Here is a 72,089-nt window from a genome sequence, read left to right as displayed (position 1 = left end):
GGTGATAACCATCTTCAAGAGTACCAAGCTAATTTTCATGGTTATTCACACCTTGTTTGTGATCCTCGGTATCCCAGTCACAAACTTGAAGGGCATAATCGAGATTAAACATGCCATTGAAAAGTTCAATGAATCTTAAAAGATCTAGGAATTTCAATTCATTTAAAACCTAATTTTTCATTTCGTTTTTCATGGTGGAAATTGGTAAATCGTCATTTACCTACCTTGAAATATTCTGCAAATTGGATTACGGCATCCCTCTTCTGAATTGTAGAATATGGGTCCTAGCCTTGATATTTCATTTGGGTGTTATATTAAGGACTTAAATAAACTAACTTGAATTTTCTCCCTTTTGTAGATGTCAAATTCTAACAACTATAGTCTTCTCGAATCCTTTGGAAAAAGCTTTCCACATGAAGATGATGTTCGACGATTGGACCGTGGAAATGGAAATCATTCTTCACTTCCTCCACCTCCTCCAATTATTCTCCCTGACCCACATGTTCGAAGACTTGAAAAGTTCAAGGTCACTCAGGCCCTATTGGCAAGCAAACATGTAGATGGAAAGTCTGTGTGTGCACACGTCTTGGAGATGAAGTCACACATTGATAGCTTGGGAATGTTAGGTGTCGATGTCTACAGGAAGTTGGCTGTTGACTTGGTTCTTCAATCACTTCCTGAATCATATAGTGAGTTCATTAAAGATTACTATATGATGGACCACGACGTGACCCTCATTGATCTTACCTATTTGCTTATTGCTGCTGAATCAGCAATGATTTGGCGCACTGGTAAAGCAAATTTGATTGGTAGATCAACCTCCCAAACTTCCATGGACATTAACAATAGCAACATTGGAAAGCCAGAAAGGTCTTCTCTTCCCAATGGAAAGGGATCAGCCAAGGTCAAACCGTTTGACCGGATGGTAAAGAGAAAGGCTGAAAATGAGATTGTCCCATGTGCTGTTCCAAAAGAATCCATTTGTTTCTACTTCCAAAAGAAAGGGAATTGGTTACGAAGCTGTCATATCTACCTGAAGGATCGAAAGGATGGGAGAGTCAAGATGTATGACTCTGCTTCAGATAAAGTCCACTATCTAACTCTATTAAGTTCCTATTTATAGATTCTTAATACATGATGTGATAAGATTGCATTTTGATGTTTTGTAGGATCGAAGAAAAGAAAGGAAACTTAAGGGAAAAGTATGCCGAGTCTGATCGCGAAGAGATGGATTTCGATCGCATGGTTCGATGATCGGATTTTTGAGCCGCTGTTTAGGGGTTATGATAGATTGCTTAGGAATATTTAGTAACATAGTTTTCATTTGTAATTGCGTTGTAAGGACAAGTTTTTCCGCGTTTTTATAAATAAAATAAATTTTGTTTTTGTCTTATTTATATATATCCTTGCAATGACTTTTGTGAAAATTGATGTTTGTATGTTTTTATTGTTAGCAATATTGAAAATGGATGTGATTCTTAGTTATGTTATTTGTGGTAGCGTCGAAAATTTACCAAATAAGGAAAGATTCTCATCACCCAAGTTTTAATCGGACAGAAACTTGGAGTCATGCGACTTGTATTGTGTGATGAATGAGAACCTTCATATTTGGGAAATTAAGACTAATTCCTTGGTCACATAAGTATGTGAGTCAAGTGAAGGACTAAAGGATCTAGTACGCATTGTTGTGCATTGGTCAAGTCCACCACAAAGAACGATAAGAATATTCGTCATGATTTGCTAAAAGTTTAGTAAATATGGTTATGCTTACAATATTAAGTGTAATTTTGAATCGTTGAAAAGGTTTCAATGAATAGTAGAACGAATAGGAAGAATCAATTAGGCAGAAAGATAAAAGTTTCTCCAATCTGAAAAGAAAGGAGAGTACTTAAGTATCGTGTTTTATGATCAACTTAGTGATTATGAAACCGTGTCACAATTGATCCTCTAAGGACACCTTAGTGCACTAGTATGGCTAAGAAGAGGAATCGTGAATTGTTGAAATGGTTAAATCAAAAGGTGAATCATACTTCGTTCCAAAATCGAGTCTTAGAGTCATACTCCAAGATTGTGACTTGAGTGACATAATCTTTAGTAGGAATGTTCTTACTCTTGCACAATTGAGATTGGTAAATTGTGATGTCTTGGATAAGACAAAGACCAACTAAGACCAATTGTGTGAAGTGTTTGTCTTGATAAGAACCTACACTAACTCTTGAATCTTTGTTTGTCAAGGAATGTTTCTTGACAAGAGAATCTTATATGACAAGAGGTCAGTAGGAGTCTTAAAGATCTTGAAAAGTTTCAAGAACTAATCAAGAATAAACCAGTTGTTGATCACTAGCACACGACTTGAGGTTTGTAATCTATCGTGTTGACATATTCTTGTTTCTGTGCCATTCCAGTTGAGTTAACTATGCATATGAGTTCTACAGTTCTCAATTGATTGCAAAAGGCAAAGCACCTTGATTGGTGAAAGTTCATTGATTTGTATAGGTGAGCTGCTAAACAACCTGGAAGCATTGGTAGGCCCTTATGCTACTAGATAGCTGTTGGATAAGGTGTCTAAGTCCATAACTATATTTGGTATGTACTTGACCCGAGAGTAGCATGGTCCATTTGGGTTGCACTTCACCGGAACAATCTGTAAGGATGGACTTTTGAGAAGAGGTTATTTATGATTTATTAATATATTATAAGTTCTAAGATATTAATATGAAATCATATTATTTAATTAGTATTGGTCAAGAATTAATTTGGAAGTAATTTTGTGATCAAAAGAGACTAATTAAATATATGGGGATTGATTGTGTAAATCAATCATTCTTATAAAGTGGGCTAACGATCCATGATTCCTTATGTTGGGCTAAACCCATGTGGTGACCCATGGATACTCCATGGAGGTTAAACCCATGGAGCATGAGGAATGTGGAAAGTCATGCACATTAGGGTTGGCATGGTGTAACCCTAATGTAGCCACACTATATAAGAAGCCCTCTATTGCATGAAATCGACTAATAGAGCATATTCAAGAGTGCTAGCCGAAATTAGTGTGTGCAAATAACCTCTCTCTAGTTTTTCCACTTGTTGGTGGTGATTTGTGGTTCCATTTGAGGCATTCACATTATTGGTGCTAGGCTCTTAAAGCTTCAAGGTTTTCAACCACACTAAAAGGTATGTCATCTAACTAGAATTTTGTAGTATTGATACTTCATTGTATGCTAGTTAGGATGATGCTTTGGAAATTTGAAAGTTTGCATGTATATTAGAGAAAACATAGATCCAAAGCATCTAGGGTTGCATGTACACCATAGGAGTGTTAGAATGCTCAAAACCCATCAGTGGTGTCAGAGACTAGGATTGTTTTCGAATATACTTCATGCTCCTTGCTTTCAAATGCTTAAAAAAATCGATTTTCTGCTTTCTGGACAACGGACTCGCCGAGTCCACTGGTGAACTCGCCGAGTCCCCTCACAAATTTGACCAACTCGCCGAGTTAGTTCATGCACTCGACGAGTTGGTGCTCTAGAGTGCAGATTTTCAAGTTATAAGGCTGGAATTGGACTAGGATCATTACCCTAAACTGTTTTTGAACTTATAAACCTATTTTTGATGTGGTAATGATCATGCTAATCCAATTTAAAAGATAATTGTCAAAGTTTCATGTCTTGTATTAGTTTATATGGTTAGCCTAATTTCATGAAATTTGTTTGATTTGAATTGTCTTGTTGTTCATATGATTTTAATTGTATCTTCTATGAATTATTTGATTATTGTATTAGTTAAATAATGTTTTAAATGTTTTTTAATGGACTCCATAACTTTTCCTCAAGTTATGGATGTTATGGAACATGAAAGGTTTTTCTATTAAAGATTTCATTAAACTCATATGTTATGGACTTGAAGAGTTTTGACAAGTTTCAAAATTTGCCCTCAAGTTTTGGAATTTGTAAAGTCTTACTAAATGGAACTTTAATTCCAAACCTTATAATTTTAAAAGTTAAAATTCAACCCTTATACTATTATAATATTATAGGTTTAATATATATATATATATATATATATATATATATATATATATATATATATATATATATATATATATATATATAAAACAAGTCGGTTTTACCGTTAGTAGGCCTCATTCACGAAGCCGGTCTATAAGGGGGGTATGAGGTTACTGCCTATAAAATGGTGGTATAATGGGTGTCCACTCTCACCCACCGCTTCCTTGACTGGTGGAGGGTCGTTAGTCGAACGGATAGGACAAAGACTACAATTATCATTAAAAGTATAATGTTAATTATAAAGTAACTACACCCTTCATAAATTCCCAATCTTACTTACTTTAGGAAAATGTGAAATTGATGCTAATCCATGAAATTACACTTTGCACCTTACCAAGTCGTTGATGGAGCGTGTGTGGTTAACCGACACATTAACTTGGACTAGTAAGGGTGGCAAAGGGTAGCTTAATGTTTATCATAAGGTCAATGGAGCGTGTGTGGTTAACCGACACATTGACTAAGGTGATAATTGGTATTTAGAGTATCAAGTATATTTGCATGGTTATTTACACATTGTTTGTGATCCTCGGTATCCTAGTCACAGACCTAAAGGGCATAATCGAGATTTAAACATGCCATTGAAAAGTTCAATGAATCTCAAAGGATCTAGGAGTTTCAAATCCAATTAAAACTTAATTAAAAAATTTCGTTTTCATGGTGGAAATTGTTAAATCGTCATTTACCTACTTTCAAATATTTTGCAAGTTGGATTACGACATCCCTCTTCCAAATTGTAAAATATTGTGTTGGGTCCTAGCCTTAATATTTCATTTTGGGTGTTATATTAAGGACTCTTTATCTAATCTAAACTGTTTCTTTCTTCCTTTTTCAGATGTTTTCCAACACTGCTTCTGGCTCAAACCCTACCGGCTCTTTCTCTCTCATGAACCTTTGTGGGAGTGTCATCTTTGATGGGACTAATTTCAATGATTGGATTAGAAACATTGGGATGGTCACTCGCTACGAGGACAAGGAATATGTCCTCGACAAGGAGCTTAAGGAAATCGATGAGTCTGCTGCAACTCCTTAGGAGATTGCTGCTTTCAGGGCACATGAGAAAGATGCCACCAAGGTAGCTTGTATCATGCTTGCCACCATGTCTCCTGAACTCCAAAAGTCCTATGAGGACTTCTACCCTTTTGAGATGCACCGGGACCTGATGGAGAGATACCATCGGAGTGCTCGTCAAGAGCGGTATGAAATCATCTGCACCATGATTACAACAAAGATAAAGGATGGTGAACCCATCACATGCCACTTGCAGAAAATGCAAATGTTTGTGGACCGTCTGCTCAAATTGAATGTGAACTTTGATGAAGAGCTGGCTATAGATATTATTCTACACTCCTTACCTCCATGTTATGATCTGTTCCGCATGACTTATCTTATGAACAAGGAGGAAGTCACTCTGAGCAAGATTTAGGGCCTTTTGAGGACTGTCGAAAGTGGTCTCAAAGGTAAATCTGTTGTAACCACTATTACTGCTAATGCCCCTGTTCTGGCAATTGGGCAATGTAAGGGGAAGAAGAGGAAGGATCCTTCCAAGAGCCGCAAGGGAAAGTCTCTTGATGGATCCTCTTCAAGTGGAACCAAAGGAGGTTCTGCTACTCCCTCGACCATCCCAAAAGAAGCAGAGTGTTTCTATTGCCATGAAAAAGGGAACTTGAAGCGAAGCTGCCCCAAGTACTTGCAGGATGTTAAGGATGGGAAGGTCAAACCCACCCATGGAGGTATTTACACTATTCTATCTAAAAACTCATCACATACTAACTCTTGGGTGCTTGACACAGGTTGTGGATTTCACATTTGTTCTGATGTGCAGGGCCTAAAAAGAAGTAAGGATGTGGAGCACGGGAAGATAAACTTGATCATGGGGAATAGGAAGGTTTCACATGTCACCAAGATTGGAGTTTACTCTTTATTGCTTAGTAGTGGGTTAGAAATAGATTTGAATAATTGTTGCTACTCGTCTGATATGCGAGAAATATTATTTCCTTTCATGGTTTGTACAAACATGGTTTCACATTTTCGTTTGATAATGAAATTTGTGCAATAAATGCTTATTATAATGGTGTTTTTTTTTATTTTAGAGCATTACCTTGTAATGGTGTATATGAAACTGTGATGGTTGTAGACAACTTAGGAAATAATATGTTGCATATCGATTCTTCTAATGATTTGGATAAGGCATGCTTGTGGCATTGTCATCTTGGACATGTCAACAAGAAGCGCATAGGCCAACTCCAGAAGGTTGGAGTTTTGGAGTCATTCGACTTAAGTTCGGATTACACTTGCGAGTATTGTTTGCTTGGAAAAATGACTAAGTCACCCTTCACTGGTTCTTGTGAAAGGGCTGACGGTTTTTTGGATCTCATACACACCGATGTGGTTGGGCCCTTCAGAACCGCCACAAGGGATGCTAACCGCTTCTATGTGACTTTTACTAATGATTACAGCAGATATGGCTATATCTACTTAATCAAGCATAAGTCAGAAACCTTTGAGAAATTTTAAGAGTTTAAGCAAGAAGTGGAGAATCAGCTGGGCAGGAAGATAAAGATGCTCCGATCCAATCGGGGTGGTATTATTTCACAGTTGACGCCACCTAGGACACCACACCTTAATGGTGTGGCTGAGAGGCACAACCGAGCCTTGATAGACATGGTTCGTTCCATGATGAGTCGAGCTTCGTTACCAATCTCATTCTGGGGGTATGCCTTGGAGACTTCCGCCCATATCCTTAATCGAGTCCCAACTAAAAAGGTTGCCAAAACACTTCACGAGATGTGGACAGGGAAGGCTCCCTCGTTAGCACACATCAAGGTTTGGGGTTGCGAGGCTTTCTTGAGGCGCGAGACTCACGACAAGCTCGAACCTCGGAGTGAGTGGTGTATTTTCATCGGCTACCCGCAAAAGTCGTTTGATTATCTCTTCTATAGACCGAGTAACAATGTTGTCTTCGTTATGAGGAGAGGGGTTTTCCGAGAGAGGGAACCTATATTTCAAGGGGAAAGTGGGAGGCAAATTGACCTTGAAGAACTTCAAGAGTTAACCGATGAAGGAACCTCAAACACTAGTGGTCAACCTGAGGAGGAAACTCATGTTGATCCAGTTGACGAGTATGTACCTCTGAGGCGCTCTAGTAGATTTAGTGTTCCACCTGTGTTATATGGTTTTCATATAACATCTGAGGGTGATACATCTATTAGTGATAACACACTGGTAAATTTGGATGAACGTAACAGCTACAAGGAAGCCAATGTAGGCCCCGAGTCTGCTACATGGAAAGAGGCTATGGACAGCGAGATTAAGTCCATGTATGACGATCAAGTTTGGAACTTGGTTGACAATATACCGGGTTGTAAGACAGTCGGGTGCAAATGGATCTTCAAGAAGAAGACCGACATGGATGGGAAAATACACACTTATAAGGCGCGACTGGTTACGAAGGTCTTTACTCAAACTCCGGGAGTTGACTATGATGAGACCTTCTCACCAGTAGTGAAGATTAAGTCTATTAGGGTTATGCTAGCCATTTCTGTGTTTCATGACTATGAAATATGGCAAATGGATGTCAAAACCGCTTTCATTAATGGGAAGTTGGCTGAGGATGTTTACATGAGTCAGCCAGAGGGTTTTGTCGATGCTAAGTACCCTAATAGAGTGTGTAAGCTTGAGAAATCCATTTATGGATTGAAACAAGCATCTCGCAGATGGAATCTTTGTTTCGATGAGAAAGTCAAAGAGTTTGGCTTTTCGAGATGTAATGCCCGCAGATCCGGGCTAGTCAATTGAGAGACAGTAAGCATCAAAAATGAGTTTTTGATGGAAGATTATTTAGAAGGATTAATCTTTTACAAGTGGTAGTATATGTTACAAGGGTTCCGTACATATAAAGAACGCCGAAATCCGAGTTATAACGAAGAAGTTATGACCCGTCGAAGTTTTACGGCAAAACCGACATGGCACCGGGAGACGTAAAAAGTGAATTTACGATAGAGGACTTTTTAGCCTTAGTGATCTAAATAAAAGTTGTAGTATACGTTAAACCGAGAACATCCAAAAAAAAGAACACCTAAATCTGACTTTGTATGAGGAAGTTATGAATTTTCTAAGATTTGGCATAGTAGTGCACGGCTCGAAACTCGAATTTTAGATCGAGCGGTTTTTGGCCTACGCGATCTAAATGAGAGTTGAAGATCTCATTAATACGAACTCAACGGTAAAAAGACAGACGAAAATGGAGTCCGTATGTAGAGGTTATGAATTTTACGCGGACATTTAACAGTATAATCTCCTCCTACTGTTAAATTTAAGATATGTCGAGAATTAGCCAACGGAGTCAAAATGAAAGTTGTAGATCTTATTTTTACATACGCATGGATATAAAGAACGTAGAAAACGGAGCTCGTATACGAAAGTTATGAATTTTTGAAAATCAGCTGATTTCCACCCTGTGTGCGATGCCACGTGTCAGCACCAGGCTGTGCCTGGGTGTCTCCAGCTGGCTCACGACGTGAGAATCATAAAACTCACGACGTGAGTGACCCTCCAGCCCCCTATAAATAAGAGGTGAAGCCCTCTTCATTCCTCACACCTCCTATCACTTCCGTCTCTCTCTAGAACTTCTCTCTAGCCCCGAAACCCCCCGAAAAGCCTAGGGAACCTCCTTAGCACGAGGCGGAAACCCCGGAGCGCCCGACGGCTCCGAGAAAAGAGCCTTTCGGCTCGGGAACACTGCTCCAGCGGAGCCCGGTTTTGAGAAAAACCCGTTGTAAGTGAGCTACGCCTAACCTATCTTTAGTATATCTTATGTTTTGATATAGTAATGTTATTAGGACCTTATGATAATTATTTGGGCTATTATTATGAGTTATATAAGTGTCGTTATAATATCTTTTTAACCACTTGCGGTACGGGGAATCTGGTTTGGAGGGCAGCTTGGGTTGCTGGATTTCAGAAGTGTTATATGCCAAAATGATCCTGCCCTCCGGTGTTCCATGTCTGGCCCCTGTCTGTACATAGTGGGTGAAAAATATTGTGTTAACGCTTATATAATAGTAATAATGGCAAGACTATTAGTTAGTCTCGTCGAACGTTATACTAAACTCTAGTGGTAATGATACTAGGTCCTGTCAAAGGAGTTGTTTAAAGTAAACGAAGTGCTGTCCGAGTACCAAATCACCACCTTATCAGGTGAGTGCATAGTCCCTTTCATCTTACACATAGATATGAAGTATTTAATATAAATTACGTGTTGTGAGTGCATAGTTACTTTTATCTTACACATAGATATGAAGTATTTTAATATAAATCATGTGCTATGTGTGAATATTATCTGTATACTTGCTATCTATGCTGGATGAACAATTTTATACATGTTTTAAATGATTTAAACTGTATATATATATATATATATATATATATATATATATATATATATATATATATATTATCTACAAAATATGTTGGGTAAACATGGGTAGATGAAATATGAGTCAGATGATGAGGTGAGAGGTGAAATAGACCATGAGGTGAGGGTGAGAGGTGGACGATGTGAGAAGCCTTTTACCCAAATGATGGCCCCGTCATCTAGCAGAGTATGGATGACAACCACAGACTATTCTAGACAGTCCAGTGGAACACTAGTAGACTCGCAACCTGTAGGTGTTGCGAACGATGTGTTCAACGGTGTACTCTAAAAACCCATTGACCTGTATCGCGAGTGGATTCTCGAAAACGATACTATCAATAAAACCCTGGCAGATGCGCCTAAAGGACTCTACCCACAGAAGAGCCTAATAGAGAACATCATAACCCCGGCAGAAGCGCCTAAAGGACTATACCGGCAGATGCGCCCCATAAAGAATGTCACAATTCTGGCAGATGCGCCTAAGTGATAATATTAGCAGTTATGCTTGACAGATGTGTCATTAGCAACGATGGATTTCGTGCCTATTCCTTAGGATAATCCTTAGGAATGAATGAACGAGGAATAGCTGATTCTTAGGGTAGATCCTTAAGAGTAAAGAAGATAATGGGGATGGGTAATTGGGTTGATTGTTTGATGTTTAAACATAATAATTAAATTATTATGGGTTGAAAACCCTATGTACTCACCAGGTTTCCCAACCTGACCCACTCAAGCTTATTTGAATCACAGGTGCCGATACGAAGTTACATTACACTGAGGGATTAAAGAGGCGTAGATCACTAGTGTAAATGAATGTAAGTTCTGTTTATGCTTATGTTTCTGTATTGACAATGACATCCCAAATTTTTTAAAAATGAATAAAAATACATTTCTTCGAAAATGCTTTGATAATGTATTTATCATGTTTTTCTGGGAACAAATTCCGCAACATTTTTATTAAAAGAGATACTCTGATTTTTATAAAGCATAAACAAAATCGGTGTTTTCTGGCCGTGAAAATGGGGATGTCACATGAGAAGTGAGGATGAGTCCTGTGTATATGTCAGAGCTAGTGGGAGTATAGTTAGCTTTTTGGTATTGTATGTGGATGACATACTACTCATAGGAAATGACATCCCAACCTTGCAGGAGGTGAAATCCTGGATTGGGAAGTGTTTCGCTATGAAGGACCTTGGAGAAGCTGCTTATATGCTAGGGATAAGGATATTGAGAAACAGGAGTAAGAGACTAATTGGACTTAGTCAAAGTATCTACTTGGACAAAGTGTTGATGAGGTTCAACATGCATAATTCCAAGAAAGGTGACTTACCGATCCAGAGCAATGCCAAACTGAGTAAAACTCAGAGTCCGAGTACAGAGGCTGAGATAGCTAAAATGAGTCGATTACCATATGCTTCCGCTGTTGGCTCGATCATGTATGCTATGAACTGTACTCGCCCTGATGTGGCCTTTGCTTTGAGCATGGTCAACAGATATCAAGGGAATCCTAGCAAGGCTCACTGGACTGCGGTGAAAAACATTCTCAAGTACCTGCGGAGGACCAAGGACTGGGTCCTTACACTTGGTGGGAGTGATGACTTGAGAGTGGTGGGGTATAGTGACGCCAGCTTTCAAACCGAAAGAGATAATTTCCGCTCTCAGCCGGGCTGGGTGTTTACCCTAAATGGAGGAGCAATTATTTGGAAAAGTTTGAAGCAAGAGACTGTAGTTGATTCAACGTGCGAATCAGAGTACATAGCAGCAAGTGAAGCGACGAAGGATGAAGAACTTCATCGGAGACCTTGGAGTTATACCAGCTATAAAGGAGCATGTGGAGATTTTCTGTGACAACGATAGTGCGGTTGCCTTAGCCAAGGAACCAAGGGATCGTGGAAGGTCCAGACACATCGACAGGAAATATCACTTCATAACACACAAGATAGAAGAAGGACTCCTCATGGCAAAGAGGGTATCATCAGATGAGAACCCGACAGATCCCCTCACGAAGGGACTGAGTAGGGTTAAGCATTTACAGCATGTGAGGCGCATTGAGCTGAGGGATGATATTAGTTTTAATGATTATATAGCTTTTTCGAAACTTGTAATAGATAAACTGTAATTGACATTTGATGCTTAAATAAAAGGTGTTTTTTATTTACTAGTATGGTACTGTTTCATGTCAATTGTTTTACTATTGTTTCATTTTTGCATGTTTTGACTTCCAGAATAATTGGATTATTCAAACCATCTACATTCGATCATACTTTGGAAGTAGGTATTGAAGCAAGATTGTCATGAATTTGGCTTGTAGATTGTCAGAAATGGTTAGACATTGCTATGACATTCATGAGTACTCATAAGGTCTGAGTATTGGATTCAACCCACACTCACTTGTATCACTTCATAGAATTTATCTCGAGTGACCGTGAGACGATAATATCATATAATCTTCAAACCTAGATATATGAATTGTTGACTATGAGTTGGTCGTACATTGATAGTACGAAAACGCATCAGTAACTTGATGTTATAAAACGTGCTGTTGTGTATGGTTTAGTAAATAGTTAGTACAAGCATATACTGTTAAAGTTTATCTGTTCCTTTTAGTCCTTGGAGGATTAAAAGCGATATATGTTCCTTTTATGTGTTCGATTAAGTTATATGTCAAATGAATCAGAAATCGGGAAACAAACTGCTGGACAATAAGATTGACTATGTTCCATGTGTTTGTCCGGCTGATATTTTGAGAACAGAGGATTCTATGATCACTTATCTAAAATGGTACGTCTAAGTTCGACAAGGCATTTAAGAGCCACGATTGCTAGTCGGATCCTGAAGTTATACTTACGACTATAGTTATTAGACTTATCTAAGTGGGAGACTCGTGGATAAGGTGTCGAAGTCCATAACTATATTTGGTATGTACTTGACCCGAGAGTAGCATGGTCCATTTGGGTTGCACTTCACCGGAACAATCTGTAAGGATGGACTTTTGCGAAGAGGTTATTTATGATTTATTAATATATTATAAGTTCTACTATATTAATATGAAATCATATTATTTGATTAGTATTGGTCAAGAATTAATTTGGAATTAATTTTGTGATCAAAAGAGACTAATTAAATATATGGGGATTGATTGTGAAAATCAATCATTCTTATAAAGTGGGCTAATGATCCATGATTCCTTATGTTGGGCTAAACCCATGTGGTGACCCATGGATACTCCATGGAGGTTAAACCCATGGAGCATGAGGAATGTGGAAAGTCATGCACATTAGGGTTTGCATGGTGTAGCCCTAATGTAGCCACACTATATAAGAAGCCCTCTATTGCATGAAATCGACTACTAGAGCATATTCAAGAGTGCTAGCCAAAATTAGTGTCTGCAAATAACCTATCTCTAGTTCTTCCACTTGTTGGTGGTGATTTGTGGTTCCATTTGAGGCATTCACATTATTGGTGCTAGGCTCTTAAAGCTGCAAGGTTTTCAACCACACTAAAAGGTATGTCATCTAACTTGAATTTTGTAGTATAGATACTTCATTGTATGCTAGTTAGGATGATGCTTTGGAATTTTGAAAGTTTGCATGTATATTAAAGAAAACATAGATCCAAAGCATCTAGGGTTGCATGTACACCATAGGAGTGTTAGAATGCTCAAAACCCATCAATGGTATCAGAGACTAGGATTATTTTCCAATATACTTCATGCTCCTTGCTTTCAAATGCTTAAAAAAATCGTTTTTCTGCTTTCTGGACAGTGGACTCGCCGAGTCCACTAGGGAACTCGCCGATTCCCCTCACAAATCTGACCAACTCACCGAGTTAGTTCATGCACTCGACGAGTTGGTGCTCTAGAGTGCAGATTTTTGAGTTTTAAGGCTAGAATTGGACTAGGATCATTACCCTAAACCGTTTTTGAACTTATAAACATGTTTTTGATGTGGTAATGATCATGCTAATCCAATTTAAAAGATAATTGTCAAAGTTTCATGTCTTGTATTAGTTTATATGGTTAGGCTAATTACATGAAATTTGTTTGATTTGAATTGTCTTGTTCATATGAGTTTAATTGTATCTTCTATGAATTATTTGATTATTGTATTAGTTGAATAATGTTTTAATTTTTTCTTAATGGACTCCATAACTTGTCCACAAGTTATGGATGTTATGGAACATGAAAGGTTTTTCTATTAAAGATGTCATGAAACTCATATGTTATGGACTTGACGAGTTTTGACAAGTTTCAAAACTTGCCCTCGAGTTTTGGAATTTGTAAAGTCTCACTAAATGGAACTTTAATTCCAAACCTTAGAATTTTAAAAGTTAAAATTCAACCCTTATACTATTATAATATTATAGGTTTAATATTTATATATATGTATAAGACAAGTCAGTTTTACTGTTAGTAGGCCTCATTCACGAAGCCCGTCTATAAGGGGGTATAAGGTTACTGCCTATAAAATGGTGGTTTAATGGGTGTCCACTCTCACCCACCGCTTCCTTGACTGGTGGAGGGTCGTTAGCCGAACGGGTAGGACAAAGACTATAATTGTCATTAAAATTATAATGATAATTATAAAGTAACTAAACCTTTTATAAATTCCCAATCTTAGTTACTTTAGGAAAATGTGAAATTGATGCTAATCCATGAAATTACACTTTTCACCTTACCAAGTCGTTGATGGAGCGTGTGTGGTTAACCAACACATTAACTTGGACTAGTAAGGGTGGAAAAGGGTAGCTTAATGTTTATCATAAGGTTAATGGAGCGAGTGTGGTTAATCGGCACATTGACTAAGGTGATAATTGACATTGAGAGTACCAAGTATATTTGCATGGTTATTCGCACCTTGTTTGTGATCCTCGGTATCCCAGTCACAAACCTGAAGGGCATAATCAAGATTTAAACATGCCATTGAAAAGTTAAATGAATCTCAAAGGATCTAGGAGTTTCAAATCCAATTAAAACTTAATTAACAAATTTCTTTTTAATGGTGGAAATTGGTAAATCTTCATTTACCTACCTTCAAATATTTTGCAAGTTGGATTATGGCATCCCTCTTCCAAATTGTAAAATATTGTGTTGGGTCCTAGCGTTAATATTTCGTTTTGGGTGTTATATTAAGGACTCTTTATCTAATCTAAACTTTGTCTTTCTTCCTTTTCAGATGTCTTCCAACACTGCTTTTGGCTCAAACCCTACCGGCTCCTTCTCTGTCATGAACCTTTGTTGTAGAGTCATCTTTGATGGGACTAATCTCAATGATTGGATTAGAAACATCAGGATGGTCACTCGCTACGAGGATCAGGAATATGTCCCCAAAAAGGAGCTTAAGGAAATCGATAAGTCTGCTGCTACTCCTGAGGAGATTGCTGATTTCAGGGCACATGAGAAAGATGCTACCAAGGTAGCTTGTATGATGCTTGCCACCATGTCTCCTGAACTCCAAAAGTCCTATGAGGACTTCTACCCTTTTGAGATGCACCAAGACCTGATGGAGAGATACCATCAGAGTGCTCGTCAAGAGTGGTATGAAATCATCTACTCTATGATTACAACAAAGATGAAGGATGGTGAACCCATCACGGGCCACTTGCAGAAAATGCAAAGGTTTGTGGACTGTCTGCTCAAATTAAATGTGAACTTTGATGAAGAGCTGGCTATAGATATTATTCTACACTCCTTACCTCCATGTTATGATCAATTCCGCATGACTTATCATATGAACAAGGAGGAAGTCACTCTGAGCAAGCTTCAGGGCCTTTTGAGGACTGTCGAAAGTGGTCTCAAAGGTAAATCTGTTGTAACCACTCCTACTGCTAATGCCCCTGTTCTGGAAATTGGGGAAGGTAAGGGGAAGAAGAGGAAGGCTCCTTCCAAGAGCCGCAAGGGAAAGTCTCTTGATGGATCCTCTTCAAGTGTAACCAAAGGAGGTTCTGCTACTCCCTCGACCATCCTAAAAGAAGCAGAGTGTTTCTATTGCCATGAAAAAGGGCATTGGAAGCGAAGCTGCCCCAAGTACTTGTAGGATGTTAAGGATGGGAAGGTCAAACCCACCCATGCAGGTATTTACACTATTCTATCTAAGAACTCATCACATACTAACTCTTGGGTGCTTGACACATGTTGTGGATTTCAAATTTGTTCTGATCTACAGTGCCTAAAAAGAAGTAAGGATGTGGAGCACGGGAAGATAAACTTGATCAAGGGAATAGGAAGGTTTCACCTGTCACCAAGATTGGAGTTTACTCTTTATTGCTTAGTAGTGGGTTAGAAATAGATTTGAATAATTGTTGCTACTCGTCTGATATGGCAAGAAATATTCTTTCCTTTCGTGGCTTGTACAAACAAGGCTTCATATTTTCGTTTGATAATGAAATTGGTGCAATAAATGCTTATTATAATGGTGTTTTTTATTTTAGAGCATTACCTTGTAATGATGTATATGAGACTGTGATGGTTGTAGACAACTTAGGAAATAATGTGTTGCATATCGATTCTTCTAATGATTTGGATAAGGCATCCTTGTGGCATTGTCGTCTTGTACATGTCAACAAGAAGCGCATAGGCCAACTCCAGAAGGCTGGAGTTTTGGAGTTATTCGACTTAAGGTCGGATGACACTTGCGAGTCTTGTTTGCTTGAAAAAATGACTAAGTCACCCTTCACTGGTTCTTGTGAAAGGGGTGAGGGTTTGTTGGATCTCATACACACCGATGTGTGTGGGCCCTTCAGAACCGCCACAAGGGATGCTAACCGCTTCTATGTGACTTTTACTGATGATTACAGCAGATATGGCTATATCTACTTAATCAAGCATAAGTCAGAAACCTTTGAAAAATTCAAAGAGTTTAAGCAAGAAGTAGGGAATCGGCTGGGCTGGAAGATAACGATGCTCCGATCCGATCGGGGTGGTGAGTATCTTAGTATCGGATTCCTGGACTATCTTAAGGAGTGTGGAATTATTTCACAGTTGACTCCACCTAGGACACCACAACTTAATGGTGTGGCTGAGAGGTGCAACCGAACCTTGTTAGACATGGTTCGTTGCATGATGAGTCGAGCTTCTTTACCAATCTCATTCTAGGGGTATGCCTTGGAGACTGCCGCCCATATCCTTAATCGAGTCCCAACTAAAAAGGTTACCAAAACACCTCACGAGATGTAGACAGGGAAGGCTCCCTCATTAGCACACATCAAGGTTTGGGTTTGCGAGGCTTTCGTGAGGCACGAGACTCATGACAAGCTCGAACCTCGGAGGGAGTGGTGTATTTTCATTGGCTACCCGTAAAAGTCCTTTGGTTATCTCTTCTATAGACCGAGTGACAATGTTGTCTTCGTTGCGAGGAAAGGAGTTTTCCAAGAGAGGGAAGTTATATTTCAAGGGGACAGTGGGAGGCAAATTGACCTTGAAGAACTTCAAGAGTTAACCGATGAAGGAACCTCAAACACTAGCGGTCAACCTGAGGAGGAAACTCATGTTGATCCAGTTGACGAGTCTGTACCTCTGAGGCGCTCTAGTAGATTTAGTGTTCCACCTGTGTTATATGGTTTTCATATAACATCTGAGGGTGATACATCTATCAGTGATAGCACACTGGTAAATTTGGATGAACCTAACAGCTACAAGGAAGCCATTGCAGGCCCCGAGTCTGCTAAATGGAAAGAGGCTATGGACAGCGAGATTCTATCCATGTATGACAATCAAGTTTGGAACTTGGTTGACATTATACCGGGTTGTAAGACAGTCGGGTGAAAATGGATCTTCAAGAAGAATACCGACATGGATGGGAAAATACACACTTATAAGGCGCGACTGGTTGCGAAGGTCTTTACTCAAACTCCGGGAGTTGACTATGATGAGACCTTCTCACCAGTAGTGAAGATTAAGTCTATTAGGATAATGCTAGCCATTGCTTCATTTCATGACTATGAAATATGGCAAATGGATGTCAAAACCGCTTTCCTTAATGGGAAGTTGGCTGAGGATGTTTACATGAGTCAGCCAGAGGGTTTTGTCAATGCTAAGTACCCTAATAGAGTGTGTAAGCTTCAGAAATCCATTTATGGATTGAAACAAGCATCTCGCAGATGGAATCTTTGTTTCAATGAGAAAGTCAAAGAGTTTGGCTTTTCGAGGAGTGAGGATGAGTCCCGTGTATATGTCAGAGCTAGTGGGAGTATAGTGTGCTTTTTGGTATTGTATGTGGATGACATACAACTCATAGGAAATGACATCCCAACCTTGCAGGAGGTGAAATCCTGGATTGGGAAGTGTTTCGCTATGAAGGACCTTGGAGAAGCTGCCTATATCCTAGGGATAAGGATATTGAGAGACAGGAGTAAGAGACTAATTGGACTTAGTCAAAGTACATACTTGGAGAAAGTGTTGATGAGGTTCAACATGCATAATTCCAAGAAAGCTGACTTACCGATCCAGAGCAATGCCAAACTGAGTAAAACTCAGAGTCCGAGTACAGAGGCTGAGATAGCTGAGATGAGTCGATTAACATATGCTTCCGCTGTTGGCTCGATCATCTATGCTATGACTTGTACTCGCCCTGATGTGGCCTTTGATTTGAGCATGGTCAACAGATATCAAGGGAATCCTGGCAAGGCTCACTGGACTGCGGTGAAAAACATTCTCAAGTACCTGCTGAGGACCAAGGATTGGGTCCTTACACTTGGTGGGAGTGATGACTTGAGAGTGGTGGGGTATAGTGACGCCAGCTTTCAAACCGATAGAGATAATTTCCTCTCTCAGTCGGGCTGGGTGTGTACTCTAAATGGAGGATCAATTACTTGGAAAAGTTCGAAGCAGGAGACTGTAGCTGATTCAACGTGCGAATCAGAGTACATAGCAGCAAGTGAAGCGACGAAGGAGGCGATATGGCTGAAGAACTTCATCGGAGACCTTGGGGTTGTACCAGCAATAAAGGAGCATGTGGAGATTTTCTGTGACATCGATAGTGCGGTTGCCTTAGCCAAGGAACCAAGGGATCATGGAAGGTACAGACACATCGACAGGAAATATCACTTCATAAGACACAAGATAGAAGAAGGACTCCTCATCGAAAAGAGGGTATCATCAGATGAGAACCCGACAGATCCCCTCACGAAGGGACTGAGAAGGGTTAAGCATTTACAGCATGCGATGCGCATTGGGCTGAGGGATGATATTAGTTTTAATGATTAGATAGTTGATTCGAAACTTGTAATAGATAAACTGTAATTGACATTTGATGCTTAAATAAAAGGTGTTTTTTATTTACTAGTATGGTATTGTCTCATCTCAATTATTTTACTATTGTTTCATTTTTGCATGTTTTGACTTCCAGAATAATTAGATTATTCAAACCATCCACAGTCGATCATACTTTGGAAGTAGGTATTGAAGCAAGATTGTCATGAATTTGGCTTGTAGATTGTCAGAAATGGTTAGACATTGCTATGACATTCATGAGTACTCAGAGAGGTCTGAGTATTGGATTCAACCCACGCTCACTTGTATCACTTCATGGAATTTATCTCGAGTGATCGTGAGACGATAATATCATATAATCTTCAAACCTAGATATATGAGTTGTTGACTATGAGTTGGTCGTACATTGATAGTACAAAAACGCATCGGTAACTTGATGTTATAAAACGTGTTGTTGTGTATGGTTTAGTGAATAGTTAGTACAAGCATATACTGTCAAAGTTTATCTGTTCCTTTTAGTCCTTGGAGGATTAAAAGCGCTATCTTGGGCTCCTCGGTGATTTTCCTTTGATGTGTTCGATTAAGTTCTATGTCAAACGAATCAGAAATCGGGAAACAAACTCCTGGACAATAAGATTGACTGTGTTCCATGTGTTTGTCCGGCTAATATCTTGAGAACAGAGGATTCTATTATCACTTATCTAAAATGGTACGTCTAAGTTCGACAAAGGCATTTAAGAGCCATGATTGCTAGTCGGATCCTGAAGTTATACTTACGACTATAGCTATTAGACTTATCCAAGTGGGAGACTATTGGATAAGGTGTCTAAGTCCATAACTATATTTGGTATGTACTTGACCCGAGAGTAGCATGGTCCATTTGGGTTGCACTTCATCGGAACAATCTGTAAGGATGGACTTTTGAGAAGAGGTTATTTATGATTTATTAATATATTATAAGTTCTAATATATTAATATGAAATCATATTATTTGATTAGTATTGGTCAAGAATTAATTTGGAATTAATTTTGTGATTAAAAGAGACTAATTAAATATATGGGGATTGATTATGTAAATCAATCATTCTTATAAAGTGGGCTAATGATCCATGATTCCTTATGTTGGGCTAAACCCATGTGGTGACCCATGGATACTCCATGGAGGTTAAACCCATGGAGCATGAGGAATGTGGAAAGTCATGCACATTAGGGTTTGCATGGTGTAACCCTAATGTAGCCACACTATATAAGAAGCCCTTTATTGCATGAAATCGACTACTAGAGCATATTCAAGAGTGCTAGCCGAGATTAGTGTGTGCAAGTAACTTCTCTCTAGTTCTTCCACTTGTTGGTGGTGATTTGTGGTTCCATTTGAGGCATTCACATTATTGGTGCTAGGCTCTTCAAGCTTCAAGGTTTTCAACCACACTAAAAGGTACGTCATTTAACTAGAATTTTGTACTATAGATATGTAACGTCCCAAAAATCATGACCAAAATTTTCATCTTAAAACTATAATAAAACCCATAGTTGTCAAACCATTCATTCAAAACATATTTAATCAGAGTATCATGTTTAAACATATCATATCAGAGTAAAATATCCCAGGCTAAAACATCACGGTGTGTGCGATGCAGTCATCCCGAGCTCTTCCCTCTGCTACTGAAAGTACCTAAAACCAAAACTGAAAACCGTAAGCACGAAGCTTAGTGAGTTCTCCATATTACCACATACCAGACATATAACCACATACTGGGCCCCCGCCCGCTGCATCGGGACTTGCTCGGCATCGGAATCGCCCAGCATCAGGCCCCGCCTGGCATCGAGCCCCGCTCGGTATACAGACCTGTCTCTCACAGGCCCCGCATGTCTCTGGGCCTCGCCCGCTGTACACATACAAACATATAACATACTAGCACGTAAATAAACATACTCTATTGTACTCCTGGTCTAAGGCCTCACATATCTTGGGCCTCGCCCTTGTTCTGCTACTGAAGAGTCGTGAAACCCCGTCCGCACTCGGCTAGTGGTGAGATACGGGACCTCGCCCACACTCACCTCCCTACCATGCACATACATGTATCACAGAGACAACAAGTATACTCTACTATGCAACATATGAAATTCCTCGGGCTTACCCCGACATCGGACCCCGGTCCGGAAACATACTACCGACACATGCAAGAATCACAAAGACCTCTAGCATACTAACATACCTCGGGCCTCTCCCAGCATCAGATTGTAATCCGGAACATATATCATAAAAATGCCTAGGGCTAATCCCCGGGTCTTTCTACTATACACAAACATAATGGGCCGTCATTGTGGCCGTAGACCCATGCACACAGTGAGGAGACTCACCTCGCACTACTGAAACCCTGCTGATACTCCTCCGGCTGCTATTTGGCAATTCCCCAACTGCTACTCCTTCGACTCTCCAAGCTATCAATACCAAAATATCACTTAGTCCAAAACAATAATCATCCTTAGGGTAAAATGACCATTTTACCCCTAGTCCAACTTGGTCCACATCTAAGGCCCAAACCAAGTTCTAAAAATGGCCCAACATTAGGTAGGCTTCCCAAGCCCACTAGTGGCCAACTGTTGGCCCAATTTGCCATATTGGGCCCAAAACCTCTAATGGGCCTTACCCTAAGCCCAAACATCTTCTTGGCCCATATCATCTGACTTCTGATGGCCCACTGATATGGGCATATTTAGTCATAAGAATCATGCATGATCTTAATACTTTATGTTAATTTTATCTCAAATAATGAACCAAAGGTGCTTAATTAGCTTAAATATTTCATTTTCAGCAACAATTACATGCTCGGATGGAAAAGGAAGCGAAACTAGCGATTGGAAGCTTGGATCTTGGATTTTGAAGAAAGAAGGATGTTGTTGGGCAGCTTGACCCCTCGTCAGTATTTTGGCCATATCTCATGAACCGTAACTCCGATTGACGAGATTCAAAATGTTCTGAAAGCTAGACACAATTTCGGACGACTTTCATGTTTTGAGAAAATGCTGATTCCAAACGGACTCGGCGAGTAGGCCGTAAACTCGACGAGTCACTTCGAACTTTCGCGATTCTGGACGCGCTGACTTGCCGTACACGGGTTTTAAGTGACAGACTCGCCGAGTAGGTCACTCGACTCGACGAGTCACCTCTGTTTTGTGAAAATCTATATAAAGGGACTTTCAGATCGATACCCTAGCATATAGATGAACCCTTGGAGGCCAATTGTCGACTAAAGGTGCTGCTGGAGCGTGGGAAGCAAGGGAATCAACTCTACATTCAATTTTAAGGAGAATCAAGGCAAAATCAAGTTTACTCTTTACCTAATCTCTTGTTTGAACTATGTTTTTACCAATTGATTTCGTTTTTGAGTTTGTTTCTGCTGTAATCATGAGCTAAAACTCATAACTTCTGTTTAGGTAGATGAATTTGTGAACATGGATTGATTATTTGATTAGGATTAATTTTAATTGGTGATTATGTTTTATTAAGCTTGTTAAAGAACCTTATGTGTTAACAATAACTATTCTTCTGTTAATAAATCAGTAATTAAGTTGTATGAACATCTCTTAGTTATTAATTTCATATGATTTATTGTGACCACATAGTTGTATGTATAGGAATAGCGAATGTGAAACTAGAATTAACTAGAAGATAGGTAAGTTAATGTGTGAGCTTGTTTGATGAACATCAGCAAGAGGTTAATTGAAGGGTCAATTTAATTAACCATTACAAGTCTTATTTAACCCGAATCAATAACTAGGAAATCCGTTAATTTAGACAATTGGCCACTGCTTGAGTTAATTTGTTTCCTAAGGATTAGTAATAGCGAACGTGAAACTAATCATCTTAGTCGGTAGCCAATGAATAATTAATACGATACATTGAAATCATCCATGGGAACAAATGAGTCGAACCTAAACAGAAGTCCTCTTTATTATTGAATTTAGTTGATTTTTATTTGCTTAGCTCTTAGTTTCTTAGTTTAAGTTTTAGTTAATTGTTTAAGTTTCTAGTCTTGCAAAACTAGAGAAACCCCCTTTCTATTACTTGTTTTATTTAGATAATATTAGCATTTCTTTTAATTGTTTACCGTTCCCTGTGTTCGATACCCTACTTACCTGAACTAAACTGCTAATCGATAGGTACACTGCCTTTCGTGTGTTCGTCTTTGTGTTTAAGTTAGTAGGATTAAAACTAGTTGGTTTTACACACATCAAGTTTTTGGCGCCGTTGCCGGGGAACGATTCAAATAGTTAATTTTATTTGGTAATTGTTATCGTTTTTATTTTATTGATTAGTTTTTTTATTTTTATTTTTATTTTTATTTATTATGTATTTTCCAAATCTCGATGCTTTTGATGCTTTTCTTGAGGAAGTAGTGCAGGAAATTGAGCAGGAAGATGAGGATTATGACTCAGATGATGATTTGAAGAAATTTGGAAGATGGTTAGATGACTTCTTGTCTAACGATCAAGAACAATTTGAGTCACAAGAGCTAGAGTTAAAAGATGAAGATTTTAATCCAGAAAAAGATTTGGAGGAGCTGGAAAGATTGCTAGCAAAGAGGTCAGATGAAGAACAAGAAAAACCTGAGTTGCAGGAACCAAGCCGTGGTTTGACCATTACCACGACATGGTCCCCTGTTCTTCCGGTTTGTGTTTCGAAGCATGGGGTGACGATTCCAACTTTGGAGAAAGTTCTGAAGCGCGATCCATTTCTGATTAGTACCCGACCGGTCCCAACCCTTGTCAGAATTCTTGGGTTTTATGTATTCAAGCTCGTTTGGCCAATTTTAGAAGAAAAGAGCCAAATTTTACAAATTGGTCCAAAGAAAATATTTAATGCAACGGATGGATTAGCATTGAGTTTATTGGAAGTTTATTAAGTTGGGAGTCCAGCTCAAGACTCACACAAAAAGAAGCGCTTGCGGGAGGCAACCCGTCATTAGAGTTTGCTTTTCTTTTTCTTTTTAAACTTCTAGTTTATTAGGGTAATTTAGGAATTTAATTTTGATGTTTGTTTTCCTTTTTCTATTACTTGTGTGTTGTTTTGATCTTTTCAGTTTGAAGCTTAGGATTGCATGTGAGGGTCTAGAGTCAAGGCTAACAAAGCGAGAAATCGAGTCTAGGCGAGAGAGGAAACGAAGTTTTGAGTCAAGCTATGAGTCCAATTGATAGAAGGGTTATAGAGTGTTTATTCCCTGAAGAAAAATGAGGGAAATTATTAGTTTATATAACCCCCATACATCAGAAACGGACTTGGGCAGAATAAAATTTTTGTCACACAGCGGTCTACTCGCCGAGTGCATCTTATGGACTCGCCGAGTCCATGTGAAAATTCACGATTCTTCTGCCATTTACGCTTCAACTCGGCGAGTCTACATACTTACTCGACGAGTCGCTCATTCTTCTTACTTTTGAGCTGAAGATTTGATGACATTTGATATGGGCATTGGTTCTATTCTTTGAAGATCATTTTCCGAGCATTTCCAAGAGTTTTTCCCTTATATTTGGAGCTTTTATAAAGACTGTACCACACGAGATTTTGACACCCAAGACATGGATGAGTTGTTCCCATGTCTAAAGTCAATTGAAGATGGAGTTGAAGAGAAGAGATATCAACCTCGACACTACTATCCCAGGGGAGTTTGTTCCAATTCTCTCCTTATTTTTATTGTTCTTTATCATGCATAATATGCAATGGGGACATTGCATAAATTAAGTGTGGGGTAGGGGGTTGGTTACATTAGTTAAAATTTTTACATTAGTTAAAATTTTAGTTAAATTTTGAAAATTTTGAAATTTTTGCATTAAAATTGCTAGGGCTAATTTAGAAAATTTTGGTAAAGCAATTAGGGATCATGCTAGTATTATATTTGATGATTCTGTGAAGACCCAAATTTTTAGTTGAGCCTATATACGTTCTAGTGCATTTGTGGCCTCCTTTATTCTAGTGAAATCATGGGACAAAAACACAATCTCGCTTAGTTTGAGGATCGCAATATGTTTAGCATCCTAAACCTGTAATGTATCAAGGAAAATTATTATCTTTAGCCAATAAAGGTTGAAGTTGAGCACCCCTGCTTAAGCATGTAGGATTTGAGTGAAAAAAAAGTGAGTTACATGTAAAAAAAAAGAAAGAGAATTACAAGAAAAGTTTGAAGAATTTTGGAGCAATTAAAGTAAAGATCAAAAGATCAAAATTCAGAAGGATCAAAAGTGAAGATACCAAAAATCAAAAGGGGGCAAATTTGAAGAAATCAAAGTTCAAATTATCAAGAAAGTGAAGAATTCCAATAGCTCCATAGTGGTATCGAAAAGTTGTAATTTTTTCTAGATTATGTATGCTTGGGTTGCTTGACCAAAAATACTTTGAGGTTAAAAATTTTCTGGGGATGGATTCGGAGGGATGCATAAAATGAGCGTTGTTCAAAAGAAGTGGGCGAGTGTTTATGAGGATTGTAAGTATTTAGGATTAAGGGGGGGTCCTTAGGAAAAACTTTAGACACAAATGCATGCGTTGCGGTCTTGGCATAATGGCTGGGTTCGATTGGGATTATCTTATGTGGTATTAGTATGTTAAAATTCAGTTTTGCTTGGGGGCAAGCAAAAGTCAAGTGTGGGGTATTTTGATATGGGCATATTTAGTCATAAGAATCATGCATGATCTTAATACTTTATGTTAATTTTATCTCAAATAATGAACCAAAGGTGCTTAATTAGTTTAAATATTTCATTTTCAGCAACAATTACATGCTCGGATGGAAAAGGAAGCGGAACTAGCGATTGGAAGCTTGGATCTTGGATTTTGAAGAAAGGAGGATGTTGCTGGGCAGCTTGACCTCTCGTCAGTGTTTTGGCCATATCTCAGGAACCGTAACTCCGATTGACGAGATTCAAAATGTTCTAAAAACTAGACACAATTTCGGACGACTTTCATGTTTTGAGAAAATGCTGATTCCAAACGGACTCGGCGAGTAGGCCGTAAACTCGACGAGTCACTTCGAACTTTCGCGATTCTGGACGCGCTGACTTGCCGTACACGGGTTTTAAGTGACGGACTCGCCGAGTAGGTCACTGGACTCGACGAGTCACCTCTGTTTTGTAAAAATCTATATAAAGGGACTTTCAGATCGATACCCTAGCATATAGATGAACCCTTGGAGGCCAATTGTCGACTAAAGGTGCTGCTGGAGCGTGGGAAGCAAGGGAATCAACTCTACATTCAATTTTAAGGAGAATCAAGGCAAAATCAAGTTTACTCTTTACCTAATCTCTTGTTTGAACTATGTTTTTACCAATTGATTTCGTTTTTGAGCTTGTTTCTGCTGTAATCATGAGCTAAAACTCATAACTTCTGTTTAGGTAGATGAATTTGTGAACATGGATTGATTATTTGATTAGGATTAATTTTAATTGATGATTATGTTTTATTAAGCTTGTTAAAGAACCTTATGTGTTAACAATAACTATTCTTCTGTTAATAAATCAGTAATTAAGTTGTATGAACATCTCTTAGTTATTAATTTCATATGATTTATTGTGACCACATAGTTGTATGTATAGGAATAGCGAATGTGAAACTAGAATTAACTAGAAGATAGGTAAGTTAATGTGTGAGCTTGTTTGATGAACATCAGCAAGAGGTTAATTGAAGGGTCAATTTAATTAACCATTACAAGTCTTATTTAACCCGAATCAATAACTAGGAAATCCGTTAATTTAGACAACTGGCCACTGCTTGAGTTAATTTGTTTCTTAAGGATTAGTAATAGCGAACGTGAAACTAATCATCTTAGTCGGTAGCCAATGAATAATTAATCCGATACATTGAAATCATCCATGGGAACAAATGAGTCGAACCTAAACAGAAGTCCTATTTATTATTGAATTTAGTTGATTTTTATTTGCTTAGCTCTTAGTTTCTTAGTTTAAGTTTTAGTTAATTGCTTAAGTTTCTAGTCTTGCAAAACTAGAGAAACCCCCTTTCTATTACTTGTTTTATTTAGATAATATTAGTATTTCTTTTAATTGTTTACCGTTCCCTGTGTTCGATACCCTACTTACCTGAACTAAACTGCTAATCGATAGGTACACTGCCTTTCGTGTGTTTGTGTTTGTGTTTAAGTTAGTAGGATTAAAACTAGTTGGTTTTACACACATCACCCACTAAGGCCCAAAGAACCAAAATCCCTTGTATGGTCCAAACCGAGGCCCAAAACAAGCCAAACCCAAATCTGATGAGTACGCTGGGCGTACTCCTATGTACGCTAAGCGTACTAGCCAAATGGTGTGTACGATGGGCGTAACTGCATGAACGTTTAGCGTACTCCCCCTGTTAAGTCACTTTCCCATTAAGTGCTTAATACTCTACTCCAAAAGCTACAAACACAGATCCAAGTCCTTTTCAACGTATTAATACATAAAGTCACTGACTTGGTGACTTTGCATGCCCCAATCAAGTCTAAACTCCAAAAATGATATTTCATTCACGTAGAATGCTCTTACCTCAAGCATGAACCCAATAAGACATTCAAGATGGCAACTTTCTGCCTTAGGGACTCTTATAGAACATAGAGTAGCAACTCCAAGTCCTAGAAATCGGATTGAACCAAAAAGCTTCAACCTTTGGACCAAAATGGTCCAAAAACTCAATCTAAGAGATCTAAGAAAATAATCACCAAGTTTAGATCTTTATACCTTGAAATGGCTAGAAATGAAGCAACAATCCCAGATCTACAACCTCTCCTTTGAACCACCACCTTTCCTTGTTCCTTTCTAGCTTGGAAAATGGATCCACAACACTAAGATGCTTCTTTAGTGACCTTCTAAGCTCCAAGAACACTCAAATATGGATTAGGGTTTTGTAGTAGCTCCTTTAAGGTGGAAATGGAGGCTGGCCTTCGAGACATAAGGTTCTTTATATAGGGATCAACCCTAAAATTAGGGTTTGGGAAATCTGAGCGTACGCTGGGCGTACTTCTCGTACGCTGGGCGTACGCCTCTCCGCACCCGCGATCATTTTCCTTTATACGTTGGGTGTACACCAGCCTATGCTGGGCGTACTCTTGCGCTAGCCACCTTGCATGCATGGTCCTTTCTTGCCATCTTTCTCCATTAAGGACCAATATTGCCATCAAAGTGTTATAACTCCTTCGTTCTAAGTCCGTTTCCGACGAACTTTATACCCACGAAAAGGTGGCGAGAAGCCCTATGCTCCTGACTACATACCCAAGCCTTAAAACCTTTAGATAAAAACCCAAGACCCATAAAAGACCGAATCGCTTACACCCTGGGCCTCCAAACCCGCAATCGAAGTACTTTTCAAAACGGGGTGTTACAACTCTCCCCCACTTAAATTGGACTTTGTCTTCGAATTCCACTATGGCCAACTATCCCGCAACCTCTCACGACGTTCCTATACAATGCATACTCTGACTGCTCGGTCCAATCCTCGAGGGACCTCTTCTATTGGCTTTCTATCCGGTCTTCCTGGGCGAAATGCTATTCCTCGATGGTATCCTTTTGAGAACCATCCCATAACTATAAACCCTGAGTGCATCGCTCTTACCCAATCGAAAATCCTTCCGGTACTCCCCGAGTACTCATGCTCGACATCCAAGGGGTTCACCCCTTTTTCCTTGCGCGGCCACTGGCCCTCCCAAGACAACTTTCCATAAGCAACAATCTTCTCTATCTCTGTGTGGGACAAATCCTCGTTGTAACAAATTTCCAGTCACTCCTAGTGTTGTCTCATCGCTGCTACTTGCTGAACACTTCCTCTTATCAAGCCTCAGTGTTGAACGCCCAACCCAGCGAATGGATCAGATAATCCTTCGAGTAGAAAATTCATCCCTCCGACGGTTAGACTCATACAAGAGCTGCGCAACAGAGTCAAACCCTCTACTCTGAGATTATTTAATTCTGATGTGAGTGACTTAGCACCTCCCGCTCAACTAACTGCTCCATACCAGAGTTCCCTCAATGCAACCCCTGCCCGAAGATCCTGATATCTCTTGTTCGCTTTCTGGATGAACCGAGACCACCCTGGTCACAACTAATCTGCCGTTATCTGGGTTACCGGACTCCCACCGGTTTCTAAACCCAAGCTCAAACTCTCAGTCGCTCCCAGCGACTTCCGAAGAAACCTTGGCTATCCAAAACTACTCTATCTACCTTACCACTCTGGCTCCACCAGTCCTGGGATCATCGATCCCTTATCTTGACCCTAAGGTCTCTACCAGGTCCCACCCGCGCTGCTATAAACACATGGGCCTCGCTCACGGGTCTCACCCAACTATATCTCGGAGTGGTCCCTCCCACAGGTCTCACCTATCTAGGGCTATGCAGGACCAACTCCATCCTCAAACTCAATGAACTATCCTTTCCTTATCTGTATCATGCTAACTAGGAGGTATGGGCCTTGCCCTTCCTCCGATAACTAGGAAATACGGGCCCTCGCCCACACTCCACTGACTAGGCTGCTAATGAGTGCTACGACTTACCCGTAGTCTTACAACACTTCCTGCACTGCTATCTACTGGGGAATGCTACGGAAATACCTTAGTCTGACATCCTGAATTAACTCGCGTCCTGACGAGAAAATCTCCAATCTGATTCCCAACCAGTTATCAACTACCGCTAATACACGGACTCAACGTTAGGAAGTTTCCTAAACTCCCAACTCACTCGCTCCTCCATCCAACAGCCACTTGGGCTGTTCTCCTTCTTAACAAGGTTGCGAACTCATCCCAGCTTCGCACTTACTTCTGTTCCCGACTATATGGGGGTTTCTCCCCCACTTCGATCCGACTAGCTCCTTACAGCTCACCGCTTGGAAAGGAATCCCAATCCTTCTCTCCATTTAATGGTCGAGTTGATGACAACCAACGCTTACCACTGTTGGTGCTCCAAAAATAACAATTACCAAACTCGAACCACTCTTGAAGACTAACAGAACACCTCCCGAGCCCCACTCACACTGTCTACAGTGACTGCATCCTGAGAACCTGCTTTTAAGGGAAACATCTTCGAACTACTACTCTAACATCAATTGGAACTACTACTCTAACATCTATTGCAGCTCGATCTTGACTTCCTACGGAATCATGGGCGTTGGAACCTGAACTCCCCCTCTCTGTTGAAGTATCTGCGATGAATCATGAGCTTCCTTAACCACTATATGGGGGCAATTTGCTCTGAAATGACCAGGTTGATGGCAACGGAGACACAACTCTTCCTTCGATGTGCATTCTCGGTGAAGGTGACCCTTCCATCCGCACCTACAACACTGCGACCTGTTGTGAACCCTCACATGTGCCCCTTCATCGCTTGCACGTCCATCACGACCACTCAGGCCTCTGGTGACAGCTATGGCATCGTCCGACTGCTCAGATTGTTGAGCCTGACTAGAAGTCCACTTCCTCTTCCTTAACCGCACACCTAAATCAATCTCTTGCTCCCGAGTCACCACGACTACTCCATCAACCGTCTAAACAGTCGTTGGCCGACCTTGGAACACAGCGGTCAGCCGATCAGTAACACACCCAATAATGTCGGGTAACTCCTCGCGTACGGCTCGTGAAACCTCCACAATGCTCTGATCGTGTAGTGGACTCTCCTGGAGACAAGGTGGGTAACCCACCTCCGATCCCTGATGACAAGAGCTGAAAACGGGACCCTCCCTGCTGAGGGATCCCAGAGATCCATAAACATTGGGTCCCAGAGGAACCCCTAACTGCCCCGTAGCGATCTCAGCCCTGAAGGCCTCGAGGCGGCTATCCAAAATCTCCAAAATCCCCTCCTTGATTGCACCGAAGATCAAAGGAGTCTGGTCCAGTATACTGCGCGTAATCTCGGCTGAAATAAACTCTCGCATCTGTGCCCTGAGCTGCTCGGCTCCTGAACCCAAGCCTGATCCCTTACCTGCACCAGAACTGCCCACTGGCCTACCCCGTAGCGTCACCATGCTGCAAGCATACCATAACTACCATCAGAATACTCCTCACTACCGAAGGATCTCACGTACTCACTACAAGTTTCCTGGTTTTAGCTCAGCCTTTCTTGAATCGAGTACAGATCCTCTGCTTTCAGTAGTACGGGCCCACACTACCTTCCACATCTATCCGTACTTTCCTCAAGAATTGCCTCGACTCCACCAAGTCCCTTTCACTACTACTAACACTGCTCCCAACACTAATCTCATCCTAGGCTTGCCCTAGGGTATCCTCCAACTCACTCTCTGCCATCAGCTGCATAAGAAGTTCCTGCTATCTCCCCCTAACTAGCTCGCGAATACCATTACATATCACTAAGACTAGATAATTCTTCGAATGAGAGGTTCTACCCTACAACAGTTGGACTCATACAAGAGCTGCGAAATAGGGCTAAACCTAACATTATGAAATTATTTAGTCCTCGTAATATGTAACTTACATATTCGTTTACTAGTTAGTTAAAGTTAACTAGAACTCCTAATAGCACAAAGTGAGCAACATTCAGGCATTGGGAAAACTAACCACATAATCCAATCAAACTGTTATATCCTCTAATCAGGAATCTGTACTTGCATGCAATTCATGAAGCTTATACACATATAACAGGAACATAAGGCATCCTCCTAGATCCTTAGTCCTAATCTAGCATGAAATTCTAAAGCACATATCATATCATAAACTTGTATGGGTAATTTGGGAGAACTTACTTGAGCTCGGCTGATTGCATGCACCACACCCTTTACTCTTTTCAAAATCATTTTCTCTTTTCAAAGTCCTTTTCTTTTTTCAAAATTCCTTTATATAAAAATGATTTTCTTTTGAAAACTTTTCATACCAATTCCTTAGTTTGAGTTCAGACACGCCCGAGAGTGTGCCTGAATGCCTCAAACCAAGGCTCTGATACCAACTTGTAACGTCCCAAAAATCATGACAAAAATTTTCATTTTATAACTATAATAAATCCCATAGTTGTCAAACCATTCATTCAAAACATATTTAATCAGAGTATCATGTCTAAACATATCATATCATAGTAAAATATCCCAGGCTAAAACATCACGGTGTGTGCGATACAGTCATCTCGAGCTCTTCCCTCCGCTACTGAAAGTACCTGAAACCAAAACTGAAAACCGTAATTCGTGAGTTCCCCATACTACCACATAACAGACGTATAACTGAAGGGTTTTGAGCATTCTAACACTCCTAATGTGTACATGCAACCCTAGAAACCTTAGATCTATGTTTTACTATGATACATGCAAATTTGATTTCCAAGGTTTATATCCTATCTAGCATACATGGGGAACTTTTAAACATAAAAGTAAGCAAGAAAACATACCTTGTAGTAGTTTGGATTCCTTGAAAACCTTGTGAGCCTAGCACCTCAAGTGTGATGCCTCAAATGTCTCACACAACACCAAATGCACTTGGAATAACTTAGAGAGAAATGAAGAACACTTAGAAATCGGCTAGCCCTCCCTTGTATATCTTAGTGGCCGATTTTGGTGAAGAACATGAAGCTTATATAGTGTGTTACAATTAGGGTTACACCATGTAAACCCTAATTGTCATGACTTTTCATTTCCATGACCCATGGGTTCTATAAACACCATGGAGCATCCTATGGGTTTTAGCCCAACTTGATAATCCATGAAGCATTATCCCACTATATAAGTATGGGTGATTTACACAATCAACCCATATATTTAATTAGTCTCCTTTTAATCACTTAATTAATTCCAAATTAATTCTTGATCAATACTAATTAAATAATATTATTAATATATTAGAACTTATAATATATTAATAAACCTTAAGTGTTATTTCTCTCATTTTAGTCTATCCAAATGCATGATGCCATGCAACCCAAATGGACCATGCCAAACTGGGTCAAGTACATACCAGAAATAGTTATGGACTTAGACACCTTATCCAACAGTCTCCCACTTGGATGAGTCTAATAACTATAACTGCAAGTATGACTTCAGGAACCGATTAGAAACCGTAGATCTTTCAAGGTCTCTCGGGACTGAGATGATGATGATACGCCATTTAAGGTAAGTGATCATATAATCCTCTGTTCTAGATATCAGCCGGACAAAAAACATGGAACAATGTCTTACTTATTGTCCAACAGTTTGTTTCCTGATTTCCGATTTGTTTGACATAGAACTTAATTGAACACATCAACTTAGTTCTGACCGGGCCCGGTACATGGGTCAACACAAAATCATCGAGGGGCCCATATATCGCTTCTAATCCAAGAAGGAACAGATAAACTTGGACTCATATGCTTGTTCTACTACTTGTTGAATCATACACAAAGGCACGTTTTATAACATCGAGTTACCAATGCGTTTTCGTACAATCAATGCATAACCAACTCATAGGAAACAAGTCATATCTCTAGTTTTGAAGACTTATATGATATTACCATCTCGCGATCACTCGAGATAAATTCCATGAAGTGATACCAGCGAGCGTGGGTTGAATCCAATACTCAAAACTTATGAGCACTCATGAGTGTTGTAGCAACACTTTGCTATGTCCAGTGCCTTGGACATCTACAAGCCAACTCATGACAATCTTGATTCATATCTACTTCCTACATATGACCGACTGTGTAGAATTTGAATAATATGAGATACAATAACATAATTATTCTGGAAGTCAAAACATGCAAAATGAAACGATAGTAAACGATTGACAAAAGATAGCAACACTTTACTCATAAATAAACACAACTTTTATTCATCATCAAATGTCAATTACACTTCACAGATTTCAAAGCTATCTAACTACTAAAACTAATATCATCCTTCAGCCCTATGCGCCTCGCATGCTGGAGATGCTTAACCCTGCCCAGTCCCTTCGTGAGGGGATCTGCCGGGTTCTCATCCGATGATACCCTCTTTGCCACGAGGAGTCCTTCTTCTATTCGATGTATGATGAAATGGTATTTTATGTCGATGTGACTAGATCTTACGTGATCCCTTGGTTCCTTGGCTAAGGCAACAACACTTTCACTATCGCAGAAAATCTCCATAGGCTCCTTTATAGCTGGTACAACTCCAAGGTCTCCAATGAAGTTCTTTAGCCATATAGCCTCCTTTGTTGCCTCGCTTGTTGCTATATACTCTGATTCGCACGTTGAATCAGCCACTATCTCTTGCTTGGAACTTTTCCAAGTAATTGCTCCTCCGTTTAAGGTAAAGAACCAGCCTGACTGAGAGCGGAAATTATCCCTATCAGTCTGGAAGCTAGCATCACTATACCCTACTACTATCAAGTCATCACTCCCACAGAGGGTAAGGACCCAGTCCTTAGTCCTCCGCAGGTACTTGAGAATGTTCTTTACCGCAGTCCAGTGAGCCTTGCCAGGGTTCCCCTGATATCTGCTGACCATGCTCAAGGCAAAGGCCACATCGGGACGAGTACAAGTCATAGCATACATGATAGAGCCTACAACGGAAGCATAAGGTACTCGACTCATTTCTTCTATCTCAGCTTCTATACTCGGGCTTTGAGTCTTACTCAATCTGGCGTTACTCTGGATAGGTAACTCTCCTTTCTTGGAATTCTACATGCTGAATCTATTCAGCACCTTATCCAAGTAGGTACTCTGACTAAGTCCAATTAGTCTTTTACTCCGGTCTCTCAGAATCCTTATCCCTAGAATATAGGCAGCTTCTCCAAGGTCCTTCATAGCGAAACACTTCCCAAGCCAGGACTTTACTTCCTGCAGTGTTGGGATGTCATTTCCTATGAGTAGTATGTCATCCACATACAATACCAAAAAGCTAACTATACTCCCATTAGCCTTGACATAGACACAAGATTCATCTTCACTCCTCGAAAAGCCAAACTCTTTGACTTTCTCATCGAAACAAAGATTCCATCTGCGAGGTGCCTGTTTCACTCCATAGATGGATTTCTCGAGCTTACACACTCTATTAGGGTACTCTGTACTGACAAAACCCTTTGGCTGACTCATGTAAACATCCTCAGCCAATTTTCCATTAAGGAAAGCGGTTTTGACATCCATTTGCCATATTTAATAGTCATGAAATGCAGTAATGGCTAACATAACCCTAATAGACTTAATCTTGGCTACTGGTGAAAAGGTCTCATCATAATCAACTCCCGGAGTTTGAGAAAAGCCCTTTGCAACCAGTCGTGCCTTATAAGTGTGTACATTACCATCCATGTCGGTCTTCTTCTTGAAGATCCATTTGCACCCAAATGTCTTGCGACCTGGTACATTGTCAACCAAGTTCCAAACTTGATTGTCATACATGGACTGTATCTCGCTGTCCATTGCCTCTTTCCATTTAGCAGGCTCGGGGCCTGCCATGGCTTCCGCGTAGTTGTTAGGTTCATCCAGACTTACCAGTGTCTCATCACTGATAAGTGTATCACCTTCCGCAGTAATATGGAAACCATAGTAATGCTCAGGTGCATTCCTAACCCTTGTGGAACGCCTCAGAGGTACATACTCGTCAATTGGATCAACATGAGTTTCCTCCTCAGGTTGACTGCTAGGGTTTGAGGTTCCTTCACCACTTGACTCTTGAATTTCTTCAAGGTCAATTTGCCTCCGACTGTTTCCTTGGCTTATGAACTCTCTCTCTCTCTCTCTCTCTCAAGACACCCCTCCTTGCTACAAAGACCACATTATCACTGGGTCTGTAGAAGAGGTAACCAAAGGATTTCTGCGGGTAGCCGATGAAAATACACCTCTCACTTCGAGGTTCGAGCTTATCATGAGTCTCGCGCCTCACAAAAGCCTCGCAACCCCAAATCTTGATGTGGTCCAAGTTGGGAACTTTCCGAGTCCACATCTCATGAGGTGTTTTGGAAACCTTCTTTGTAGGGACTAGATTAAGGATATGGGCAACAGTCTCTAAGGCATACCCCCAAAAAGAGATTGGTAGCGAAGCTCGACTCATCATGGAACGAACCATGTCCAACAAGGTTCTATTACGCCTCTCAGCCACACCATTCAACTGTGGTGTCCTGGGAGGTGTCAATTGTGAGACAATCCCACACTCCTTAAGATAGTCGAGGAACTCTGTACTAAGATACTCACCACCTCGATCGGATCGAAGCATCTTAATGTTCCTGCCCAATGGATTTTCTACTTCCCGTTTAAACTCTTTAAACCTTTCAAAAGTCTCTGACTTATGCTTGATTAAGTAGACATAACCATATCTACTATAATCATCAGTAAAAGTCAAATAATAGCGATTAGCATCCCTTGTGGTGGTTTTGAAGGGTCCACATACATCAGTATGTATAAGGTCCAACAAACCCTCACCCCTTTCACAAGTACCAGTGAAGGGTGATTTTGTCATTTTCCTAAGCAAACAAGATTCACAACTATCATCTGACTTTAGGTCAAATGACTCCAAGACACCATCCTTTTGGATTTGGCCTATGCGTTTCTTGCTTACATGTCCAAGACGACAATGCCACAATGATGCTTTATCCAAGCTAGTAGAGGAATCAATACACAACACATTATTTACTAGGTTATCTACAACCGACACAACTTCATACACACCATCACAAGGTAATGATTTAAAATAAAGAACATTATTAAAGAAAGCATTAATACTACCACATTCATCATCAAACGAAAAGGTAAAACCTTATTTGTACAAAGCATGAAAGGAAATAATATTTCTTTCCATTTCAGGCGAGTGACAACATTTATTCAAATCTAATGTAAACCCACTACTTAGAAACAAAGAATAAACTCCAATCTTGGTGACAGGTGAAGCTTTCCTATTCCCCATGATCAAGTTTATCTTCCCATGCTCCACATCCTCACTTCTTCTTAGTCCCTGCAAATCAAAACAAATATGAATACCACAACCGGTATCAAGGACCCAAGAATGAGAATGGGGTGAGTTATTAGACAATATAGTGAAAATACCTGCATGGTTGGGTTTTACTTTCCCATCCTTCACATCTTTCTGGTACTTTGGGCAGTTCCGCTTCCAATGCGACTTTTCATGGCAATAGAAGCATTCAGCCTCTTTTGGGTCAGAAGAAGGAGTGGCGAAACCTTTCGTGGTTCCACTTGAAGAGGATCCATCAAGGGACTTTCCCTTGGTACCCTTCGAAGGGTTCTTCCTCTTCTTTCCTTTACCTTTCCCGATTGCCAAGACAGGGGTGGAGTTTGGAGTTGGAGTGGTAACAACCGATTTACCCTTAAGACCACTTTCGGCGGTCTTCAAGAGTCCTTGAAGCTTGCTGAGGGTAACTTCCTCCTTGTTCATGTGGTATGTCATGTGGAATTGATCATAAAACGATGATAAGGAGTGAAAAATGATATCTATTGCCAACTCCTCGAGGAAGTTCACATTCAGTTTCAGCAAACGGTCCACATACCTTTGCATTTTCTGCATGTGGCCTGTGATGGGTTCACCATCCTTCATCCGTGTTGTTATCATGGAGGAGATTATTTCATACCGCTCTTGACGAGCACTCTGATGGTATCTTTCCATCATGTCTTGGTGAATCTTAAAAGGGTAATAGTCCTCATAGGACTTTTGGAGTTCAGTTGTCATTATGGCCATCATGATGCATGCCACTTTGGTAGCATCTCTCTCATGAGTCCTAAAGTTAGCGATCTCCTGGGGAGTAGCAGTGGACTCATCAATTTCCTTTAGCTCCTTATCGAGGACATATTCCTTGTCCTCATAGCGAGTGACCATCCTGATGTTCCGGATCCAATCCATAAAGTTAACCATCAAAGATGACTCTCCCACAAAGGTTCATGAGAGAGAAGGAGCCTGTAGGGCTTGAGCCAGAAGCAGCGTTGTTGGAAGACATCTGAAAAGAAGAAAAGACAAGTTTTGATTAGATATAAAGATAGTCCTTAATAAAACACCCAAATGTAATATTAAGGCTAGGACCCAACACAATATATTATAACTTAGAAGAGGGATGCTGTAATCTAAGCTATAACATATTTGAAGGTAGGTGAATGACGATTCACCAAATTCCACCATCAAACGAAATAACTTTTAGGTTTTAATTGGTTTTGAAACTCCTAGATTCTTTTGAGATTCATTGAACTTTTCAATGGCATGTTTCAATCTCGAGTGTGCCCTTCAGGTTTTGTGACTGGGATGCCGAGGATCACAAAACAAGGTGTGAAGTAACCATGCAAATTACTTGGTACCCTTAATGTTTTTCACTCAATCGATGTGCCGGTTAACCACACGCACTCCACCGACCTATGAAAAACCTTAAGTCACCCTTTTCCTACCTTGTTAAGTCCAGGTTAGTGTGCCAGTTAACCACACACGCTCCACTAACGACTTTAGCAAAGTGCAAAGTGTAATTTCATGGATTAACACCTTATTCACATTTTCCTAAAGTAACTAAGATTGGGAATTTATAAAAACATTTAGTTACTTTACATTCATCATACTTTTAATGAGAATTTCAAGTCCTTGTCCTACCCGTTCGGCTAACGACCCTCCACCGATCAAGGAAGCGGTGGGTGAGAGTGGACACCCATTAAGCTGCCATTTTATAGGCAACAACCTTATACCCCCCTTATAGACCGGCTTCGTGAATGAGGCCTACTAACGCTAAAACGACTTGATCTTATATATATATATATATATATATATATATATATATATATATATATATATATATTATTATTAACTTATAATATTATAAAGTATAAGGGTTGAATTTTAACTTTTAAAATTCTAAGGGTTGGAACTAAAGTTTTTAAAGTGACTTTACATGTTCTAAAACTTGAGGGCAAGGTTTGTAACTTTACAAAACTTTTCATCTTTCATAACTTATGAGTTAATCATGTAATAAAATGAGTGACTTTTCATTTTATGTAACCTATGTGTTTCTTTAATGGACTTTAAAAGAAAGACATTTGGTAATCCATAACTTGAGGACAAATTATGGATTCCAATAAAACACATAATGATCATGAATTAAACATTAAACAATTTTAACAAGTAATTCCTATGATCTATCAAGAACTCATAAGAACATGAATATTCCTATCAAAATTTCAAGAACATATGAAAACATATAAACATGAAATTTTGATATTAGCCATTGTAAATGGATTAGAACAACCATTACACCATCTAAAACAAGTTTTAAAACACCAAAACAGTTTAGGGTAATGTTTCTAGTCCATTTCCAGCAGCAAAAGTCGAAAATCTGTAGTCAGAGGCTCCTACTCGTCGAGTGCATGAACCTACTCGACGAGTAGGATGAATTTGTGCTTGGACTCGTCGAGTCCCCCCCATGGACTCGGCGATTCCACTGTCCATACAACAAGATTTTCAGCTTTTTTCACAATTTTGCATCAAATATCAAGCAAACAAGCCTAGGCTCTGATACCACTGAAGGGTTTTGAGCATTCTAACACTCCTAAGGTGTACATGCAACCCTAGAAACCTTGGATCTATGTTTTACTATGATACATGCAAATTTGATTTCCAAGGTTTATATCATATCTAGCATACATGGGGAACTTTTAAACATAAAAGTAAGTAAGAAAACATACATTGTAGTAGATTGGATTCCTTGAAAACCTTGTGAGCCTAGTACCTCAAGTGTGATGCCTCAAATGTCTCACACAACACCAAATACACTTGGAATAACTTAGAGAGAAATGAAGAACACTTAGAAATCGACTAGCCCTCCCTTGTATATCTTAGTGGCCGATTTTGGTGAAGAACATGAAGCTTATATAGTGTGTTACAATTAGGGTTACACCATGTAAACCCTAATTGTCATGACTTTTCATTTCCATGACCCATGGGTTCTATAAACACCATGGAGCATCCTATGGGTTTTAGCCCAACTTGATAATCCATGAAGCATTAGCCCACTATATAAGTATGGATGATTTACACAATCAACCCATATATTTAATTAGTCTCCTTTTGATCACTTAATTAATTCCAAATTAATTCTTGATCAATACTAATTAAATAATATTATTAATATATTAGAACTTATAATATATTAATAAACCTTAAGTGTTATTTCTCTCATTTTAGTCTATCCAAATGCATGATGCCATGCAACCCAAATGGACCATGCCAAATCGGGTCAAGTATATACCATAAATAGTTATGGACTTAGACACCTTATCCAACAATAACCACATATTGGGCCCCCGCCCACTGCATCGGGACTTGCCCGACATCGGCCTCGCCCTGCATCAGGCCCCGCCTGGCATCGAGCCCCACTCGGTATAAAGATCTGTATCTCACAAGCCCCACCTGTCTCTGGGCCTTGCCCGCTGTACACATACAAACATATAACATACTAGTGGTGAGATATGGGACCTCGCCCACACTTACCTCCCTACCAGGCACATACATGTATCACAGAGACAACAAATATACTCTACAATGCAACATATGACATTCCTCGGGCTTACCCCGACATCAGACCCCGGTCTGGAAACATACTACCGGCACATGCAAGAATCACAAAGACCTCTAGCATACTAACATACCTCGGGCCTCGCCCGGCATCGGATCGTAATCCGGAACATATATCATAAAAATGCCTAGGGCTAACCCCCGGGTCTTCCTACTATACACAAACATAATGGGCTGGCATTATGGCCGTAGACCCAGGCACATAGTGAGGAGACTCACCTCGCACTGCTAAAACCCTGCTGATACTCCTCCGACTGCTATTTGGCAATTCTCGAACTGGTACTCATTCGGCTCTCTGAGCTATCAATACCAAAATATCACTTAGTCCAAAACAATAATCCTCCTTAGGGTAAAATGACCATTTTACCCCCTAGTCAAACTTGGTCCATATCTAATTCCTAAACCAAGTTCTAAAAATGGCCCAACACTAGGTAGGCTTTCCAAGCCCACTAGTGGCCCACTATTGGCCCAATTTGCCAAATTGGGCCCAAAACCTCTAATGGGCCTTACCCTAAGCCCAAACATCTTCTTGGCCCATATTATCTGACTTCTGATGGCCCACTAAGGCCCAAAGAACCAAAATCCCTTGCATGGCCCAAACCGAGGCCCAAAACAAGCCAAACCCAAATCTGATGAGTACGCTGGGCGTACTCCTATGTACGCTAAGCGTACTAGCCAAATGGTGTGTACGCTGGGCGTACCTGCATGTACGCTCAACGTTCTCCCCATGTTAAGTCACTTTCCCATTAAGTGCTTAATACTCTACTCCAAAAGCTACAAACACAGATCCAAGTCCTTTTCAACATATTAATCCATAAAGTCACTGACTTGGTGACTTTGAATGCCCCAATCAAGTCTAAACTCCAAAAATGATATCCCATTCACATATAATGCTCTTAAATCAAGCATGAACCCAGTAAGACATTCAAGATGGCAACTTTCTACCTTAGGGACTCATATAGAACAGAGAGTAGCAACTCCAAGTCCTAGAAATCGGATTGAACCACAAAACTTCAACCTTTGGACCAAAATGGTCCAAAAACTCAATCTAAGAGATCTAAGAAAATAATCACCAAGTTTAGATCTTCATACCTAGAAATGGATAGAAATGAAGCAACAATCCCAGATCTGCAACCTCTCCTTTGAACCACCTCCTTTCCTTGTTCCTTTTTTGCTTGGAAAATGGATCCACAACACTAAGATGCTTCTATAGTGACCTTCTAAGCTCCAAGAACACTCAAATATGGATTAGGGTTTTGTAGTAGCTCCTTTAGGGTGGAAATGGAGGCTGGCCTTCGAGACATAAGTTTCTTTATATAGGGCTCAACCCTAAAATTAGTGTTTGGGAATTCTGAGCGTACGCTGGGAGTACTTCTCCTACGCTGGGCATACGCCTCTCTGCACCCGCGATCATTTTCATTTATACGCTGGGCGTACCCCAGCCTACGTTGGGCGTACTCATGCACTGGCCACCTTGCATGCATGGTCCTTTCTTGCCATCTTTTTCCATTAAGGACCAATATTGCCAATAACTTCAAAGTGCTATAACTCCTTCGTTCTAGGTCCGTTTCCGACGAACTTTATTCCCACTAAAAGGTGGCGAGAAGCCCTATGCTCCTGACTACATACCTAAGCCTTAAAACCTTTCAAATAAAACTCGAGACCCATAAAATACCGAATCGCTTATACCTTGGGCCTCCAAACCCGCTATCGAAGTACTTTTCAAAACAGGGTGTTACAAGATACGTCATTGTATGCTACTTAGGATGATGCTTTGGAACTTTGAAAGTTTGCATGTATATTAGAGAAAACATTGATACAAAGCATCGAGGGTTGCATGTACACCATAGGAGTGTTAGAATGCTCAAAACCCATCAGTGGTATCAGAGACTAGGATTGTTTTCCAATATACTTGATACTCCTTTCTTTCAAATGCTTAAAAAATCGATTTTTTGCTTTCTGGATAGTGGACTTGCTGAGTCCACTGGGGAACTCGTCGAGTCCCCTCACAAATCTGACCAACTCGCCGAGTTAGTTCATGCACTCGACGAGTTGGTGATCCAGAGTGCAAATTTTCGAGTTTTAAGGCTGGAATTGGACTAGGATCATTACCCTAAACTGTTTTTGAACTTATAAACCTGTTTTTGATGTGGTAATGATCATGCTAATCCAATTTAAAAGATAATTGTCAAAGTTTCATGTCTTGTATTAGTTTATATGGTTAGGCTAATTACATGAAATTTGTTTGATTTGAATTGTCTTGTTAATATGAGTTTAATTGTATCTTCTATGAATTATTTGATTATTGTATTAGTTAAATAATGTTTTAAATGTTTTTAATGGACTCCATAACTTATCCTCAAGTTATGGATGTTATGGAACATGAAAGGTTTTTCTTTTAAAGATGTCATTAAACTCATATGTTATGGATTTGAAGAGTTTTGACAAGTTTCAAAACTTGCCCTCAAGTTTTGGAATTTGTAAAGTCTCACTAAATGGAACTTTAATTCCAAACCTTAGAATTTTAAAAGTTAAAATTCAACCCTTATACTATTATAATATTATAGGTTTAATATTTATATATATGTATAAGACAAGTCGGTTTTACCGTTAGTAGGCCTCATTCACGAAGCCGCTCTATAAGGGGGTATAAGGTTACTGCCTATAAAATGGTGGTTTAATGGGTGCCCACTCTCACCTACCACTTCCTTGACTGGTGGAGGGTCGTTAGCCGAACGGGTAGGACAAAGACTATAATTGTCATTAAAATTATAATGATAATTATAAAGTAACTAAACCTTTTATAAATTCCCAATCTTAGTTACTTTAGGAAAATGTGAAATTGATGCTAATCCATGAAATTACACTTTTCACCTTACCAAGTCGTTGATGGAGCATGTGTGGTTAACCGACACATTAACTTGGACTAGTAAGGGTGGAAAAGGGTAGCTTAATGTTTATCTTAAGGTTAATGGAGCGTGTGTGGTTAATCGGCACATTGACTAAGGTGATAATTGACATTGAGAGTACCAAGTATATTTGCGGTTATTCGCACCTTGTTTGTGATCCTCGGTATCCCAGTCACAAACCTGAAGGGCATAATCGAGATTTAAACATGTCATTGAAAAGTTCAATGAATCTCAAAGGATATAGGAGTTTCAAATCCAATTAAAACTTAATTAACAAATTTCATTTTCATGGTGGAAATTGGTAAATCGTCATTTACCTACCTTCAAATATTTTTCAAGTTGGATTACGATTTCAGGGCACATGAGAAAGATGCCACCAAGATAGCTTGTATCATGCTTTCCACCATGTCTCCTGAACTCCAAAAATCCTATGAGGAATTCTACCCTTTTGAGATGCACCAGGACCTGATGGAGATATACCATGAGAGTGCTCGTCAAGAGCGGTATGAAATCATCTGCTCCATGATTACAACAAAGATGAAGGATGGTGAACCCATCACATGCCACTTGCAGAAAATGTAAAGGTTTGTGGACCGTCTACTCAAATTGAATGTGAACTTTGATGAAGAGCTGGATATATATTATTCTACGCTCCTTACCTCCATGTTATGATCAGTTTCGCATGACTTATCATATGAATAAGGAGGAAGTCACTCTGAGCAAGTTTCAGGGCCTTTTGAGGACTGTCGAAAGTGGTCTCAAAGGTAAATCTGTTGTAACCACTCCTACTGCTAATGCTCCTGTTCTGGAAATTGGGCAAGGTAAGGGGAAGAAGAGGAAGGCTCCTTCCAAGAGGCGCAAGGGAAAGTCTCTTGATGGATCCTCTTCAAGTGGAACCAAAGGAGGTTCTGCTACTCCCTCGACCATCCCAAAAGAATTAGAGTGTTTCTATTGCCATGAAAAAGGGCACTGGAAGCGAAGCTGCCCCAAGTACTTGCATGATGTTAAGGATGGGAAGGTCAAACCCACCCATGCAGGTATTTACACTATTCTATCTAAAAACTCATCACATACTAACTCTTGGGTGCTTAACACAGGTTGTGGATTTCACATTTGTTCTGATGTGCAGGGCCTAAAAAGAAGTAAGGATGTGGAGCACGGGAAGATAAACTTGATCATGGGGAATAGGAAGGTTTCACTTGTCACCAAGATTGGAGTTTACTCTTTATTGCTTAGTAGTAGGTTAGAAATAGATTTGAATAATTGTTGCTACTCGTCTGATATGGCGAGAAATATTATTTCCTTTCATGGTTTGTACAAACAAGGTTTCACATTTTCGTTTGATAATGAAATTGGTGCAATAAATGCTTATTATAATGGTGTTTTTTATTTTAGAGCATTACCTTGTAATGGTGTATATGAAACTGTGATGGTTGTAGACAACTTAGGAAATAATGTGTTGCATATCGATTCTTCTATTGATTTGGATAAGGCATCCTTGTGGCATTGTCGTCGTGGACATGTCAACAAGAAGTGCATAGGCCAACTCCAGAAGGCTGGAGTTTTGGAGTCATTTGAGTTAAGGTCGGATGACACTTGCGAGTCTTGTTTGCTTGGAAAAATGACTAAGTCACCCTTCATTGGTTCTTGTGAAAGGGGTGAGGGTTTGGATGATCTCATACACACCGATGTGTGTGGGCCCTTCAGAAACGCCACAAGGGATGCTAACCGCTTCTATGTGACTTTTATTGATGATTACAACAGATATGGCTATATTTACTTAATCAAGCATAAGTCAGAAACCTTTGAGAAATTCAAAGAGTTTAAGCAAGAAGTGGAGAATCAGCTGGGCAGGAAGACAAAGATGCTCTGATCCGATCGGGGTGGTGAGTATCTTAGTATCGTATTCCTGGACTATCTTAAGGAATGTGGAATTATTTCACAGTTGACGCCAACTAGGACACCACAGCTTAATGGTGTGGCTGAGAGGCGCAACCGAACCTTGTTAGACATGGTTTGTTCCATGATGAGTCGAGCTTCATTACCAATCTCATTATGGGGGTATGCCTTGGAGACTGCCGCCCATATCCTTAATCGAGTCCCAACTAAAAAGGTTGCCAAAACACCTCACGAGATGTGGACTGGGAAGGCCCCCTCGTTAGCACACATCAAGGTTTGGGGTTGCGAGGCTTTCGTGAGGCACAAGACTCACGACAAGCTCGAACCTCGGAGTGAGCGGTGTATTTTCATCGGCTACCTACAAAAGTCCTTTGGTTATCTCTTCTATAGACCGAGTGACAATGCTGTCTTTGTTGCGAGGAGAAGGGTTTTCCGAGAGAGGGAACGTATATTTCAAGGGGACAGTGGGAGGCAAATTGAGACCATATTGGATTCGATTATTCTTGTGTTTCACTTCGCATGTTTTGACTTCCCGAATAACTAGTTTATTGAAACATCCACAATCAGTCATACTTTGGAAGTAGGTAATGAGGTAAGACTGTCATGAATCTGACTGTAGATTGTCTAAAGCGTTTAGACATAGCAAAAGTCTGCTGCAGTGTTCATGAGTTTATTGAAACATCCACAATTAGTCACTTTAGAGACAATAAGCGTCAAAAGTGACTTTTTGATAGGAGATTATTTAGAATGAATAATCTTAACCAAGTTATATTATATGTCACAAGGGTTACGTACATATAAAGAACGCTGAAATCCGAGTTATAACAAAGAAGTTATGTCTCGTCGAAGTTTTTCAACAAAACCGGCACGACACCGAGAATCATAAAAATTGAATTTACGATAAAATACTTTCTAGCCTTAGTGATCTAAACTAAAGTCGTAGTATATAATAAACCGAGAGTGTGCATAAAAAGAGCGTCAAAATCTGACTTCGTATGAGGAAGTTATGATTTTTCTAAGATTTGGCATAGTCGTGCACACCCTGAAATTCGAATTTTAGATCGAGCGGTTATTGGCCAACGCAACCTAAATGAGAATTGAAGATCTCATTATTAGTAGCACAACTGTAAAAAGACAGACGAAAACGGACGTCGGATGAAGAAGTTATAAATTTTTAACGGACTTTACTGTCCCAGCCTGTTAAAAATATAACTTTAAAAATAAAGTCAAAATTAGCCGACGGAGTCTAAACGAAAGTTGTAGGGTACGGTCCTACCTACGCGTGGATATAAAAAACGTAAAAAACGGAGTTCGTATGAACGAGTTATAAATTTTAATATCATATTTACGTATTAAACTAAAGTATAAATCATATATACGTATACATATATATACAAATGTATATATCATTAGAAAGGTATCGATGATGCGGTCATTATAAGACTATTGTTGAGTACTTTCGACATTATTTTAGTACAAATATCATTAAATCTATTTAAAATAGTTATAAAGGGGTGTTTAGTTGTTTATATAACTATAGGTCATTAAGTAATTATGGATGGTAGTTTTTGAAAATTCAATGACTATAAATAAGAGCCTCTAGCTCTCATATTTCTTACACCATTCTCTTGATTCAAGAGGCTTTCTCTTCTTATCCCCCGAGCATTTCGGTCCCTCGTGATTCGACTTCTCTTTCTGTAGTTTTAGTATAGTAAGACGAGCGCTGAAGCGCTGCACGAATCTTACTTAGAAAGATTCAGCGACGAAGTTCTGCCCCTGTAGAGCTCGGCTCCTAGCTAAAACCCCCTTGTAAGTAAGTTATGCTTACCCTATTTTAAATATAGTTTATATTTAAAATTAGTATTGTTATTATGAACTTATAATAAATATTTGGGCTATTATTATGACTTATATAAGTGTCATTATAATATATTTTTAACTACTCGCGGTACGGGGAATCTGGTTTAAAGGGCCGCATAGGGTTGTTGGATTTCAGAAGTGTTATATGCCAAAATGGTCCTGCCCTCCGGTGTTTTATGTCTGGCCCTGTCTGTGCATAGTGGTTGGAAAATATTGTTTAAACGCTTATATAATAATAATAATGCTAAGACTAATAATTTGCCACGGTAAAAATTAGACTAAAATCTAGTGGTAATAATACTAGGTTTCGTTGAAGGATATTATATTGTTAAGAAGCGAAGCACTGTCCGAGTTTGGAATCATCACTTTAACAAGTGAGTGCATAGTTACTTTCATCTTACACATAGATACGAAGTATTTAATATAAATTACGTGTTGTGAGTGCATAGTTACTTTCATCTTACACATAGATATGAAGTATTTAGTATAAATTACGTGTTGTGAGTGCATAGTTACTTTCATCTTACACATAGATATGAAGTATTTTATATAAATTACATGTTGTGTGCATATTATTTGAATACTTGCTTTCTATGCTGGTTGAACGATTTTATACATGTTTTAAATGATTTAAAATGTATATATGTATTTTATATCTACGAATATGTTGGGTAAAACATAGGTAGATGAACGATGAGAGATGAAAGATGGTATGAGCAAACATTAGCAGCTATAGACTTAATGCCTAATAAATAACATCGGCAGCTATGGACTTAGTGCCTCTTAGATAAACACTGGTAGCTATGGACTTAGTATCTGTTAGAGAAACGCTGGTAGTTATGGACTTAGTACCTGTTAGAGAAATGCTGGTAGCTATGGACTTAGTACCTGTTAGATAAATGTTGGTAGCTATGGACTTAGTGCCCGGTAAATGAAGATTAGCAGCTATGGATTTAGTGCTTTACGAACGAGCATTGGCAGCTATGGACTTAGTGCCTGTCATACGAACCCTGGAAGCGATGGACTTCAGAATGAACGAATGCAGGATAGATGATTCTTAGGGTAGACCCTTAAGAATAACGAAGATAATGTGGATGGGTAATTGGGTTGATTGTTTGATGTTTAAACATAATAATTATATTATTGTGGGTTGAAAACCCTATGTACTCACCAGGTTTCCCAACCTGACCCACTCAAGCTTATTTGTATCACAGGTGTCGATATGAAGCTACTTTACACTGAGAGCTTTAAAAGAGATGTAGATCAATAGTGTAAATGAATGTAAGTTCTGTTTATGCTTATGTTTCTGTATTGACGATGACATCCCAAGGTTTTGAAAATGAATAAAAATACATTTCTTCGGAAATGATTTGATAACGTATTTATCATGTTTTTCTGGGAACAAATTCCGGAACATTTTTATTAAAGGAGGTACTCTGATTTTTATAAAGCATAAACAAAATCGTTCTTTTCTGGCCGTTAAAATGGGGATGTCACACTCCTGAAATAAGATTTGAGTATTGGATTAAACTCACGCTCACGTGAATCACTTCATGGATTTTATCACGAGTGATTGTGAGACGATAATATCTTATATTCTTGAAACGGAGAGATATGAGTTGTTGTTTACAAGTCGGTTGCACATTGATAATACGTAAACACATCAGTAACTTGATGTTATAAAGCGTATTGTTGTGTGTGATTTGATGAGTAAATAGTTCAAGCATATGAGTCGAAGTTTATCCGTTCCTTTTAGCCAAAGTGGGATAAAACCGATATTTGTGTGCCCCTCGATGATTTAGTGATGACACCCCTAAGCGCTTGACCAAGCCTGGACTGATTTGATCTGTTCAATTAATCAGTCGTCATAAATCGGAAATCGGGAAACAACACATGAACAGAGAGAATGATTATAATCCATGTCTCAGTTCATACGATATATAGAATGGAGGAATATATGATCCCTTGTCTAAAGGACGCGTTATTGATAAGATCAGAGTTCGACAACGGCTTTTGAAAGCTACGATTGCATATCAGATTCTGAAGTGGTACTTGCAATATTAGTTATTAGACTTATCCAAGTGGGAGACTGTTGGATTAGGTGTCTAAGACAATAAATATTTTTGGTATGTACTTGATTTGATTATGAGCATGGTCCTTTTGGGTTGCCTTCACTCATGCAACTTGATAGGATGATAAGAGGAGAGAGAGTAGAATTTATTATGTGAATAATAAATTGGTACTCAAAATGGTTTTATTAATACATTACAAGATTAATATATTATTTGGAAATCATATTATTTAATTAGTATTGAACAGAAATTAATTTAGAATTAATTTAGTGATCAAAAGAGACTGATTAAATAACTGGGGGACTGTTATGCAAATCATTGATACTTGCATAAATGGGTTGATGGACTCCATAGAGTGGAGTGGACGAAATCCTATAGGGAAGCCCTATAGATTTCGTCCATGGGCTCTAAGGAAGGAGTTCATGGGCTGCTTGTTGCCTAAGTTAGGTATTAGGATTTCCACATGATAACCCTAGCAGCCACAACTATATATATATAGGACCCCATATCAAGGGATTTTGGTCCAAGGCTTCTAGGAAGTAACCCCAGCCGAAAATCCTTCTCTCCTAAGTCATCCTCCTTGTATTGGGTGTTTGTGACTCCATTAGAGTTGCAACACTTGGGGCACTAGGCTTTCAGAAGTCGAGATCAAGAAGGATTAAACTTATTATTACTACATAACAAGAGAGGTAAAGATTCTAACCCTAATCATATGTGATTTTTGATATGTGTATGATAGTCATAGGGTTATTGCTTTGGTATTCATAGTTGTATGTTCAATAGAGAAAAACCTAGATCCAAAGCAATTAGGGTTTCATGTACACCATAGGAATGATGTTATGCTCAAAACCCAACAGTTTTTGCATATGAGCTCTCTCTCACGAAAGACTCCCCTTTGTGCTACGAAAACCACGTTTTCACTAGGTCTGTAGAACAAGTATCTAAAGGACTTTTGTGGGTAGCCGATGAAAATACATCGCTCACTTCGAGGTTCAGGCTTGTCATGAGTCTCTCGTCTAACAAAAGCTTCGCAACCCCAAACCTTGATATGTGCCAACGAGCGAACCTTCCCTGTCCACATCTTGTGAGGTGTTTTGGCAACCTTCTTTTTTGGGACTAGATTAAGAATATGGACGACAGTCTCTAAGGCATACCCCCAGAATGATAATTTACGAGCTACCCATTGCCACCCTTTATTAGTCCATATTAGTGTGCCGGTTAACCACACACGCTCCACTAACGACTTTTATAAAGTGCAATGTGAAATTTCATGGGTTAGCATCAAATTCACATTTTCCTAAAGTAACTAAGATTGAAAATTTTATAAAAATGTTTAGTTACTTTATATATATATATATATATATATATATATATATATATATATATATATATATATATATATATATAGAGAGAGAGAGAGGAAGGATCATTTGGGAACTTAAAGTTTCCCGAGAACCCAAGAACTAAAAATGGATCGTAAGATCATAAAAAACTAAAGGCTAATATTAAAGGTGTCATGTTTGTAATTATTAACAATTGTAATGGCATATTTGGTTTAAAAAAACAAATTAGAGGGGTAATTTAGGTATAAGAAAAAACAATTCCTACAAATTAAATTAATTAATCATTTATCTCTCTCTGTCTCTCTCTCTCTCACACACACACACACAATTTCTCTCTATCACAGTTTCTCAGACTTCAGACGTTGTCTCCTCTGTCTCCACCTCTCGTTCTCTCAACATCGCCGACGATCGATCTCTGCATCATCTCCGACGGCCGATTTGCATCTCGGCCTTAAATCCGACAATTATTTCGAAAATCGATTGAATTACCGATCTCTTGGTCCATAATCTGCCCTAATCCACAACTCACACTATGAAGATTGACAATCGACCACAATTATTGTCGATTTCAAAAATAATCACTACATATTTCAAATGGAGGCACGCAATCGAAGTTAATCCTTCTTCCTAGTGTCGTAACCCAAGAGCTTGTTACACATCCAAATTCCGATTTCCCCAAATAACACCATCCCCAGTTGAACTGAATCTTTATTTTCTTTTTTCCACCGTTCATGGCGGCATATCTCACTTTCATGTAATGCTTCACTTGCATTCTCGTTTTCACTTTATCGATTATTGTTTTCATTAGTTCATCTTCTTCATTGTTAATCCGAGTTTTGATTGTTGATTTTAGATTCTTTATACACCAGTTTCATTGTAATGTTACTTGAGTTTGATTATACAATGCTTCTTCGGTTTTCCAGGTTGCGTCTGTGCTATTGAATCTTCTCAAGAACGAAAAACCTGTACAAATTTCCTTCGTCGAGGGCTTGAAAGGCCTTACTATCGCACTTTACAGATACATGGTGGTTCAAGTGGCATTGGTACATTTGCTATTCAAATGGCTAAATACCTGGGCATCAAAGTTTTTGTTACTGCAGGTAAACTAAAATTAATCCTCTTTTTCTATAAAAGTTGATTCAGTTCCATGATTATCTGCAAGAAAAACATACAATAATGTTACTTAACTTTTTCATATAGGGAGTAAGGAAAAATTAAAGGCATGTAAGGAGCTTGGAGCTGATGTTGGCATAAATTACAAGACGGAAGATTTTATTGCAAGGGTAAAGGAGGAAACAGGGGGGAAAGGTGATATACCTTTAAATTTTAAATGATCTGCAAGAATCAATGACATATGCGACTTTTGGATTTGTTACAGAAGACTCTGAAATGTTTGTTGCCAGTATAACCTTGCGGTGAGACTTCCAGATTCTCATTGCATTAAGAGCTTGTTCTGTGTCAATGCTGCTATGTAAGATGTGGATTTTGAAAGCACTGCTGAAACGTGACAGAACCATTTTCAAAAAAGATTACTTATGCTACCGACTAATTACACATTTGACATCCGGAGATTTAGAATATCATACTTTCTTTACATCATTTATCCTTATATACAACATTTTGTATGTTTAATCCGAACTTGGCTTTTGAAGCTTTTAGCCCTAGAATTACATGTTCAAAATGTGACTACTTTCAATCATTGAGAAGTGTGTCAAAACATTGTGGCTCATCTGTTTGGAGAAAGTGAATATGATATTGATGCAAACAGAGCCATTGGCAAGAGTAAGGTATGGTTATATTTTTTCTTTATGTTATATTTTAAATATAATGAATATTTCTATTTTGTAATAATAATTACTTATGCATGTGTTAGAATTGCTTGAAATAATCCAGTTTAGGTCTCCAGATAAAACAATGAAGCATTCCAAGTTTCTATCTCATACAAAATTTGGACCAGTGGTACAATCCAACTTTTACTTTTTACACCCAAAACATATTTTATCATAATAAAATCATGATTATTTGAAGAAATTCCTTTTTTGTAGGCTGATGATATTCTAAATGTTGTATTATTATGAAACAAAAATCTAAGTTTTTTTCAAAAAAAAAACTTGGATTTTGTATTTTCAGTTGGAGTTGTAAGAACCATTTTCAAAGTTACTGTAGCAAATCATGCCTGTAAGTAAGCTTTTGCCTAGTTTCAATATAAATTTAGAAAATTACCTAGTTTCAATCATGTGATTCACAGATAAATCACATGTAATTCACATATGAATTACATGTAATTCACATACGAATTACATGTAATTCACATACGAATTACATCTGATTCACATGTAAAACACATGTAATTCACATATGAATTATATGTGATTCACATGTAAATCACATATGAATTACATGTGATTCACATGTAAATCACATGTAATTCACATATGAATCACATGTAATTCACAAGTGAATCACATATGAAATATGAATTACATGTGATTCAGATATAAAGCACATGTGACTCACATATAAATGTAATTCAGAAATGAATCAAATATGAATTATATGTGATTCACATATAAATCGCATGTGATTCACATATAAATCACATGTAATTCACATATTAATCACATGTAATTCATATGTAAGTCGCGAGTGAATCACATATGAATTACGTCTATATCCACACATACATTTTGTGTGAGTGTTCTTTGTTTTTATTTTCTTGTGAATTTCACATTTGAATCTTAAAAGATACAATCACATGTGAATATCACATTATATAATCGCATATGAATCTTACATGATATATATACATATGTATTTTAGTGAGTGTTCTTGCATTAATCATTTTCTTTTTTATTTTCTTGTAGATTTGAAAGAATTTGTGGAAAATTTTGAAGATGTAAAAAGTGAAATTGAAGAAAATATGGAAATCTTGATATGAAGAAATGATAACACTGTGAATCTTTGTAGGTTTTTTTTTTTAATATTTTATTTTGTATGGAATAAAATACTTGTATTATTATGTTTATAGATTGATTAATAAAAATATGATTTTTTTATGATTTAGTTACGAATATTATAGTATAAGAAATATGCATATGTAGTGATGATTAAGAAAATTGTAGTTTTTTTTGGAAAAAAATGCAGTTTTTCTTTACAAAAAATGTAGTTTTTTTTTTAAAAACAATAAAGTTTTTTTTTTTCTTAAAATTGCAGTTTTTTTACAAAAATTGTAGTTTTTTTTTTTTGAAAAAAATGCATTTTTTTTATAAAAAAAAAATTGCTATTTTTTGAAAAAGTTTGCAATTTTTTTGAAAAAATTGCAGCTTTTTTGAAAAAAAAAATTGCAGCTTTTTTGAAAAAAAAATGCAGTTTTTTTTAAAAAAAACAGTCTTTTAAAAGAATTGCAATTTTTTTTTGAATAAATTGCAGTTTTTTTTAAAAATTATTTTTTTTTCAATTTTTTTTTCAAAAATTTATGTTTTCTGAAAAAAAATTAAAAAATCTCCATTTTAAAAAAAATCAGAAATTATTTTTACAAAAATATCCGAAATTTGATTTATTATGTTAATTTTGTTCAATAACACAAAAAAATAAACATTACATGAGATCGGTAAGATTACAATCATGCCCTTATATATATATATATATATATATATATATATATATATATATATATATATATATATATATATATATATATATATATATATATATATATATATATATATATATATATTCCGTTATATTAATGAGAGTTTAGTGTCCTATCAAACCCGTTCGGCTAACGACCCTCCACTATTCAAGGGAGCGGTGGGTAAGAGTGGATGGCAATGACGGTCATTTTATAGGTCACTTCCTTAAACTCCCTTATAGACCAGCTTCGTTAATGAGGCCTAGTAATGGTAAGACTGCATTTTCTTATACATATATATATATATATATATATATATATATATATATATATATATATATATATATATATATATATATTAACTTTTAATTTTACAATATATATAAGGGTGTATTTTAAACATTTAAAATACTAGGGTTCTAAAATTTAAGATTTCAAAATTAAACTATATAATTTAAATTTTAAAACCAAGATATCTCAAGGATGTCTTTTTTAAAACTTTTCAAAAATACTAGGTTTAATTTTTTTAATAATCAAATTAACAAATTAATTATATCATTATCATAAAAAATACCCAATCATGAAATCATGAGAAGGATACACATTACTGTTTAAAATATCCAATTTTAAACAATTAAAATGAATTTAAGGTAATTATCCTAATCAATCCATGAGATAATTATCAAAATCGAAAATATTGGATCTGACAAAGCAACTCGTCGAGTTGGGCAGATACCACGTCGAGTTTCATGTCAAATCGTCGAATTCGATGAACAGAATGTCGATTATGTTCCCTTCTCCTTTGAACAATTCACAATTGCATCAATTCAATAGAAAACTAATCCTAGGCTCTGATACCACTGATGGGTTATGAGCATAACAACAATTCGTATGTGTACATGCAACCCTAATGCTTTGGATCTAAGTTTTCTCGAATTGAACATGCAAACTTGAACACAAAAGAAGAAACCCTAGGAAGTAACTTCAATTTTCGAAATCAACATAAAACTAGGGTTAGGTTACATACCTTGATTGTTATATTGTAATAAGAATGAATCCCTTGTAGATCTTAAATCTTGAGAACTTAGTGTCACAAGTGTAACACCTCTAATGGCTCACAAACACACAATGTAAGAGAATGATATGAGAGAGGAGGAAGAAGATCAAATCTTCGGTTTCTTCTTCTTAGAATTACTTAGCCGAAAATCAAAGGGTTTAGCCCCCTTTATATAGTGCACCAAGAAGCTATGGATAAGCCTAATTTGAATAAAATATGATTATCTCAAATATGGTAATTATCCTGTAACATTCCGTTTGAAATTAAATTAAATAAGTAAATAAATAATGAACCCTTAACCCCGAGATGTAAATCATATTATTTTATTGTAACCATAAATCCTTAATAATTTAATATATGGATTTAATATGAAAAGAATTTTAGAGGGCATGGGAGGTTTGGTAAATATTAGGGTTAAGTTGAAAACGTTTTAGAGGAGGAGGGCCAAACTTGGAAAAAAGGATGCATGTTTGAGTAAGAGACACGAGATTAGACCCGGTACCCTTTCCCTCTCATTTTCGGAATGCAACCCGAACCCTACTTGTTTTCTCCAACCGCCACCCTCATCTCTACCATCTTCGGCGCCGCCGTCCCTATTGTTGCAGCCACCGCCGAGCGTCACAGCTTCAACCTTTTCGGCAAGAGCAAGTCGACGGCGTGAATGTTGGGTGTATCTGCTACCACCATTCTGCCACCTTTCTTCTTCTTCTTCTTCTTCTTTTTCTGTCGTCATTCGCAGCCGCAGATAGCAGTTGTCGGTGTTGTTCCGGCCGCCCCTCGCTTCTGATCTTGTTCCGTAGCCGCTAGCTGTCGCCGCCTCCCGTACAACCTTCCTTGCAGTTGCTCCGGTTAATGTTCACCACCTTGAGGAAAGACCTTCCGCATAGGTGCTCACGTGTAGGTGTGTTTTCTGTGTTATATCTCATGTTAGTGCTCGTGTGTTGCTGCTACGAGTCAGAGGCGTGAGTATGTATTTTTCTGTTGGCCGGAAAACATGGAAAGACCACCATGGCAGCCAACCATGGTGGCTGTCACCTTGTTGCTGGCCTCTGCCGCCATCAACCACCGTGGAAGGTGGTTGTGTGTGTGTGTTTTAATGGTGAATGTTGTATCAACTTTTCTTAGTCAAAAGTGAAGAAGACCACCACCACCGCCGTGAGGTGGTGGCTGCCTCCATGAGCCTCCGTCAACCACCACCGCCCGAGGTGGCAGTGGGTGGTGTTCGACCTAGTGAAACCCTAATTAATCTAAAAACTTAACTTTGGTCCTTGTGTCATGTGCTTGGGTTGGAAACCCTAATTAGGGTTTAGAAAACCCTAATTTTTGGAGACTTTAGTTTGGGATTTTGCCGAGACCCGCGTTTGGACCATTGGATTGAAGTTATGACTTATGCCTGATCACACTATATGATTGACCTGGTAGAGTGATGGACTTAATGGATTAAGTCCTTAATGGGTTAATTGTTCTTACTTAACCCTAATCACCATATGTTGGGCCTTGGTTGATTGCTTGGCTTTTGGGCCTTCAAAGTGTGAGGTTAGGCCTTGGGCTTGGACCAATATAGGTTGGGGTAAAGTAGTCTTTTTACCCCAAGTATGAATTTATGGTTATGCATTGGAACCCAATAATTAAATGGGTGTTGTTTTGATGTTGACGGTTCGGGGATCTGCCAGCCAGCAGCTGGAGTTTTATCCGTCGGACTTCAGCATTGCGAGGTGAGTTTCCTCACCAGGTTTAGCGGGTTGAAGGCACAAATGCCGGTCCATGATTATGCTATGTTGTTAGTATGCTAGCTGTCTTTGTGACTCTTGCATGTGCCTGTGTTTATATGTTTTCAGGGCTAAGGCCCGATGCCGGGTGGGGCCCGATGAATATTTGTATGTTATGTATCTATATGATTATTGCATATTTATGTGTTTATGTTTGTATGTTCCGGACTAGGGTCCGATGTCGGGCGATGCCCGATGGTTATTTATATGCCTTCCGGAATACGATCTGATGCCGGGCGAGGCCCGAGGAATAGTTGTATGCTTTGTGTCTTCATGACTCCTGCATGTGACTGTACTTGTATGCTTCCGGACTAAGGCCTGATGTCGGGCGGTGCCCGATGATTATTTGTATGAATGTATCTATGTGATTATTTTATGTGTATATTTGATATGTGTTATAAGCATGTCGAGCTCAGCTCGATGCCAGGCAGGGCCCGATGCCGGACAATGTCTGATGCCGGGCGGGGCCCGATGTCGGGTGGGACCCGATGCCAGATATAGTCCGATGTCGGGCGGAGCCCGATGACAAGGCGGGACCCACTATATGTTTATTGTATGTATGGTATGTGGTATCTTGGTGAATTCACTAAGCTTTATACTTATGATTTTCAGTTTATGTTTCTAGTACTTCAGTTTTCAAATGAAAGAGCTCAGGATGATCGCAGTGCATACACCCGTGTTTTCCGCAATATGTGATCTTTGGGATTGAACTCTGATAATTGTTTTATTTGAAATTATTTTCAATGTTTTGAACAAAGTTACTGTAGTGTTTTGATTATAATAAAAGTGAAATTTTTACCTTGGATTTTTTGGTTGTTTGAAGTTGGTATCAGAGCCTTGGTTTGAGGGATTTGGGCACACTCCCGGGTGTGTCTGACCTCAAACTGAGGATTTGGTAAACCTTTTTAAAAATAAATAAATCTACTTAAGGAAAGAGTTTTCTAAAATAAGAAAAGGGTGTGGTGCATGCAATCAGCCGTGCTCAAGTAAGTTTTCCCAAAATACCCACACATGTTATCTGTTATGCCTTGATCTGTGAATATGTGGAATCGCATGCTAGTTAGGGCTAAGGATCTGCTCATTCGTTGCATGATAGAATGCTAGGAGAGATGCCTTTGTATGCCTATTGTATGACCTTGTAGACTTGCATGCTAGTTCTGTTAGCCAGTGATAGGTGGCCTGTTACGTGATGCCTAGTTGTCTAGGAAGCATGGGATGCTGGATTGAGTTTGACTCGGAGGAGTAAGGCAATCAGTAAAGGGAGTGGGAGCTCCTAGTATGTGTTGTAGTAGGTTGGATTGGAGTGATACTCCACGAATGCTAATTGCTTTGTGCTTTGTGGAACTCCTAGGTGATGGGAGTCAAGTACTAAGTGAATATGTTAAGTCACATGTGACAAAGGTTAGATAATCTCATAGTGACAGATTTGACTCTATTGCGTAGCTCTTGTCTGAGTCCAACCATTGTAGGGATGAGTCTGTTACTCGAAGGATTATCTAAGCTTGGTTGTATGTCATTGTGTTCATGAGGTAGGTGACTGACATTATGAGGAGTTCTTCAGCAACTGATGGCAGGGTGAGGTCTAGAACCTAGGAAAGCCTAGGGATTGCTTCAGTGGGATTTGATACGTCGTTTCACGAGTGTGTGGTGTATGGATTTCAGAAAGTGACTTGGAGGATTCTTGAGGAAAGTATGGATAGGTGTGGAAGGTAGTATTGGGCTCGTACTACTGAAAGCACAGGATCCATACTCGAATCAGGGAGAGTCTTGGAGAATCTAGGAAGCTTTTGGGATGAGGATTCTTAGGTATGTTCGCATCTTGTGCATGTTGTTTGGTATGGTGATGAGCACTCAAGAATGGGATTCAGATTCTGGTTCTGGCTCAGGTGCAGGTACTGAGCCGATCGATGCATGGATGTGGGAGTTCGTCTCATCAAATATTACTCCCAGTGTTTTGGGCTGGACCTTGGTGGTCTTTGGTTCATCCAAGGAAGAGATTTTGGAGCTTTTGGATGGTCATCTTGGGGCCTTCAGTCCACGGTTGTATTGGGGGCAATTGAGAACTCGGCTGGAGCCCAAAACGTGTGAATCTGTTGAATCCTTCAGGGAGGAGGACCCTGTGGTTAGTTCTTGTTATCTAGAATCGAAAGGGGAGGTCAGGATTTCTTCGGGTGCTTTTGTGAGTATGTCATCTTCTGTTCTCTTCGGGGTGGATATCTGCAACATCCCAATTTTCAGGAATGAATCTTAAGCCCCATATATATGCATTTTCAGGGCTACTCGACGAGTTGGAAGGCTCCAACTCGTCGTGTAGAGTTTTTAGGGGGCGCGTATATTTCATGACCTACTCGACGAGTTGGAGGACGCAACTCGACGAGTTAAGGTTGTGCTTGAAAACCCTAATTTTTAGGGTTTGTATCCTATTTAAAGAACCTTAAGTCCTCCCTCCAGCCTCCCTTACCACCTTCACGTCCATAAACAAACCCTAATCGAGCTAGCCTTCTATTTTGAGTGTGTGTGAGGCTAAAGAGTGTGTGTCTGGTGCATTTCTTGAAGAGACTTGAAGATTGAGAAGCTTGGAACGAGAAGGATCTTGTCGATCCAGCATCTACTTTGTTTTGGCATTCGTTTGAAGGTAAAAAGTCATTACCTTGATCATGTTCTTGTTAGATCTCTCCATTTAAGAGTCAGGGTCATTTCTATCTTATTCTTGAGGCATTTCTGGTATTGAGCACGTTTTGAAGTGAGGAGTTCAGATCTGGACTCCTCTAGGCCCTCATGGACATAAATTTCTCGAATTTATCAAGCTCTGGCCCCTCTCCATGCCCTAAACCTCTTCCTAAGCCTAGTTTTGGGTGTTTTAGCCTCTTGAGGCCTTGCATGCACATAAAGTTGGCAACTTTACTGTTGGATTAATATCTAAGTCCATAACTATATTTGGTATGTACTTGACCCGACCCAGCATGGTCCATTTGGGTTGCATGGCATCATGCACCTGGATAGACTAAATGAGAGAAATAAGACACTTATGGTTATTAATATATTATAAGTTCTAATATATTAATAATAAGAATAATAATATTTAATTAGTATTGATCAAGAATTAATTTAGAATTAATTTTGTGATCAAAAGAAGACTAATTAAATATATGGGTTGATTGTGTAAATCATCCATAACTTATATAGTGGGCCAAAGCTCCATGGATAATCAAGTTGGGTTAAACCCATAGGATGCTCCATGGATGCTCCATGGAGGTTACATAACCCATGGGTCATGGAAATGAAAGGTCATGACAATTAGGGTTTACATGGTGTAACCCTAATTGTAACATACTATATAAGCATCATATTATTCACCAAAATCGGCACTAGAGTGTGAAAAAGAAGGGCTAGCCGATTTCATGAAGTGTGGATTTCTCTCTAAGTTATTCCAAGAGCATTTGATGTTGTGTGAGTCATTTGAGGTGTCACATTTGAGGCACTAGGCACTCAAGCCCCATGGAGTCAAGCTACACTACAAAATGTATGTATTCTATCTATATTATTACCCAAGTATCTATGATTGTATGCTAGATAGGGTAATACCTTGGAATATTAGCATTTGCATGTATATTAGAGAAAACATAGATCCAAGGTATTTAGGGTTGCATGTACACCATAGGAGTGTTAGAATGCTCAAAACCCAACAGTGGTATCAGAGCCTAGGCTTGTTTTCTTGTTATACTTGCAAAATTAGCTGAAAAATCGAATTTTGGTGCTGTCTGCACAGCAGACTCGCCGAGTCCACTGATGGACTCACCGAGTCCAAGGCAAAAAGCATCCAACTCACCGAGTTGGTTCATGCACTCGACGAGTTGGACCCCCAGACAGCACATATTCGACTGTTTTGGCTAGAAATGGAATAGGAACATTACCCTAAGATGTTTTTGGACTTATAAATTTGTTTTTGATGTGGTAATGTTCATGCTAATCCAATTTCAAAGATAATTGTCAATAGATTCATGTTTTGTATTAGTTTAAAAGTTTTGCTAATTACATGAAAAGGTTTGATGTGAATTATCTTTGTTCATATGCGTTGCTTAGATTAATAGAAAAGTTAATTGATTATGTGTTTTCAATCCATTCTAATCTAAGAGTTGATTCTAAAATGTGTTTTGTAACTTGTCCTCAAGTTATATGAAAAGTCACATTTAAGTTTCATAAAACTCATAAAAGTTGGCAATGGTTACAAAAATGAAGAGTCTTGTTCTCAAGTTATGGAGGTTCAAGAGTCACTTCATTAAGTAATAAGAAATGTGTAACCTTAATTAATTCCATAAGTTACAAAATAAAGAAAAGTTACATTCTTTTATTAGTTTAAAGTCTTCCATAACTTGTCCTCAAGTTATGGAACTTGAAGTGTCTTTTAATTAAAACTACTTTAAACACATAAGTTATGGAATTAATTAGTTTTGAATAGTTTCAAAACTTGCCCTCAAGTTTTGGAATTTGAAAAGTTTTCTCTTATGAATACTTTAATTCCAAGTTAAGCCCTTAGAATTTTAAAAGTTAAAATTCAACCCTTATACTTTATAATATTATAAGTTAATAATAATAATAATATATATATATATATATATATATATATATATATATATATATATATATATATGTATAAGAGCAAGTCAGTCTTACCGTTAGTAGGCCTCATTCACGAAGCCGGTCTATAAGGGGGGTATAAGGTTACTGCCTATAAAATGGCAGTTTAATGGGTGTCCACTCTCACCCACCGCTTCCTTGACTGGTGGAGGGTCGTTAGCCGAACGGGTAGGACAAAGACTATAATTCTCCCTTCATTAAAAGTATTAATGATAAATACTAAGTAACTAAACACTTATAAATTCCCAATCTTAGTTACTTAGGAAAATGTGAATAAGGTGCTAATCCATGAAATTACACTTTGCACTTTGTTTAAGCCGTTAGTGGAGCGTGTCTGGTTAACCGGCACACTAACCTGGACTTAAAAAGGTAGGAAAATGGTAACTTAATGTGTATCATAGTATCGATGGAGCGTGTGTGGTTAACCGGCACATCGATTGAGGGGTAAACACTTAAGGGTACCAAGTAATTTGCATGGTTACTTCACACCTTGTTTTGTGATCCTCGGCATCCCAGTCACAAAACCTGAATGGCACACTCGAGATTGAAACATGCGATTGAAAAGTTCAATGAATCTCAAAAGATCTAGGAGTTTCAAATCCAATTAAAACCTAATAATACATTTCGTTTATCTTGGTGGAAATTGGTGAATCGTCATTCACCTACCTTCAAATATTTTATAGCTTGGATTACGGCATCCCTCTTCTAAGTTATACAATAGTTTGTTGGGTCCTAGCCTTAATACTTCATATTGGGTGTGATATTAAGGACTTTAGATCAACTATCTTGAATATCTCCCAAAAGATGTCTAAGTTCAGACATCTATGATCTTCCCAAATATCTTGGAACTTTACTTCTTTCACCTCCTCCAGTTATTCTCCCTAACCCACAAGTTCTTGAAAAGTTCAAGGTCACTCAATCCCTATTGGCAAGCAAGGTCTATGTGTGATCACATCTTGGAGATGAAGTTAAGTATTCACAAGCCGGGAGAGTTGGGTGTCAAAGTCTAAAGGAAGTGGATGTTCAATCACTTTCTAAGTCACATAGTAAATTCCTTTGGGACTCCTATGAAATAGACTATGACAAGACCCTTAATGATCTTAACTATTTGCTTGGTGCTGCTAAATCAGAAATGATTTGGGGTACTAGTAAAGCAAATTTGATTAGGAGATCAACTTCCCAAAACTTTATGGACAGGGACAATAGTGACACAGGAAATCCAGAAAAACATTCTCTTTCCAATGGAAAGGGATTGGCCATAGTCAACTTGGTTGACCAAATGGTAAAGAGAAAGGCTAAGTCTGAGATAGTCCCATGTACTATTACCTAAGGGTCCATATGTTTCTATTGCCAAAGGAAGGGGCTTTAGTTACGAAGCTGCCAAACTTACCTAAGGATGGTAAAGTCAATAAGTTTGACTTTATTTCAGGTAAAGTCCATTGTCTAACTCTATTAAGTTCCTACTTGGAGATTCTTATTACATGATGTGACTGGTTCACATGTTGATGTTTTAAGAATCAAAGAAAAGTAAAGAAACTTAAAGGAAGTATATGCTGATTTTGATTGCGAAGATGGATTTCGATCGCATGGTTCGGTGATCAGAATTTTTGAGCTGTTGCTTAAGAGTTATGATATATTGCTTAGGTATAGATAACAACAAGGTTTTCATATGGATTGTAAGGATAAGGTTTTCCGCAAAGTTTTAAAATAAAAGGAAAATTTTTATTTCATTTATTTTAAGTATCCTTACAATGGCAATTGTGGAAAAATTGTTGCTTATAAGATTTCATTGATAGCAATATTGAATATGGATTTGATTCTTTCGTCTGTGGTAGTGTCTAATTTTACCAAATAAGGAAAAATTCTCATCACCCAAGTTTAAATTGGACCGAAACTTGGAATCATGCAAGTTGTATAGTATGATGAATGAGAATTTTCATCTTTGGAAAATTAAGACTAATTCCTTGTTTACATGTATATATTAGTCAAGTAAAGGACTAAGGGATCGGGTACACTTGGGTGTGTGCTGGTCAGGTCCACCACAAAGAATATTCGTCATGATTTACTAAAGCTTAGTAAATATGGTTATACTTACAAGCTTAAGTATAATTCTAAAAAACATTGAAAATACTTCAATGTATGGCAGAACGAATGAGAAGAATTAAATTTGGCAGAAAGATAAAAGTTTCTCAAATCTGAAAAGATGGGAGAGTACTTTAGTATCATGTTTATGATCATCTTAATGATTAAGATACCATATCACAATTGATCCTCTAAGGTCATCTTAGTGCATTTTTATGACTAAGAAGAGGAGTCATGAATTGTTGAAATGGTTAAGTCAAAAAGATGAGTCATACTTCGTTCCAAAACAATTCTTAGAGTCATACTCCAAGATTGTAACTTGAGTGACATATCTTAAAGAAGGTTTATAAACACTAGTCAAATGTAAGAGTAAAAGGTTATCTACTCTTGTACATTTGAAATTGGTAAGTTGTGACGTTTTAGATAAAACAGAGACCAACTTAGACCAATTGTGTGAAGTGTTTGTCTTGATAAAGAATCTGCACTATCTCTTGTATATTTGGCAAGTGAGTCTTATATGTCAAGAGGACAGTGGGAGTCCTAAAGCTCTTGAAAGTTTCAAGACCTAATCAAGAATAAAACTTGGAATTCTTCACTAGCACACGACTTGAGGTGTATAACCTATCGTGTTGACATTTCTATGCCTATTTAAGTTGACTTTGCATAGTAGTTCTGAGAGTTCTCAATTGGTTGCACAGCTACTTGGAAGCTATGGCAGGCCCTTGTGCTGCCAGGTGGCAAGAACTTAAGATTGCACAAGTTCAATCCATATGAGTTTGGCTGTGTCACTAACCTTGTCTTGTGATTATGGTTTTGACAAATTCATATGGGTAGGAACTCATACACCATAAAAATCTAAGTGTCATAAGGTTTCTCTCCGATTCATGAAAATGATGGTGAGGAAACACTTTCACTAAGTTGATTTTTAAGTAGATAGCAATTGTGATATTTGCAGTTCTCAAAGTCGTTAGTGGAGCGTGCGTGGTTAACCGGCACACTAACATTGACTTATGAGAAATGGCAAAAGGTCTAAACAATTGAGACTATGATTACGACATCCCTTTTCATAGTTCTGAAATTGTTTAGACACACCTATGAGCTATCTAAGATAAGGTGTATAATTTTAATAAAGCCTTATCAAAGCAATCTAGTATCAGAAATCTGAACTTTGGTAAGAAAGTCAATAAAGTATTGATTTCTAGAAGTCCTGTAATTTCTGGGTACATGTCAAAGCTAGTGGGAGCATAAGTATTATGCTGATAATCATCATGTTAGTGGGAGTATGATAATTATGATAAGTATTGCAAGTTAGCAATGTTAATTATAGAAAACAAAAGTTCAACTCGTGAGGTTGCAAGGGTTGAAAAAGTTGTTTTGCTATAATTAAGGGAGAGGAAATTATACTTCATTTCAATTCTAAAAGGCTTAGATTGAGATTTTAATCATTTTAGTCAAGAATATATATATGAATTTCATGTTGGATTGGTTCAACTTAAGGAAATTCTATATATTGCATTCTCAAAATTCGGTTATGATTACGACATCCCTCTTCATAGTCAAATTTTGAAAACATGGCAAACAAAAATTATTGTAGCAAAAGACTGGTCTAGAATCATGTCTTTATGTGAGACATCATGAATCATGTCCCGTTTGCTTTGGGTACAAGATCGATTGCATGTGCTATAATATTTATCCTTTCTAAATTTTCCAAATGCCTTGGGGCATTAAGGGGAAAAAAGGTCTAGAATTGGATATGACTAAAGTGATTAAGCAATTGTCGAGGACAATCTAAGGTTTTACCAAAGATTGGTTGCTCAAGGACAGTTGGAAGTATACTGTTAATATTGGAAGGACCATATTGACATATTCTGGAAAATAGACAACTCTTGTTCAGAAGTAGTAGTTAAAATAGGAATTTGGAATTCTTACATTTTACCGATATGGATTTGGGAGTGTGGAAAGAGAATCATTGAAAGTACGTTCAATCGATCTATTTCACAAAGTAAGGATCATAGACAAACATAGAGTGCATACTTGATGTATTGCAAAGCTATTGTTTAGAAAACATAGTGTACATGCTTGGAGCATGGGACAACTAGTGTTCTTAAATTCAAGTATAAAGTTGATAAAACCGAAACAATGAATAATGAGTAATCAGTATGGTGATAAATAAAATTTGTTTTATTTATATTCATAGTTTGATACCATATTAGATTCATTTATTCTTGTGTTTCATTTTGCATGTTTTGACTTCCAGAATAAACTAGGTTATTCTTCCTGAATGACTAAGTTATTCAAATCATCCACAGTCGGTCATATGTTGGAAGTAGATATGAATCAAGACTGTCATGGGTTGGCTTGTAGAGGTCCAAGTTGGTGGACAATGTGGTGCTACAACACTCATGAGTGCTCAGAAGTTCTGAGTATTGGATTCAACCCGCGCACATTTGAATCACTTCATGGATTTTATCACGAGTGATCATTAGACGATAATATCGTATATTCTTCAAACCTAGAGATATGAGTTGTTACTATGAGTTGATAGTACATTGATTGCACGAAAACGCATTGGTAACTCGATGTTATAAAACGTGCCTTTGTGTATGACTCAACAAGTAGTAGAACAAGCCATATGAGGCGAAGTTTATCCATTCCTTTTACCTTCGGGATAAAAGCGATATCTGTGGGCCCCTAGATGATTTAGTGATGACACATGTGAGTGCTTGGCTAAGCCAGGATTGATGTGATTTGTTCAATCAGTCAGTCGTCATAAATCGAAAATCGGGAAACAACAAATGGACAGAGAGAATGATTATTAATCCATGTCTATGTCCATATGATATCTAGAATGGAGGAATATATGATCCCTTATCTAATGGACAAGTCATTGACAAGGTCAGAGTTCAGTTACAAGGTCAGAGTTCGACAGCGGCTTTTGAGAGCTACGATTGCTAGTTGGGTTTCGAAGTCATACGCAATAATAGTTTTAGACTTATCCAAGTGGGAGATTGTTGGATTAATGTCTAAATCCATAACTATATTTGGTATGTACTTGACCCGACCCAGCATCGTCCATTTGGGTTGCATGACATCATGAACTTGGATAGAATAAATGAGAGAAATAAGACACTTATGGTTATTAATATATTATAATTTCCAATATATTAATAATAAGAATAATAATATTTAATTAGTATTGATCAAGAATTAATTTAGAATTAATTATGTGATCAAAAGAAGACTAATTAAATATATGGGTTGATTGTGTAAACATCCATAACTTATATAGTGGGCCAAAGCTCCATGGATAATCAAGTTGGGTTAAACCCATAGGATGCTCCATGGATGCTCCATGGAGGTTACATAACCCATGGGTCATGGAAATGAAAGGTCATGACAATTAGGGTTTACATGGTGTAACCCTAATTGTAACATACTATATAAGCATCATATTATTCACCAAAATCGGCACTAGAGTGTGAAAAAGAAGGGCTAGCCGATTTCATGAAGTGTGGATTTCTCGTTAAGTTATTCCAAGAGCATTTGATGTTGTGTGAGTCATTTGAGGTGTCACATTTAAGGCACTAGGCACTCAAGCCCCACGGAGTCAAGCTACACTACAAAAGGTATGTATTCTATCTATATTATTACCCAAGTATCTATGATTGTATGCTAGATAGGGTAATACCTTGGAATATTAGCATTTGCATGTATAATAGAGAAAACATAGATCCAAGGTATTTAGGGTTGCATGTACACCATAGGAGTGTTAGAATGCTCAAAACCCAACAGTGGTATCAGAGCCTAGGCTTGTTTTCTTGTTATACTTGCAAAATTAGCTGAAAAATCAAATTTTGGTGCTGTCTGCACAGCAGACTCGCCGAGTCCACTGATGGACTCGCCGAGTCCAAGGAAAAAATCATCCAACTCACCAAGTTGGTTCATGCACTGGACGAGTTGGACCCCCAGACAGCACATATTCGACTGTTTTGGCTAGAAATGGACTAGGAACATTACCCTAAGATGTTTTTGGACTTATAAACTTGTTTTTGATGTGGTAATGTTCATGCTAATCCAATTTCAAAGATAATTGTCAATAGATTCATGTTTTGTATTAGTTTAAAAGTTTTGCTAATTACATGAAAAGGTTTGATGTGAATTATCTTTGTTCATATGCGTTGCTTAGATTAATAGAAAAGTTAATTGATTATGTGTTTTGAATCCATTCTAATCTAAGAGTTGATTCTAAAATGTGTTTTGTAACTTGTCCTCAAGTTATATGAAAAGTCACATTTAAGTTTCATAAAACTCATAAAAGTTGGCAATGGTTACAAAAATGAAGAGTCTTGTTCTCAAGTTATGGAGGTTCAAGAGTCACTTCATTAAGTAATAAGAAATGTGTAACCTTAATTAATTCCATAAGTTACAAAATAAAGAAAAGTTACATTCTTTTATTAGTTTAAAGTCTTCCATAACTTGTCCTCAAGTTATGGAACTTGAAGCGTCTTTTAATTAAAACTACTTTAAACACATAAGTTATGGAATTAATTAGTTTTGAATAGTTTCAAAACTTGCCCTCAAGTTTTGGAATTTGAAAAGTTTTCTCTTATGAATACTTTAATTCCAAGTTAAGCCCTTAGAATTTTAAAAGTTAAAATTCAACCCTTATACTTTATAATATTATAAGTTAATAATATATACATATATATATATATATATATATATATATATATATATATATATATATATGTATAAGAGCAAGTCAGTCTTACCGTTAGTAGGCCTCATTCACGACGCCGGTCTATAAGGGGGGTATAAGGTTACTGCCTATAAAATGGCAGTTTAATGGGTGTCCACTCTCACCCACCGCTTCCTTGACTGGTGGAGGGTCGTTAGCCGAACGGGTAGGACAAAGACTATAATTCTCCCTTCATTAAAAGTATTAATGATAAATGCTAAGTAACTAAACACTTATAAATTCCCAATCTTAGTTACTTAGGAAAATGTGAATAAGGTGCTAATCCATGAAATTACACTTTGCACTTTGTTTAAGCCGTTAGTGGAGCGTGTCTGGTTAACCGGCACACTAACCTGGACTTAAAAAGGTAGGAAAATGGTAACTTAATGTGTATCATAGTATCGATGGAGCGTGTGTGGTTAACCGGCACATCGATTGAGGGGTAAACACTTAAGGGTACCAAGTAATTTGCATGGTTACTTCACACCTTGTTTTGTGATCCTCGGCATCCCAGTCACAAAACCTGAATGGCACACTCGAGATTGAAACATGCCATTGAAAAGTTCAATGAATCTCAAAAGATCTAGGAGTTTCAAATCCAATTAAAACCTAATAATACATTTCGTTTATCTTGGTGGAAATTGGTGAATCGTCATTCACCTACCTTCAAATATTTTATAGCTTGGATTACGGCATCCCTCTTCTAAGTTATACAATAGTTTGTTGGGTCCTAGCCTTAATACTTCATATTGGGTGTGATATTAAGGACTTTAGATCAACTATCTTGAATATCTCCCAAAAGATGTCTAAGTTCAGACATCTATGATCTTCCCAAATATCTTGGAACTTTACTTCTTTCACCTCCTCCAGTTATTCTCCCTAACCCACAAGTTCTTGAAAAGTTCAAGGTCACTCAATCCCTATTGGCAAGCAAGGTCTATGTGTGATCACATCTTGGAGATGAAGTTAAGTATTCACAAGCCGGGAGAGTTGGGTGTCAAAGTCTAAAGGAAGTGGATGTTCAATCACTTTCTAAGTCACATAGTAAATTCCTTTGGGACTCCTATGAAATAGACTATGACAAGACCCTTAATGATCTTAACTATTTGCTTGGTGCTGCTAAATCAGAAATGATTTGGGGTACTAGTAAAGCAAATTTGATTAGGAGATCAACTTCCCAAAACTTTATGGACAGGGACAATAGTGACACAGGAAATCCAGAAAAACATTCTCTTTCCAATGGAAAGGGATTGGCCATAGTCAACTTGGTTGACCAAATGGTAAAGAGAAAGGCTAAGTCTGAGATAGTCCCATGTACTATTACCTAAGGGTCCATATGTTTCTATTGCCAAAGGAAGGGGCTTTAGTTACGAAGCTGCCAAACTTACCTAAGGATGGTAAAGTCAATAAGTTTGACTTTATTTCAGGTAAAGTCCATTGTCTAACTCTATTAAGTTCCTACTTGGAGATTCTTATTACATGATGTGACTGGTTCACATGTTGATGTTTTAAGAATCAAAGAAAAGTAAAGAAACTTAAAGGAAGTATATGCTGATTTTGATTGCGAAGATGGATTTCGATCGCATGGTTCGGTGATCAGAATTTTTGAGCTGTTGCTTAAGAGTTATGATATATTGCTTAGGTATAGATAACAACAAGGTTTTCATATGGATTGTAAGGATAAGGTTTTCCGCAAAGTTTTAAAATAAAAGGAAAATTTTTATTTCATTTATTTTAAGTATCCTTACAATGGCATTTGTGGAAAAATTGTTGCTTATAAGATTTCATTGATAGCAATATTGAATATGGATTTGATTCTTTCGTCTGTGGTAGTGTCTAATTTTACCAAATAAGGAAAGATTCTCATCACCCAAGTTTAAATTGGACCGAAACTTGGAATCATGCAAGTTTTATAGTATGATGAATGAGAATTTTCATCTTTGGAAAATTAAGACTAATTCCTTGTTTACATGTATATATTAGTCAAGGGAAGGACAAAGGGATCGGGTACACTTGGGTGTGTGCTGGTCAGGTCCACCACAAAGAATATTCGTCATGATTTACTAAAGCTTAGTAAATATGGTTATACTTACAAGCTTAAGTATAATTCTGAAAACATTGAAAATACTTCAATGTATGGCAGAACGAATGAGAAGAATCAAATTTGGTAGAAAGATAAAAGTTTCTCAAATCTGAAAAGATGGGAGAGTACTTTAGTATCATGTTTATGATCATCTTAATGATTAAGATACCATATCAAAAATTGATCCTCTAAGGTCATCTTAGTGCATTTTTATGACTAAGAAGAGGAGTCATGAATTGTTGAAATGGTTAAATCAAAAAGATGAGTGATACTTCGTTCCAAAACAATTCTTAGAGTCATACTCCAAGATTGTAACTTGAGTGATATATCTTAAAGAAGGTTTATTAACACTAGTCAAATGTAAGAGTAAAAGGTTATCTACTCTTGTACATTTGAAATTGGTAAGTTGTGATGTTTTGGATAAAACAGAGACCAACTTAGACCAATTGTGTGAAGTGTTTGTCTTGATAAAGAATCCGCACTATCTCTTGTATATTTGGCAAGTGAGTCTTATATGTCAAGAGGACAGTGGGAGTCCTAAAGCTCTTGAAAGTTTCAAGACCTAATCAAGAATAAAACATGGAATTCTTCACTAGCACACGACTTGAGGTGTATAACCTATCGTGTTGACATTTCTATGCCTATTTAAGTTGACTTTGCATAGTAGTTCTGAGAGTTCTCTATTGGTTGCACAGCTACTTGGAAGCTATGGCAGGCCCTTGTGCTGCCAGGTGGCAAGAACTTAAGATTGCACAAGTTCAATCCATATGAGTTTGGCTTTGTCACTAACCTTGTCTTGTGATTATGGTTTTGACAAATTCATATGGGTAGGAACTCATACACCATAAAAATCTAAGTGTCATAAGGTTTCTCTCCGATTCATGAAAATGATGGTGAGGAAACACTTTCACTAAGTTGATTTTTAAGTAGATAGCAATTGTGATATTTGCAGTTCTCAAAGTCGTTAGTGGAGCGTGCGTGGTTAACCGGCACACTAACATTGACTTATGAGAAATGGCAAAAGGTCTAAACAATTGAGACTATGATTACGGCATCCCTTTTCATCGTTCTGAAATTGTTTAGACACACCTATGAGCTATCTAAGATAAGGTGTATAATTTTGATAAAGCCTTATCAAAGCAATCTAGTATCAGAAATCTGAACTTTGGTAAGAAAGTCAATAAAGTATTGATTTCTAGAAGTCCTGTAATTTCTGGGTACATGTCAAAGCTAGTGGGAGCATAAGTATTATGCTGATAATCATCATGTTAGTGGGAGCATGATAATTATGATAAGTATTGCAAGTTAGCAATGTTAATTATAGAAAACAAAAGTTCAACTCGTGAGGTTGCAAGGGTTGAAAAAGTTGTTTTGCTATAATTAAGGGAGAGGAAATTATACTTCATTTCAATTCTAAAAGGCTTAGATTGAGATTTTAATCATTTTAGTCAAGAATATATATATGAATTTCATGTTGGATTGGTTCAACTTAAGGAGTGTTAGAATATTAGCATTTACTTGTATATTAGAGAAAACATAGATCCAAGGTATTTAGGGTTGCATGTACACCATAGGAGTGTTAGAATGCTCAAAACCCAACATTTACGTGGTAACTACACCCTAGGAGGCTAGATCTACAGTTTGGAGCCTTGGTTTCGCTTAAAAGCGCCTGAATGAGAAAAGGGCTGAAGGAACTCAACGAGTTGCATAGCCAACTCGACGAGTTGCTTAGGGTTTTTCCGAATCTTCTGGACACTGCATGGACTCGACGAGTTGTTTGGTAACTCGGCGAGTTGACTCGGGTTTTTGCAGTTTTCTGAGTTGTAAAGGAACTCGACTAGTCTGTAAGCTGCA

This window comes from Lactuca virosa, chromosome 6 (genome assembly GCF_052849685.1).
Source record: "Lactuca virosa cultivar CGN04683 chromosome 6, Lactuca_virosa_CGN04683_v6, whole genome shotgun sequence".
Taxonomy (NCBI): Eukaryota; Viridiplantae; Streptophyta; class Magnoliopsida; order Asterales; family Asteraceae; genus Lactuca; species Lactuca virosa.
Note: the sequence above shows the minus strand (reverse complement) of the source record.